The 60,948-nt window shown below is 39.3% G+C and overlaps 1 long non-coding RNA gene across 1 annotated transcript; it reads left to right on the top strand.

Annotated features, from left to right (window-relative positions):
- Positions 1-310: 310 nt before the first annotated feature.
- On the top strand, positions 311-26,682 carry LOC116155669 (uncharacterized). Its single transcript, XR_004139466.2, has 3 exons — positions 311-389; positions 21,306-21,362; positions 26,639-26,682. It is a non-coding gene; the product is annotated as an uncharacterized LOC116155669 (long non-coding RNA).
- The last annotated feature ends 34,266 nt before the right edge of the window (positions 26,683-60,948 follow it).

The raw sequence follows: 60,948 nt of genomic DNA, 5'->3' as shown, positions 1-60,948 counted from the left end.
CTTTAAACTGTCCCAGGGCTCAGTAGCAAAATGTATTACATATAGATTTTAAAAATTTGCTCACAAAATGATCCTACCAGGTCTTTTTGATAGGTGGCTTTCCAAAGCTTTTTCATTTTCTTCTGGCTTTGGTTTCCAGTTAAGAAAGACTTGTTTCTAAGTCTATTTAAAGTATTTACTCATACTTTTGTATTGCTCTGTTAAAATTTTCTGTTAGTTAATTTGGTGCTTGTTTTTCTTTAAATGCGTATTATTATTATAGTTTGGGTTAAATACTCATTAAACATTTTATGCTAATATTTTGATAAAGAATGTATTTTTTTTCAAACAGCACAGCAAGTTGGACAACAACAACAACAAAATACTTGCCTGACTTGGCCACTCCTGAGGTAAATTTTAACCAATGGACCTATTCCAGTTTCAAGCTGGATATTATTGTATAAGCATTGCCCTAGGAACATGGGTTATCTTTCCATTTCTTTAAGTCATCTTTAATTTCCTTAGTCAATGTTTCATAGTTCTCCACATGTCTTTCACTTCCTTGCATATATTTATTCCTAAGTATTTTATTTTGGGGGATGTAATTTTAAGAGGGATTGTAAATGGCCATATTGCCCAAGGCAGTCTACAGATTTAATGTGATCCCTGTCAGATTACCCAGGACATTTTTAGCAGAATTAGAGCAAATAATCCTAAAATTTACAAGAGATCACAAAAGGCCCAGAATTGCCAAAGCATTCCTGAAGAAAAAAGAATGAAGCTGGAGGAATAACCATCCTAGACTTTAGACAATACTATAGAGCTACAGTAATCAAAACAGCATGGTACTGATACAAAAACTGACATATGGAACAATGGAACAAAATAGAGAGCCCATAAATAAACCAACAAACTTTTGGTCAATTAATCTTTGACAAAGGAGGCAAGAATATACAGTGGAGTAAAGACAGTCTCTTCAGCAAATGATATTGGAATAACTGGAGACCTGCATGTAAATCAATGAAGTTATAACACTTCCTCACACCTCACACACATAAAAAAAAGCTCAAAATGGCTTAAAGGCTTAAGCCATAAAACTCTTAAAACATAGGCAAAACATTATCTGACATAAATCTTAACAATGTGCTTCTAGGGCAGTCTACCCAGGCAATAGAAATAAAAGCAAAAATAAACAAATGGGAGCTAACTAAACATGTAAGCTTTTGCACAGCAAAGGAAATCATAACCAAAACAAAAAGACATCCTATGGAATGGGAGAAAATATTTGTGAAAGATGATACTGACAAGGGCTTAATTTCCAGACTATACAAACAGCTCATACAATGTAATAATAATAATTTTTAAAAACCCAATCCAAAAATGGGCAGAAGACCTAAATAAACAATTCTCCAGTGAAGACGTACAAATAGCCAATAAGCACATGAAGAAATGTTCAATATTGCTAATTATCAAAGAAATGTAAATCAAAACTACAATGAGGTATCACCTCACACTAGTCAGAATGACCATCATTCAAAAGTCCAAAAATGATAAATGCTGAAGAGGGTGTGGAGAAAAGGGAAATCTCCTACACTGTTGGTAGGAATGTAATTTGATGCAGCCATTATGGAAAACAGTATGGAGATTCCTCAAAAGACTAAAAATAGACTTATCATATGAGCCAGCCATCTCACTCCTGGGCATATATCCAGAGGGAACCTTAATTCAAAAAGATGCATGCACCCCAGTGTTCATAGCAGAACTATGTACTGTAGCCAAGACATGGAAGCAACCTAAATGTCCATCAACAGGTGACTGTATAAAGAAATTGTGGTATATTTATACAATGGAATATTACTCAGCCATAAAAAGAATAAAATGATGCCATTTGCAGCAGCATGGGTGGACCTGGAGATTGTCTTTCTAAGTGAAGTAAGCCAGAAAGAGAAAGAAAAATACCATATTATATCACTTATATGTGGAATCTAAAAAAAAAAAAGTAACTTATTTACAAAATAGAAACACACTCACAGACATAGAAACAAACTTATGATTACTGGGGGGGTGGGGAGGGATAAACTGGGAGTTCGAGATTTGCAGATACTAACTAATACATATAAAATAGATGAACAACATGTTCATACTGTATAGCACAGGGAACTGTATTCAATATCTTTTAGTAACTTATGGTGAAAAGAATATGCAAATGAATATATGTATGTTCCTGTATGACTGAAGCATTGTGCTGTACACCAGAAACTGACACAACATTGTGAATTGACTATATACATAAGAATACATATAAGAATCGCCTTAGGTAGGCAGGGCTCAAAAAAACTTTTCCTCTTTTTGGGAATTTTTTCTTTTTAAAGAAACTTTTTCTCTTTTCCTTTTTGGAATGTATGAACATCTGTATACCAGATCTTCTCATTTTCTTCCCTAAACCAAGAAGATAAACCAACCCCCTCTGATAGGATTTGTCTTCTTGCAACAGCAAAAGCTCATGGGCAATTTCATAAAGACAGGACTGACTTACATGGGCAGAACCTAGTGACCTGGTGATTCATGGAGACTAAGGGACGTCCCGGTGTGGAGGAAAAGAGACAAGAATAAAAGAAAGGGGACAAGGAATGGCTTCCACTGAAACTGAGATCTGAGTTAACCATCACCAAAACCAGAAGAGCAGCAGAAGGCTGCACTAATGATATGGTCACACTTTTCCTGCTGTCCTATTGCAACTGAGGGCACAGCTTCCTAGAAATCTCATACTGCATCTGCATTTCTGGAAGGCTTTTCTCACCTATGATGTTATTCACCAACCTAACTGTAACAATAGGCTGCGTGGTGGGCGCTTTCTTGTGGTTGCTATTACTTACAGTGAGAAAAACACGATTTCGAAAGCTGAAATGGAATGTTCGTGATGTGAAAAGATTTTGTATTGACATTTAAATGACTGAAATACATAATTACTATTAAAATGCTTTTATAAATATATTTGGTCTAGGCATTTGGTTTAAGGAAATAATCGGAAATAAAGTAAAGATTTATGTACAAATCAGTTTATCTCAACATTATTTCTGTGGCATTTATAAAGCCAGCATCCAAAAGTGGTGATATGAACAAAGAAACAGATTAGTAACAATAACAATGGAACATAATTCCAAAATAGTTCAAGTTCTGTGTTAGTTAGGGTCCTTTGATTACAAGCAAAAAAAAAGAACTGTGGCTAACTTAGGCAGCAAAGGAATTTGTTCTAAGGATGTGGGTAGATTATGGATATGAAGGAAAACTTGAATATCTAGTTATTGTAAAAGATAGTTCCAAGGCTATGGAGGAAGGGGAGATGGTTCTCCTCCCAGGGACAAATGAATGGTTATTACAGGGCACTGTCATCAGAATGAACTAGCCCCAAATGTTTTCGGGTTTTTTTGTCAATTTACTCAAGCTTCAAAAATCGGGAAGGAGATTCCAAGTAGCCATACTTGTTCTCTGTCCACTGTTGGGTCAACAAGACACAGATACCTTGAGTAACAGTTGTATCAAGACCTCAGAGAACAGGAAGTGACAGCAGAGACTGGCCATTTCTGGGACACAATCAACTTGCATTCTCAGTTTCCTTTGCAGCTCGCTGGGGGCTACTGTACTGGATTCTGGGCGGTGGAATGGGCCAGGAGTGATGTAGGCCACCTCCAGGTCTGGCCCATGAAAACTCCTGCAGACACCTTGGTGCGCTCTCTGCTTCCTCATCTCCAGGCAACAAATAGAAAGACCAGTGCAAGACTCAGGGACCCTGGGGGATGTCAAATCTACCCTATGGAAGGAGCTGAGTTCCCACGTCACCACATGAAGGCCGCGCTCTAACATCCCCCCGGACAGTGACATGAGAGAGTCATGAAGTTTAATGATGTGAAACCACTGAGATTTGGGGGCTGTTTGTTTAAGCAGTTAGGATGCCCTAATCCTAAAGGATGAATGCTAGGCAGGCAAAAAACCTCACCTGATTCCACTTCGGTTTCTGTACTTGCATTTTGTAAAACACAGTGAAGAAGTTACACAGATCATTGCAATAATTTCTTTTTTAATCTCCAGTCTAATTCTCTCACATAGCTACTCCCACATTTTGTCCTCCAAAATTCTTGGAAAATCCCTCTTCGCATCCTAGCCCACACACCTCTTGTTCCTCAGCTTCAACATCACCTCTTTCCTTCTGAACCTGCATTACAGAAGCTCAAAGACGCATTAGGCAAAACAGGGCTCCCCTCTGAGGGTGAGGGAGAGAGAGAAATCAAAGAGCTGTCAGGTGAAGGGGAAAGACTGGGAAGACTCATACATTAGAAATATTGTAACATTTACGACAGTGAAAATTTGGAAACTGCCTAAATGTCAAACGATAGGAAAATGGCTAACTACATTATTGCATACTTGTTACTGGTTATGGGAACAAGAGAGATTTAGTCCCTATGCTCATGGGGCTGATAGTCTAACAGCCATTAACAGTAAACATGCTTTGGAAATATTGTTAATAATATGAAAAGAAAATTAATGGCGCAATTTCAAGTGAGAAATTCCAGGTAAGAAGCTGTATATGTAGTAGTAAAATCCTGATTGAAAGAAATTTATGTATGTAAGCCCTTGTGTGTGTGTGTGTGTGTGTGTGTGTGTGTGTGTGTGTGTGGGCCAGACTGTTAAAGCGGTTATCTCTGGGTGTAGGGATTCTTATTTCCTTTTTATATTTTTCTGTGTTTTCAAAATGTTAATGGTAAGTATATTTTTAATAATAAATGGGATTTACAGCCTATTCTTTTTCCTTTCCTTATACTTTTCTGCATTTTCCAAATGTCAGTAGAATGTATAATTGGAAAAAAGCATCAATCAATGCACAGTGTTGGTATCACTGTCTACAGAAGTGGCTTCCTCATTAAGTTGACTTTTGCCTCCAGTAGCTCTGTAGACCTGAATATATATGTGAAGGGTGTGTGGGTATTTATAACTGGATTTTTACAACAAAGTGGATTATTCCCCAAGCACAGTTTGTATATGCCTCCTTAGACTGTGTCACCGTGGACTCTGATAAACTTGAGCTTACCTTCCCTTCAAAATATAGGCACTAGAATTTCATCAGGTGGCTTTTAAGAAAGCTAGTTCATGTCCTTAAAATATGGAGATGAAATGGTTAATAACACTGGGCCATTCTGTTCAAATTTACTTAGTAAATTTGCTGTGCTTTCTTCTTGGCCATATGGAAATCTATAGAGATACTAAAATGCAATTTATGTTGTGCTGAAAGAAAATGACTTTTGCTCAATACAATGCAAAGCCATTGAATGCTGATCTTACGACATGTGCCCCTCCTTGAACTATCAGATGCCATTGAGAGGGGTGAGTGAATTATCCTAGGTGATTTTAATTTAGATTACTAAAACATTTCCATAGACATAGAAGTCGGAGTTGATTAAACTTTAAACTTATCTGATTATGGCACTTATTATATTATGGTGGAAGTTACAGGAAAGTACTTCAATTGATTGGATAATTATGAATAAATAGGGAACGATATGACTTAGAAAATTTGTTTCAATTATTTAAGTGATTGCTATATGAAGGAAATGATTGCTATATGAGGTTGTCTCAACATTGTATCAAATTGCCAGGCAGAAGCTTTGAAGATGAGGCTTTATGGTACCTGTGATGCTTAATTATTGTTTAATTGTTTAGTTTAAGAGATGAAAAGATAAAGATAAAAATAGGCAAATTCAACTAATAGAAACATTGACTTATTGAATATTATGCATCTCTAGCTTATCTCCTCAGCTGTTTTTAGAGAAGTCCCCCAGCAAAGGTATCATTAGGTGTCCTAAACAATATTCCTCCCTGAGAGCCTTTATTTTGTTTGCTGCTGTTCTGTAGTTAACATTCCTGATTAATGAGCGTGATCAGTGGACAGTTACACGTTTAAAGCGCTGACCTCCATGGAGGTTGTTTGATAGTGATCACTATTTTCAGCTTAAACTCAATCTGGGAGTTATGCTTCTTGCCCAAAATCTAAGAAATGAAAGCTTCCTTTATGCTGTAAAATGAATCAGAACAGGGATATGGACTAAACATTGGTAGAAGAGCTAGGGAGAGAGCATCTTTAGGTGTGTGTGTGTCAGTAGGGGCGGGGGTGGTGGACCCATTTAAATATTTCCTGCATGTCCATGTGCTTAAGTTAACTGTATTGTAAAACTGCACATGGATCTTGTTACAAATTGGGGTTAGTCTTTCTTCTAAAACTGTTGCCATCTCCATAAAGGCATGTCTTAAAGAACTCCTCCACCTACTACAGCAGACAGACAGATATCTGTTCTGGATGCTCACCCACTGACAATGAACAGAGGGGAAGACAGTTCTAAAGCTCTTTCTTTAACTCATGATCCCTGCTTCCCGAGCCATCTCAGCAGCTACCCTTCAGTGAAACAGTGCTCAGCTCCCAGGGATAGCCTGATACCAAGCAATTTGCAGGCTTACATTTCTAATATCTCTTACTGTTATCTCTTCAGGCTTCATCCTTTTCTCAGTACCAGGGGGCAGTTAAGTTTGAAATCAATTGGTAATGTCAAGCATGACTGTGAGTTGCTTTCACGGAGATTATAGGATATACAATTCTTAAGTTATACAGGTCTATGAGAGTATAAGATTGGCAATTTATATTTTTACAGTAGAGGTCTGCATCCTTCCTTCCTTCCTTCTTTCCTTCCATACCTTACATTATTCCATATAGGATTTAAGAAAATTTCTGTTCATTCATTCCAAGCCTTCCTAAACTGCATGGCTATAAAGAGGAGAGGCAGGCCAGCTCTGTCTGTTTTGGTGATTTATTTCCTCCAATACCTAAGGGAGGCAGAAGATGACTCATATTCCTTCAGCACTCCTGCTCCTCTCTGATGAGGTTCCATGGGTCAAAGGGAAGACAGGAGGAGAGATGTTCTAAGTTGAGACCCTTACTGTGAGATCTTGGGCAAATCACTTCTATTTCTTATCTACATAGTGGTAATTATAATGTGTCTGACTCAGAGTGTTATTGAAGCATCGAAGATAATAATGACTATACACTTGCCTTGTGAAGTGCCATGCTTTTATCAAGGATTGGTACTATATACCACTGATACATTTATGGACTAGAACTATAAGAAAGTGTCGCATATTGCTCCTTCAAGGAAAAGTATGCTGTATTTTCTTACTGGGACATAGGTATAAATACTTGATCAATTACCAAAACAGACAAAGACACTACAAAAAAAGAAAATTATAGGCCAATATCTTTGATGAATATAGATGCAAAAATTCTCAAGCAAATTTTAGCAAACTGAATCCAACAACACATAAAAAAGTTCATGTCCTGTGACCAAGCTGGATTCATCCCAGGTTCACAAAGATAGTTCAACATATGCAAATCAATCAATGTGATACACTATATCAATAAAAGACAAAAACCACACAATTATTTCAATAGATGCAGAAAAAACATTTGCTAAAATTCAACATCCATTCATTATAAAAACTCTTAAAGTTGGTGTAGAGGGAAAATATTTCAACATAATAAAAGCTATTTATGTCAAACCTGCAGCCAACATAATACTCAAAATTGAAAAGCTGAAAACCTTCCTGCTAAAATCTGGAACAAGACAAGAATGCCTACTCTCACCACTTCCATCCATCATAGTATTGGAAGTCCTAATCAGAGCAATCCTAACCAGACAAGAAAAAGAAATAATAGTTATCCAAATTGGAAAGGAATAGGTAAAATTGTCATTATATGGAGATGACATGATACTATATATAGAAAACTCTAAAGACTCTACACAAAAACTACTAGAACTGATAAATTCAGCAAGATAGCAGGATACAAGATTAACATACAGAAATCTGTTGCATTTCTTGACATTAACAACGAAGTATCAGGGAAACGAAAAAAATCCCTTTTAAAATTGCATCCAAAAAATAAATAATATACTTAGGAATAAACCTGACCAAGGAGGTGAAAGACTTACATGCTGAGAACTGTGAAATATTGATAAGGGAAATTAAAGATGATTCAAAGAAATAGAAAGATATCCCATGCTCTTGGATTGGAAGAATTAATATTGTTAAAATGGCCATACTACCCAAAGCAATCTACAGATTTAATGTGATCCTTATCAAATTACTCAGGACATTCTTCACAGAACTGGAATAAATAATCCTAAATTTTTATATGGGACCATAGAAGACCCAGAATTGCCAAAGCAATCCTGAGGAAAAAGAACAAAGCTGGAGGAATAACCCTTCCAGACTTCAGACAGTACTACAAAGCTACATTAATCAAAACAATATAGTATTGGCACAAAACAGACATATTGATCAATGGAACAGAATAGAGAGCCCAGGAATAAACCCACACAGTATGGTCAGTTAATCTTCAACAAAGGAGGCAAGAATGTACAATGGTGAAAAGACAGTCTCTTCAGCAAGTGGTATTAGGAGAGCTGGACAGCTGCATATAAATCAAAGAAGTTAGAATACTCCCTCACATGATACACAAAAATAAACTCAAAGTGGCTTAAAGACCTAAAGACATGATAATAAAACTCCTAGAAGACAAGATAAGCAAACATTCTCTGATATTAATTGTAGCAGTGTTTTCTTAGATCAGTCTCCCAAGGCAATAGAAATAAAAGCAAAACTAAACAAATGGGACCTAATGAAACTTACAAGCTTTTGCATGACAAAGGAGACCATAAACAAAATGAAAAGGCAACCTACAGACTGGGAGAATATATTTGCAAACGATGTGTCCAACAAGGGCTTAATTTCCAAAATATGCAAACAGCTTATACAACTCAATAACAACAAAAATAACAAACAAACAATCCAATCAAAACAATGGACAGAAGACCTAAATAGATATTTCTTCAATGAAGACATACAGATGGCCTACAGGCACATGAAAAGATGCTCAACATTGCTACTTAGTAGAGAAATGCAAATCAAAACCACAGTGAGGTATCACCTCACACGAGTCAGATGGCCATCATTAAAAAATCTACAAATAGTAAATGCTGGAGAGGGTGTGAAGAAAAGGGAACCCTCCTAAACTGTTGATAGAAATGTAAATTGGTCCAGCCACTATGAAAAACATATGAAGGTTCCTTAAAAAACCAAAAGTAGAATTGTAATATGATCCAGCAATCCTTCTCCTGGGCATATATCTAATTTGAAAAGATACATGAACCCCAGTCTTCATAGCAGCAATATTTACGATAGTCAAGACATGGAAGCAGCCTGAATGTCCATCAAAAGACGAATGGATAAAGAAGTTGTGGTATATATATACACAATGGAATACTACTCAGCTATGAAAAAAGAATGAAATAATGCCATTTGCAGCAATGTAGATAGACTTGGAGATCATCATACTGAGTGAAGTAAGAGAAAGACAAATACCATATAATATCACTTACATGTGGAATCTAAAATATGATACAAGTGAACTTATTTACAAAACAGAAACAGACCCACAAAGAAAACGGACTTGTGGTTACCAAAGGGGAAAGGGGAAGGTATAAATTGAGAGTTTAGGATTAGCATATACAAACTACTATTTATAAAATAGATAAACAAGGTTCTGTATAGCACAGAGAACAATATTCAATATGTTGTAATAAACCATAATGGAAAAAAATGTGAAAAAAAAATATATATATATGTTCTTTTTCACTATGCTGTACACCAAAACTAACACAACGTTGTAAATCAATTATATTTCAATTAAAAAAATAAAAGCATTTGATCATTGGTAGGGTCTACCCAGATTTAGGTATGGCAAATCAACCAGTACTTCCTTGTTTTCTTAAACTGGCACTTTTAAGGAAAATTTTTGGTTCTCCTACCAATTTCTCAGTGTTTAAAATGAGTTATTTTATTTGAGCCCACAAATATTCTTATCATTAAGATTTTATTATCTTCATTTTTTTTCCTATGGAGAAACTGAGGTACTGGTTCAAGGTCCTATGAGTGATGGAGGCAGTATTTAAACTGACTTGGGACTCCATGCTCTAAACCATCAAACTTCCTCTGCATGAAACTGCGAATTGTAATCAAAATCTGCCAAATAGTTAAGCCAAACTCATGGAGTTTCTGGTTAAATATGTCCTTTTTAGAGCATTTTTACTTCTCTTAGAACTCAGTAAAGTAGCAAAAATTATGAAAAACAGGGGAAAAAACCCTCACATTCAGTGAAACAATAAAATGGTGCCATCTCCAGTCTGCCCCAAACTGCACCAGATTGTGTCCCAAACCTAAAGACTCATCCTACAATTCTTCAGATTCATAGGACATCTGTGCTGTGGCAGAACACAGTTCGCTAAGTGGGGAATGCCCTGTGATGACCCCAGTTAATAGTTCTTACTGGCAGCAATGGCATCTCTAAAAGAAAAGCCTCACTGAATTTCCTATTTATTGTCTAAATCCATCCAAACAGCAGCAGAATAAAGCAGGGAAGCTCTGGTTTTCACCTACTCATAACATAGAATAGACTTGATTGACAGAGGAACTAAACCTCAGAGACAAAGGAGAGACATCCTCCCAGGACAAAGCATTACGTCTTCCACCTCTGGACTTGCCCTCTGGCAGATATCAGCAACCACATCCCACCTCTCTACCTTGACATTGCTCTCCACGTGGCTTCTCAGCTCCTGGTCTGAACAAGTTGGGACTTCTGAATTCCTAACTCTGCAGGAATGGCAAGAGGAGGCACTAGGGAAATTTTGATCAGAACTGTCAGGGCTGTGATGTGAATCCTTGTTCAGCTTTTACCTTTTCCATATAGGTACTGGAAATATGAGTCAGGAGGATGAATGTGGGCAATCAGATTCTGTATAGCACACAGAACAATATTCAATATGGTGAATCTAACTAGGGGTGCAAATTGGTTATGAAATTCTGAAGGACCCAAGTTCTAAATCCCAATATTAGAATTTCTTATACACTTAACTCTGTCTCCCACATAATTCTGAGTATGAGTCATCCCCTTTCTCCCTCTCCCAGGCATCTCTTTCAGTTTCATGTCTTTTGGTTCTAACTAATTTTGCCCCTGTTTATCCCTGGGTTTATTATTCATGAACAATCTTCATTACCATTTCAGTATTTCTCGGGGGAGGAAAAAATATTCCAGCAAGATGCTGAACAACACTGAACAGAAGTGTTACCTCCATGAACTTTCACTCCTCTGGAAGGCTGGAAAAAGACAGAGAGGGGTCTGTCTGTGGCTGAAAGTGACAGGTCCACAGCATGGGGCTGTATATACTCCAGTCTCTTTTGTAGTCTGTATGTTCCTTCTGCCGGGACTGGTGGAAATGAGCACTCTTTTGAAGTGAATGAATGTGTCCAGTTAGCTGTTTCCTCTTATTCTAATTAAAACTGTTAGCTTAACATGTACACCAGGGCTCCTAGCCCACCATATAAATTATGACAGACTTGATGAAACTGTGTCCACAACCATGAACTTGAATTGACTTTGTAGACTGTTCTTGATCACTCTCCCCTGTCCACGTTATTCCTTAGCTAATAGTTGGCTCCATTTAAAAAAGAATCACTATTTTTGTTTTAAAGGAAGTGGGAAAAAATACATCACAGAAAAATTTACCCAAAACATAGGAAGAGTTCAGACAAATGAGTGTATATATATTTTTAAAGAAATGACACTGTATTTTCTAAAAGGGAGTTCAAAGGGTTCTCTGTGAAGAGACTGTAATACATCAAGCAGGAAATGAATAGCATGTCAGTAGAACTTAGGGGAGAACTGCAAGATAATAAAATCATTACAGAGATGAAGCACACTTCAGAAGCGACAAGAATAAAGGAAACAATGCTGAAATCATAGCCAGAGATAAAAGTGCTGAATAGGCCTGCGGAATCACAGAAACAAAATGGAAAAGACAAAGACATTAAAAAGAGTATAAAAAAGTGATCAAACTGGAAGACAGAGAAAGCATAATCAACACAAGTATAATTGATTTTCTGAAGATGAGAACAGAATAAATGGAACAGGAAAAGTACTACAACATATTATTTATGCCTTCAAAGAATATTTACTGCATACTTATGTAACTCTAGACATAGAGGAAAAGTATTGAATAAAAATATAATAGAAGACAACTTTCTTGAACTAAATATAAACATGAAGTTGCAGATTGAAAAGGCACAGTATATCCTAGGAAGAAAAAAAAAAAGCTGGATATGGAATAACTGAAGTTAAAACATATCTAGGGGAAATTACTGAATTTTAGGAATAAGGGAAAATTCAGTGGTCAGAAAATGAAGCTCTATACAAGGGAAAAATACGTTTGGTCCCAGACTTTAGTGGCCCCACTCAGTGCCTGAAGACAATGGAACAGTATCGACCAGTATCAAGCGGCTTGGTTATGCAAGTGGAGAGTTATAAAACAGACATTCTCATTTATGTGGTTTCTGTGATCCAATCTTGAAAAATGTATGTGATGACAAAATTGGGCATTTTTTAGAAATGAAATCTCATAAATAAATTTTTATTTGAGATTTAGTAATTTTTCAGTTACTCTTTGGTATCTTCTGGAAAATTTTGAGAATACTAAATTTATAGTGAGAAAACTGTATCTTAAGAGGTATGTATTAACATGATCCCAGAATGTGAATATTACATCTAATCAAAATTTTCTTTGAAAATCTCTTCAGCAAATATGCGGCAGTGAAGGTCACTATTGTGGGGTAAGTTCAACATGGCCAATTTAATCTCCAGCTTTGGAGGAAATCACTGCTTCTTCATTAGAGTACTAGGTAAAATAGTAAGTCTGTGTTCAGAGGCATATTATGCAAACAATACCTCTTTTTTAATACCAAAGCTCACATTCAGTTCAGTGACATGCTAGCATGACCTTGTAAGAGAGTACATTGTCCTTGAAAGTGAATGAGGAACAACAGGTGGAAATCTCTCTCTCTCTCTCTCTCTCTCTCTCTCTCTCTCTCTCTCTCTCTCTGTCTCTTTCTCATGCTCCTTGAGTGAATGAAGGGAAAGGTAAGTTGAAATGTCTGCAGTATGTAAATTTATACTTTTCCTCTCTCTCTCTTTTTATATAAATGTGTGGTTTTATATGTGTAAATTGAAGAAATGCTTACCGTTGACTTAAAGAAAGACATAACACGTTGTGAGTTTGTTTTATTCAGGGTCTTGCTGAGGAGTAGAGCCAGATAGCCACTCAGTTAGCTCTGAGGAAACTGCTCCAAAGAGGTAGGGGGGGAGCCAGTTTATATATGATTTGAGGTTAGGAAATTCGTGCAGAAAAGCATAGTAATCTTAGTAAAAGATTACTGCTAATCACAAAGAACAGATATCACAAATTAATGATTTTAGTGCTTTTCTATGTTTGGAAAGATGCAAGGATCTGGGGTCATGGAAATTCTTCCTGAAGTATGCATCTAACTAAGAGCCTGCTTATCTAAAGAACAGAGTGCCTCATCCTGTTTTTCAGCCTGGATTCCTTTCAGGGTGCACCATCCCTGGTCAGTCGCTTAACCCTCATAGAACTAGTGGTGAGCAACATTCTTTGTCTTAGTGATCTTAAGTTTTTCTGCATCCACAGTAGATAATGTGACTCCATGGAATATTTTAATTAAAAACAGCAGGTAGTATAAGTCCATTTTACAGAAGATTTCTTTCTTTTTTCTTCCTTCTTCCTCTCTTCCTTTCTTTCCTTCCTTCTTTCTTTCTTTCTCTCTCTCTCTATTATTTATCTAATCATATCTCTCTGTGTACATCCTTCTATTCATCCAGCCATGCATACATTTGTGTGTGACATATATTTATGTAAATATATATGTGTGTGTATTTAGAGAGATGTGTGTGCTTGTTTATATATGTGTGTGTATGGACTGATACAGACATAGACATAGACATAGACATAGACATAGACGTACACGTACACATACACATACACATACACATACACATACACATACACATACACATAGACAAAGACAAAGACAGATTTACCTGAATTGATGTCCACCATGTGGTAATGATGCTAACTTCTGGTAGATAGGATTTGAGTACTTTTTTATGGTCTTTTTTCCCCTAACATTTGTATTCCTAGAATTGTTTTCTGAGAATGTATAATTCTATAAAACTCATAGTCTTTATAAAACTAATAGTTCTTTTCTGCTTTCTATACACAAAGACTTATACAACACTGACTCCTAACATGTTATGACATTGTGTCTGCAGGCAGACCTGCACAAACACTGCGTTTTGTACTCAGGTCACTAGGAAGCTGGCAGAAGCTGATCAGCCAGAGGAGTGGGTCTTGGGCCCTCTGTGCTGCATCTCCTCACCTGTTTCTCCTGTGGAGCTGGCTCTCAATTCCTAAGGATTTACTGATCATGTTGCCGAAAAACTGGCCTCTGTACCTCAGTAGCAAAACTGAGAATTAGAAAAGAACAGCTTTATTACTATGCCAGCCAGGCAAAGGGAAGTCACAGAAGGCTAGTGCCTCAGAGACTGAATGCATCTTGGGGTTGGTGTCCCGAGGTTTTATAGAAAAACCAGATGCAACATAAAGCTAACATCAATCAGGGCACTCTCCCGGATGCTGTATTCTTCTTAATCTTGAACCCACCTAGCATCATGGAGAAACCCTGGACAGTCTGTTCATTCTTCTGAGGCTATCAGCCCATGAGCACCTTCCTGGAATACTGCTTCTGGGTTAAAGGATAGCTCTTCTGGGTAAAGAATATATAGGGAGTAGAGAGTGTAATGGAAAATTGGGGGGGGGGAGGTGCTGTTTAGCACAAAAGCAGTTGAGCAAGTGAAGCAGAGATAGGGGCTTGTCAGATAAAAGAGAAAAACAAGTCCATACCCTGGCCTCAGTTTATTTCGTTTGGACTTTCCTATTTCCTCCCTCATACGGTCCTTCATTGTACTCCCAAGGAAAGTTTGTTATTTTGCCCAGGAAGGGCTGACATAGTGTACCCTGCCATCAGAGCCTGTCTCTTCCCACCAAACACTCTCTATCCTGGTTCTCAGGAATGATGGAAAGCATCTTTAGTAGAAACCATAGGGCATGGGGTCAAGGAAGAAAACTGTGTGAGCTGGTCCAGTGACCAGTGGCAGATGGAGTGGCCGGCAGGAATACCCCACAGGTGCTTTACCTCACACATGCCCTCTCTGCGCAGGTATACTTGCAGAGGTGTTGCTGTATTTCACTGACTTCTGCCCTCTCCGTGTATGCAGGAGTTCAGTCTGCTGTTGACAGAGTCCTCCCATTATTTTTGAGTATTCCCAGAGGGTTTTCTCATGTGCACTTATGTAAACCCCCCTACATCTTCTGTTCTGGACTCTCATCAGTGTTTGCTGCCCAAGAAGCCCCTAAGGAAGGGACTTCTCTGACTGCAGTCACCAGTGCCTTTGTCCAAATATGAATAACAAATAGATCCCCTGGAATGCTGCCAAACATCCCCATCCCAGTTGCAGACATTGTTGGGGGTGGGGGTGGGGGTGCAGGGAAAACCAGATTTGAGACTACCAGTATGCTGTTGTCTTATTTCTCTCATCTTTCTTCTTAGGCACTTACACAAAGACCAACTTCCTCAATCTCCTGTAAAAATAAGCAAGCAACCAAACAAATCATTCTCCTGGAAATCAATCAGGGGAGGCCACCTCCCAGCTCATTACATATGATCAGACATGCATGAATCCTAGTTCAGGCTCTATTCCTGAATTTTTTCAATGCAGGGTTAATTTGAATGCCGTGGATCGGATCCAAACCTTTTGAAAATCACCAACAAGATTTTGGGTTTGAATAACCTTGAACAATTGTTTATTTACCTCAATATGACTATTTTAAAATGTTAGACCCACTGATGTACAATTGGCCTAAACAAACAAAAAACATGTTCAGTGAAAGCAGCAGCCTGTTTTAGTTGCTTTTCCTCTTGTCATTCTAAAGACTTTAAATGTGTGAGTATAAATTCATGGAAAATTCTGTTTTTGTCTGTCTAGTAATGTCTTGGTTTCACCTTCACTACTGAAAAATCCATTTCTTAGGGTGTAACATTCTAAGTTGGCAGTTAACGTCTTTCAGCACTTTGAAGATATTATTCTGTAGTGATTTGACTTCTCTCATTGCTATTGGACAATAACCTGTTAATTTAATTCTGAGTCATTTATAGGCAGTTTTGCTTTTTGCCCTTGCTGATTTGGAGATCTCCTTGTCTTTGGAGTTGCCTTTTGCCCATGTTATGCCGCGGTATATCTAGCTTGCTCTTTGCTAGCCATCTTGAATCTAAGGATTGGTGTATTTCATCTCTCTTGAAAAATTCTTAAACATTGTGTCTTAAACATATTGTTTCTCCCTCCTTATCCCTTCTCTCTTCCAGAATTCCAAATAGACATGTATTGGAACTCACGCTATCTTTCTTGCCTCTTTAATTTTTCGTATTTTTCTCTTTTTATCTCTCTCTGTGTTGTTTTATGTGAGACTCACCTGGGGAAGCATCAGCATCTAAGCCAGCCTGGTGGCTGGGAATGTGCAGTTCCTTGCAGGCTGTCGGGCTGAGGGCTCAGTTTCTTGCTGGCTTTGGCTGGAGGCTGCCTTCAGCTCCTTCTTGCCTGGCCCTCTCAGTACAGTGGCTTGCAAGATGGCGGCTTTCTCCTTCCAAGAAAGCAACAGAGAGTGACTTCTGGTAAGATGGGATACACTTTATGTAACGTAGTACACACAGTTACCTACATTCTGTTACCTTTGGTATGTTCTGTTGATGAAAAGCAAGTCCCAGGACCTATCCACAGAAGGCACGGGAATCATGCACTTACCCTAGATTCTGTCTGTCACAGTGCACACACTGAAGTGTGTACATCTGTAATTTAATGCAAAATGAATCCATGTAACCACCAAAAATGAAAAACGGTAAGTTGTCTATATCCCGTAAGTTCTCTTTATGCCCCCTCTGAGTCATTTTACCCCTTCTTCCTACTGATAACTGCTGATGAAATTTATGATAAAACAGCCTCTTTTCTTTTTTTTTAAGAAAATGTATCTATTGGTATTCCACCTGGGAATGCATCCCTAAACAGTATGGATTAGTACAGGCTATTTTAAATGGAACCATCTTGTGTAAAGTCTTCTAGGTTTGCTCTGTTTAATTCAAACATCAGGTTTGTGAAATACACCTAGGTTCAGTGTGTAGCTGTATTTTGTTCATGTTTATTACGTTATAATAGTCCATTGTATAAGCATCACACTTTATCAAGTTGACTATTGATGGACATTGGCTTATTTCCAGTTTGAGGTTATTGTAAACAATGGTGCAAGAAACATTCCTGTACAGTATGTGTGCTTGCACTCGTTTATGTGGGGTATATACCTAGAAGTGGAGTCCCTGGGTCACAGGGCATGCGTATTTTCAATTTTAGTAGTTATGCCAAACTGTTTTCCAAAGTGGTTCTTCCAGTTTATACTCACCACCAGTAATGGGTGAGAATTCCTGTTGCTTCCCCATCCTGACCAATAGCTTATACTGTCAAGTTTTTTTTTTTTAATTGTTTTTAGTTTTAGCCCTTCTAGTAGGTATAAAGAGTAGTACCTCATGTGCCTTTAATTTTCATTTCTCTGTTTATTGATGGGGTTACACATGTTTTTATATGATTATCATTTTAGATCGACTTTTCATATAATTATCTATTCAAATTTCTTGTTCATTTTTCTATATAGTTATCTGGCTTTTTCTCACTCATTTGTAGGAGTAAATTTTTTTAAATGTTCATTAGACGTGAGCACTTCATCAGTGTAAATAATAGTAGCATCTTTTCCCAGTCTGTAGGTTATCTTCTTATTATCTTAAAGGTGTCTTGATTTTAATGTATTCAAGTTTGGCAAAATTTTCCTTGATAGTTACCATTTCATGTGCCTGGTTTATGAAGTCTTTCCTTCTCCTTAAATCATGAAAATAATCTCCTGCACTATCTTCTAGGAGCTTTATTTTTGGCCTTTGCATTTAGATCTACAATTTACTTTGAAATCATTTTTCTGTATAATGGGAAGTAAAGGGTCATGTTTCTTTTATTATATATGAGTTTACAATTGTTCTGGGACCATTTATTATAAATAATATCCTTTCCTTTCTACTCTGCTATGTTATCTTTGGCATAAATCAAATTTCCATCAATGTGTGTGTCTGTTTCTGGGCTCTCTATGCTTATATTTTCCAGTATTTCTATCTTTGCATTAATATTGCAGTCTAATTTTTTAAAAATAGACTTTATTTTTTAGAGCAGTGTTAGGTTCTTAGCAAAACTGAGTGGAAGGAACAGAGATTTCCTATACTCCCTTTGCCCCCCCACATGCATAGCCTCCCCTGTTTTCAACAGCTCCTACTAGAATGGTATGTTTGTTAACAATTGATGAGCCTACATTGATACATGATTAATAATCAAAAGTCCATAGTTTACATTAGGGTTCATTCTGCGTGTCATGTAGTTGTTTTTGTTTTGACAAACTTTTAATATTATGTATCCACCATTATCGTATCATACAGAATAGTTTCACTGCCCTAAAAGTTACCTGTGCTCCATCTAGTCATCCGTCTTTCCCTTCCCACCTCAAACCCTGGGAAACCACTGATTCTTTCACTGTCTCTATAGTTTTGCCTTTTCCAGAATATCATGTAGTTGGAATCATACAATTTGTCATCTCTTCAATTCAGACTGGCTTCTTTCACTTAGCAACATGCTTTTAAGTTTCCTCCATATCTTTTCATGAAGTGGTAGCTCATTCCTGGCTAGCCCTGGATAATAATATTCCATTATTTGGATGTACCACAGCTTATTTATCCATTCACCTACTGAAGAGCATAATGGTTGTTTCCAAGATCTGGCAATTATGAGTAAAGCTGTTATAACCATCCATGTGTAGGTTTTTGTGTGGACGTAAGTTTTCAACTCCTTTGGGTAAATATCACGAAGTAATTGCTGAATCATAAGGTTAGGGTGGATTTAGTTTTGTAAGACACTGCACCATTTTGCATTCTCAAGAGCAATAAATGAGAATGTCTAATGCTCAACATCCTTGCTAGTATTTCATATTGCCAGTGTTTGGAATTTTGGCCATTTTAGTAGGTGTGTAGTGGTATCTCATTTTAATTTGCATTTCCCTAATGACATGTGATATGAGGCATCTTTTGTATTGCTTATTTGCCATCTGTATCTCTTCTTTGACACAGTATTTGTTAAGGTTTGACCCAGTTTTTAATAGAGTCATTCATTTTCTTATTGTGTACAATCTAATTTAATGTGACTTTCTAACTTCATAAATAAAGTCTCCTACCTTGGTTCTTATGTAACTCCCCTGCCCTGACCCCCCACCTTTTAAAAATAAATTACTAGGTTTGTTTTGCTAATATATTGTTTAGGATTTCTTGTATGTATGTTCAGGACTGAGGTTTGGCCTGTAAGTTTCTTTCTTGCAACATCTTTGTCAAGTTTTGATAATAAAGCTATTAATGGAATCATAAAGTAAATTAGGTAGTGTTCATTCTTTGTGTATATATTCTTTGGTAGTATTTTCTTGTGAAGTCAACTTTCTGTGAGCCCATGTTTTTTTTTGTGGAGGGGGCAAATTACAAGGTTTTAAATTACAGAATCAGGCTTTGAAATTGTTCATAGTCTGTGCATATTTACTATATCTTCTGTATCTATTTTTGTAAATTTAATTTTGTTTTTTTTAGGGATTTAGCTCATTCATCTCTTCTCTTTTTCTTGACTAATATCTCCAAGAGTTCATAAGTTTGTTAGCTTTTTTAAGCACATAACTTTTGGCTTGGTTGCTATTCTTGTATGTATTATTTCTAGTTCATTAATTTCGTCCATCTTCTAATTATCTTTGCTAGGTTTTTATACTTTCTCAGGATGGATGTCAGGATGTTTATCATTGATTTTCAATCCTTCTTCTTTTCTAATACACACTTTAAAATGATAAATTTGCATCTAGTTGTTTCCCACCAGTTTTGACGTGTCATTTAAAAAACAATTTACATACCTTCTAATTTCCATTTGAATTTTTTTCTTTGACTCAAAGGTTACTTAAAAATGGCATTTGTGAAACTGCAAACCCTTCAGGGTTCTCTGTTATCTTTTTGCTATTGATTTCTGTGTGGAAGTAATTGTGGAAATCATCTTAGATGATAATGTCTGCCTCCAGTAAAGATCTGAGTTTGCTTCTGCTAGGTGTCTGGGGACCTAGCAATTCAGGATGAGCTTCAAAGATTGATGTGATTCAAAGCTGAGCTGCCGTCTCTCTGAATGCCTATTGATTTCTAGGAAACTCCTGCTCCTTCGGTGTAGCCCCTCAGGGCTCTAAACAAAGCTTCAGGCTTTTACCCGTCTTCCCCTTTGGCGTGCACTGGGTTTCCATTTAGCTCTGTTAGATCATTTTGCTTCTACTGCTCAGTTTCCTCCTGGAATGGGCAAACACCCACAGCAGAACAGCAGCCTCTGACACCCTTAGACCACCGACTATCCCAGGACCTTGGCATCACTTTCTTCACCATCCTGTGAGCTCTTCACTGCCCCTGAACGATATGTTTTATATTTCACCCTTTAATTGTCCCCAGTGGAAAGGTTTGTCTGTATTCCTTAGCCTGTGATTATTAAAAGTGGAAGTTTTATTTAGTTCTATTTCGTTTCATCCTGGTCAATTTTGATATTTACTTGTTCTTGTCCTATACTTAAGAAGCTTCTTTTATTTCTTTAAATATATAAAACATTCTTATTTTGTATTCTGTATCTGATAATTCCAATACTTGAAGTTTTGTGGATTTGATTCTACAGTTTCGTTTTCGGATTTTTTTCAGGTGTTGCTTTTTTACTCTAGTGTCTTCTTACACCTCACCAGTTTAGGGATTTTTCATTGTGTGCTCAGTCTCCTAGGAACTTTATCTTGAATTCTGTGAGTCTTGCACTTAAGATATTTTAATACAGAAAGGATTTTCTTTTGCTGCTGCCATGTTCCTGGGAGCATAAAAAACCTGAACCACCTGAAACTAAAATTTTAGTTTTGGTTTTCCTGGGCCACTCAGACCATTTGAGTTTTGGCCTCAAATTTGCCTGATTCTGAGCATATATTTAGGAATTCTAAGGGGCCTTTTCCCTAGCAACTTCCACAGCCAAGGCCAAGAGAGTCCAGCATTCCTGTCCATCTCCTTCGAGGGTGGGAATCCGTGGTGGGGGAGGGGCTCCAGGTTTCAGTAGCGTCTCTGATTGACCTTTCACCTTGTTCTTATAGGTTGGTTTCCAGTCTTTGGCCTGTTAAATCCCGGCTCCAGAACTCCCAGGATTAATGGTAGATTGGTGCCTGCTTTTGACCCTTAAATATTTCTTCTTTCCCCACAAGGCCAGCTATAAATTTAAAAGAGTTTTAAAAGATTTTAATCCAGAGTTTTAAGTTTTAGGGCTGTTCCAGGAGCAGTTTCTGTAACAATCTAATTAGTCATATCACTGATCAGAAGTCTCTCCCTGGGCATTCTATACTCTGTGATTCTAAAATGACTTTATTAATGCATATTACATTATGGTTATGCTTGTTACACACCACTCCTTCCCTGTCTGCATTTGCCTGGGGTCTGTAGGAGTCCAATACATTTTGACCAAAAGGAGGGGGTGTCCAGCCATCAATCTGATGTTTAGTATATTGTACAGGTCAAACATTTGGTAATTAAGTAGATTCTTCATCACTAAAATGTGCGGTTTTGTTCAGACACACCAATCGTTTGCATGTCCTGATTTGCTGTTATTATTTTAGATACATGAATAATTCATTTATTTTGATTTTGGTTTATCTGGCCATCTCACTGCTGCTCTATCTTTTGTGTAAAAATACCAAGAAAGGAGGGATTATTTTAGAACTAGATGTTACTATACAAGTATGGCTAACCTGTAGCGGCAGGTAATTCTGATTATAATCCATTCCTTTCTCAGCATAGTCTCTTGAGGCTGGGATTACATAGCAGAGGTCATTAGCATCACCATTATACTGGTGCATCATTTTGGAGCATTAAGAAAAACTGAGCCCCAAGAGTAATTTGGGATTCTTAAGGAGTTTACTTACTGAGTGATTTCTGTTATAATTTATTAATCCCATTTTATCCACAAGAAATCTCATGTGAGTAATCAGATGACTTACTGATGTATTGAGAAGTATCACAAGCTAGGAGAAAACAGAAGCCAGCACATTAGTCCTTATGGGTAAACCAAGCTTCTTCCTAGGATTTTGTTCAGGTAGACTGTGAATTGTAAGAAGTGCCAGGTTGACAGTAGCGAGGCCCAGCGTGTTTATTGCTCTGCTTGCTCTGCACGTGGAAATGAAGTTGGAACATATTCAGTAACGTCCATCTGAGGTCAACAAAGTACAGTGAGCAATAGAACAAATTTGTTACTGTTCTGAGCTCTCACTGGTGCTCACAAATAGTATCCTCCTCATATGAAAATGAGAGACAATGGTCATTCATTAAGAAGGAGGTGAGGGTTTGGGGATTGATATTTAGGAATGAAGACAGATTTGGTCCAGACTGTGCACACTCGGCCAGTGGAGCTAGCCATACACCTCGTCTGCTGACAATCGTAAGAGGGGTAATAATTAAACAGGCTGATGTTCTGCAGCATTTTATAATTTGCAAAGAGGTTTTTATTTACCTTCTCTTAACCTGTTCCTCTCAAGAGCCCCTTGAAGTTAAGGAGGCAAGGATTATGAATCTGTCCTTTTACAAAGGAGGAAACCAAGGTTTAGAGAGATTCCATGACACAGCTGAGAAAGAACTCCAAATATCCTGGTTCTCAGGGGAGTGTCCTGTCCCTACACCAGTCTAGTGATTTGGCAGGACTCTTGCTGCTGTGGGAGGAGAATCCACACAAAATGGAGCCGCCTGGGCCTCCTGCCCTTGACGTGTTCTGTGACTCAATTCCCCGACACACTCATTTTATGGACTTCCTGGGATTACCATGTTATAGCCTCTATGTGCTTAATTCTTGAGCCTTACTTTGGAATAAAACAAACACATCAAAAACTCGTACCAGACAGTATTTGGTGACTGCAGTGAGTGGAGAGTTTATAAAAGTGAGAGGGAGTCATGCTTTGGGAGATTTCCTTTTATCTCTTGTGTATTTATTTCTGTTATTTGTTTTTTACACTTTTTATTGAGTTACAGTCATTTTACAATGTTGTGTCAAATTCCAGTGTAGAGCACGATTTTTCAGTTATACATGAACATACATATATTCATTGTCACTTTTTTTTTTCACTATGAGCTATATTTCTGCTATTATTAATCAAGTTAATCTTGTCTCCTTGCTTCCCAATGGTATAACGTTCTCTGGAATATTCCTCCCATTTCTTGTCTCCCTTTTTTCATCCTGCTGTGAGTTGACAGTGGATGGAGGTGGCTGACACACTGGAATGCAGTGATGTGACAAATAGCATTTCCCCAAGAAACCCAAACAAAGTGACATGTTTGATAGCTTTTCCTTCACTTGTATTAAGATCTGAGGGCTCCCGTAATCTATTTTTCTAGCCCTTTCCAGGTTTTGCCTTGCTGGTCCATGTCCAAGAGGAGGTTAGCTTCCTGAAACATTAATTTAGGAATTGTCCATTAGTGGGATTCAGAGAGGCAACAGAAGACAGCACCCAGAGATTCATTAGACTGTTGATTTGGCTTGTCTGGACCAAAAGTTTCTTATTCTCATTAAATTTTATTGACATTTTTTCTTTCCTTCCCTTTTTTAAAAAAAGTAATGGATGGTTCTCTTTTTCAGCTCCTATATCCAACCTGTCACAAGCCCTGTGTGCCCCACGTTTTCCATGATCTGTCTCCATTCCTCTCTCTGGAGCCCACTGTCATTGTCCTTGTTCAGGCTTGAGCAGTTCTCAAATCATCCATCCATCAACTTTCTAACGTGTCTCTCTGCCTTCATTTTGGCCCCCCCACCCCACCATTCCTAGTGCTCTCCGAGAGAGATTGTTACAAAATGCAATTCTCGTCATGGTACACCTTGTTTAGACTCTTTCACTGTCTCCTTATAATTGTCACTAGTTTAACTCAGAAGACTTTCCAGATGTTGGCGCTTATTTCCTCTAGAGCTTCATTTCTCACGCAGGTACCCTTTGTCCAGACAAACTACATCATTTGCACTCACCTTAAGGCACCCTGGTATTTGCTGCCTTTGACCTTCATATATACACAGTTCCATATACCTTACGTTCTTACCCACCTTGTGCACCTGGCTATCTGCCCTATACCTTCACAACTCAGAGGAAGCCTGATTTTTTCTGCTTAGCATCCCCTCCCCCAGCCGACTTAGATGCCACCCCTTCCTTCTGCCCTCCATCCTCACTTGTCCCATAGCACATGTCGCATGGAGTGCTCATCACCTGTGAGCTTGTCTGTCTTTCCCACTGACCTGTAGATTCTTGAAGGAAAGAACTGGGTCTTACTTGACTTGGCATCCCTAGTAACTCTCTAGGTTCTTTCACATACTGGGCATTTAAGACATGCAAGAATGGGTATATCTAGTAGAGAGTGCTGAGCATGCACAGGGTCCTGGGTTCAGTCCCCAGTACCCCCATTAAAAATAAGTAAATAACAACAACGACAAAAAAATGCAAGAATGAGCAAAAAAAAAAAGAAAAAGAAAAAACCCAAAGATATCCTAGAGAAGTGACTTTAATTGCCCCATGTCATGGGTAACTCTGCTGCCCACACGGGTACTGGACTGATTCTAGAACTTTCAGCCGGCCAAGGATGCAGTGAGGGTGTGGGCCTGACAGCTGGTTCAGTTCCTGTCTGGTTGTGCCAAGTGTGATATGACTCAGGGGTAAGCAGTTTCCCTCTCCCTCCCAGCAGCTCTAAACGCCGCACTGTGCAGTGAATGTAGTGTTTCCCCCGGAGAGTCATTGCCCTATTAAGGTTTGATCTTTAAATGTCAAATACAACAAAAGTATGAGTAACCATAAAGATACTCAAATTGATTCTTTGGAAAACTGAACTAGAGAGATGCTCCTTTAAAAAAGTGATTTCCCTAAGGCCACACAGCTAACAGTGACATCTGGGCTGGAACCAGATGTCTTGGCCTTCTGTTCGGGGGGTTCCTGTGATACGATTCTGCTGTTATGCTCAGTTCTAGGTGTGTAAGTATGATCTATCCTGCTTACTGCAGTGAGTACCTGGTCCCTGCCCTCAGTAATTCTGAGTCGGTAGGTCTGTGTGGATTTGCAAATCTCCAATTCTGTGTCACCCCCTGGGGAATTTTCATGCAGGTTAGAGGTGTAAGCTTCTGAGTGAAGACTTGACTCCCAGGACCAGACCCCTCCCAGGGAGTCTGTGTATCTGTTGAGGGACCCAGGTCTGCCAGTTAGGCTTAAAGGGGATGGAAATATTTGAGAGGGGCAAGGGTATAATCTGCTGCCTTGTGCTTTTTATGTAAAATGTTATTTCTTTATTTTTTTTTTAAAAAAAAAAATAACAGAACTGGGCTCTTGAACATGACCATCTGCTTGGAAACAATAACTGACGTAAGCAGATGTAAGTGGAACAGCAATGTGCTCAGAGCTCACGGATTTCCACTCAGGGTCAGTCCCCGGCGGTGATGTCTTGGGAAGTGGAAGTTGATCACTTTCCTCTGTGGTTGGGGCTCTTTTTTTCCTTGCCTTTGGGTTTCCTGGTATTTTATCCACAAGTGCATCACAGAAGGGAGTGGTGTCTCATCGCTTACCACAGAATGTCTAACCTTACTTCAGAATTTCCCAATATTGCTGAAAAATGGTTCCTCTTTTCTTCTAACTAGAAGATTTTTTTAAGGAAGCAGGACTGCTTTCTTCTAAACACATAAAACTTTCAAATTAAGTAGAAAACTGTTTAAAAATATTGCTTAGAGACTCAGTATCAACGTTGAGCACAGTCAGTCTCTAGTAAATACCATGTATGGAGTGTTGTTTTCCTTACGGGGTGATCATTTGTCCCTTCAGGCTGAAAGGTCCTTAATGAAAATCTGATCCAACCTTTATGTGTTACAAGTGAGGAAATGCAGGCTAAGCAGGAGGTGATTGAATAAGAGGGTATTGGATGCATATGAGTAAAGGGTGTTCTGAAAAGGAAGACAGGGGTCAAGTTTCACAAGGTGTTTGTGAGTCTCTGACTAATCTCACAGGCTGGCCTCTGTCGGGTCTCCAGGCCCATAAGACAGTGACATATCACTGGACAGGTTGGTTCTAAGGGTTTTAAATCCAGGTGGTCTCTTGATGGCTCTCTGACCACTTTAATTTGACCTCAGATTTGTTTCATAGACGTGTGATGGGGCAAAGGGGAGGGTCTGTGATTTAGAAGGGCAGCAATTCTGGCATGCTCATCACTTCTTTTGAGGGGGGAGTTTGATGTCTCAGCTAATAGTCATTTTTCCTTAATAGAGAAAGGAGCCTCGTTTCAATTCACCCCGGGTCTCAGTATTAGAGATATGTGTAGATTAGACACCAGTGGAGACTTAGATGAGGGTCCCTTATTAAGTATCCAGAAGGATCATTATGATATCCTACTCTTAATTGTAACATTTTCTCTCTCTCTTTTTCAAAAGAACAGGACTTTCAATAACATTCCTAAAACCATGCCTCCAAAGGTGAGTGAAAAAAGCAGCTTTCAATGTAAACCCAATCTACAATAGCCCTTAATATCTTTTTCCTTTTTTCTTTGCTATCCTTCTTATTTAAAATGAGGGGGAAGGTATAGCTCAGTGGTAGAGCACATGCTCAGCATGCATGAGGCCCTGGGTTCAGTCCCCAGTACCTCCATTAAATCAATCAATCAACCTGGTTTAACCTCCCCCCTGCCAAAAAAAAATGAATTATGTTAGAGTCAAAGACTCTTCCCGGAGCCAACTTACCTATTAAGCACCACGGCATTCCCGAGCCATCCCTCTCTCTTTCCCAGTCACACTCCCACAGCTCTCGGTGGTTTCCTTTCATCTCCCCTTCAGGTCTCTGCTTGCACCTCCCCTTCAGAAGCAAGCCCTTCCCAGGCTGTTCTTCATAAAACAACTGCCCCTTCCCTCCCTTTCTCAGCACTCCCTAGTCTCCTTTCCTGCTTGTCTTTTCTTACTGCCAACTGCTCTATTTGTTTGATTACTGTCTAGCTGACTCCACTAGAAATTAAGCTCCCTAAGGGTAGGGATTTAAAAAATTTTTTTTTTCTTTTTTGTTGTTTTTTTTTGGGGGGAGAGGGGTAATTAGGTTTATTTATTGTAATGGAGGCACTGGGGATTGAATGCAGGACCTTGTGCATGCTAGGCGTGGGCTCTACCACTGAGCTACACCCTCCCCATCCCCCCATCCTAAAGATAGGGATTTTTATGTGTTCTGTTTACTGCTGTGTCCTTAGCACTGAAAAGACTCTGGTGCATAGTAGTTGTGCAACAAATATTTGTTGAATGAATGATATGTATGAGTAAATGAAATAATTAAAGTACTGTAAGGGCACCAAAAGGTAAAAACATAAACCTTAGCTCAGCGTCTTCCCTCTTCTCTCCTGCTCGGAGCTTTCCTGCATCCCACCTTCTAAGACAGAAGAAAAGAAAATAAGGCACTTACCAGTCTGGGACCAGAGTCTGGGTTAGACAAATAAGTTAAGAACAAAAAGGCAGGGGACACTACACTATCTCTTGTAACTGGGAAACAGAGGGATGGTTCTGGGGATGCAAAACGGCTTAAGGACTGTGGCTCTCTGTCCCCCTTTAGCTTTTTTCTCAGCTTCTACAGTATGTCTTGACCTCATTCTTCTAGTGCTCTCACGTGACAGAGGACACGGCTGCTGGTATCTCTGGAACAGCATCATTATAGCTTTCAGTCAAGGGGGAAAGAAGTATTTCTTTTGCTGTATGCATGTAAAATCCTGGAAAATAACTCCAACTGGTCCAACTTGGCCAACTCTTCCCACTAGGATCTAAGCTCCAAGAAAGCAGGAACATTTTCACTTTCGCTCACTGCTGAATTCCAAGATGCTAGAATAGTGCATGGCACAAAATAGATGCTCAATAAATAATTATTGAGGGGATGAATGAATCACAGTGACCAGGAGCAGGACACTGATTGGCACCTGCACTATAATCAGGGGTCACTACCCCCAAACCAAAATATTACATCGAGGAAAGAAGGGGTACTGGGCAGCTAAAATATTAGCTACCCATCTTACAATATAAAGTCTTTATTATTATTTTTTTAAATCAGAAGTAGTGATTTTCCATTTTAATCTTAGAGTCCCTTCCTGGGAGAGCACAGTCTTCAGTTGAAGGGATTAAGCATTAAGGTTCAAGTGAGCTGTGGGCCCTTTCCATTTACAAGCATGATGGGACAAAAATCTTTTGATTTTCTGACTACCTGGTCTTTGTTGCAGGTCTTTGTGGCTTCTCCTTTGCCTGGGTGAAACAGTCTCTTAGAACGAACTGAGAAGCTTCCTCCCAGGCTCAAGTCCTCAGAATGTCCGCCAAATAAAAAACTCTCAGCTTTTGGGTTGTGCATTTTATTCCAGTTGACAGCCCACAGGAACTACAATTCTTTAATCATTTCTATTTAGCAGTGCCTGGAAGAATAAAGTCCTTCCCCACAGACCATACCCGTGAGAAAATGCCGGAGCTGTCCATCACTGGCAGCCTCTCCCTGCTGACCAGCGAAGATTGCAGCCAAGATTGATCTTAAAGTCCCCAGTCTGTCAAGAATAGAGTTGAGGTAACCACCCAAATAAACAGGATTTTAATTTTTGTGTGTCTGTTTAAGATAAAGAATCTTCCTGTCTTGGTAGGATTTACTAGACTCTGAAAACTGAATCTGTTAGGTGAGGCCTAGACAGGAGATGGCCTATTTGAAAAACTTAGTTTAATGAGTAAACGGGTACCTCAAATTAAGCAAAAAAAAAAACTAGAGTTTACAAAAAGTTACACATTTGTTACAGAAATGTTAATGTTGGGAAACAAGGCAGGCGGATGTTGCAGGCAATAAAAGAATTTACCGAAGACACAGGAGAGTTTAATAGATACGCTGCTATCGGCAGCAACAGGCCACACAGACAGGTGCCTGTGTGAGCCCCGGGGGTTGATTGTTAGGGCCTTTTACGGGGAAGGGGCTGATGAACACAATGAGTTGGGGGCTCTGTGTGTGAACAATTCTGGGATTAGTTGTAGGTGAGGCACGAAGTTCAGGGTCCCTGAAGGGGCCGTGGGTTTATGACTCTGATAAGAGGCTGAAACAAACCAGCCTGGGCTACTGTGAGGTAAAGCATTACGTCGGGCTGTTAGTTTGTTAGGGCAAACGAGCCCTGCAAAGAATGTACTTTATCTTTTGAGGGACCGCAGGCAGACATCTGAGAGCCCAGGAATGGGGGTCACTGGACTTTGAAAGGCCCCACACTTAGTAACCAAATTTGACTGCCCAAAGAAATTCTGCTGTTTCCCATATTTCCCTCAATAAGTATTTCTGGGACTCCCTGGGAAATGCTGACAACACAGAAATTGATCCTGGTTCTTGTTGCCGCCTCAGCCAGATATCTAGCTGCCCCTCTGTCCTCTGTCGGTTCATTTCCTGGTAACTTGTCCCCAGCCCCATCCCTAACTTGCTCCCAGCTTTCTTCACCCTGCAGCTGGCTGCTTCTTGGCGATTTTCCCCAGGTGGGCACAGTCATTTCCCTTAATCCCCCCATGATTGGCTGTTAGATGGCCCAAGGCTTTGTGAAGGCTTGAGGGTTTCGGAAGGGAACCCCCCAGCAAAGAGAATGCAAAAGAGGATTCCAGATGTGGCAGGGCTCAGAGCCCCTCCTGGAGGTCATCTGCAAGGTGTGCATTTTCTCCCTGCTCCCCTTTCAGAGGAACTTCCATCCTGCTCCTTAACCAACCACAGAGCGGTGCCCTTGAGGACGTTACCTGGAGTCTAGCCTCCGCTCCCCTGTCCACAGCCCTGAAGACCTCCAAACACCCTGTTTCCCACCTCCCCTTCCCAAATGACTGGGAATATTCATTCCCTGAAGGGGAAAGTCCACAGGAATAAGGTTTTCTCTGAAGGCTCTAGAATCAGTCAGAACTGTGAAGTTTAACCAGATTCATTTTCCTAATTTAGGGTGTTCAGTGGCTCATGACACCAACTGTGGAATAAAAAGCGCAGGCCCAGGACAGACGGCACTGGTCCCAGCCGGTTCCTTTCTGCCTCCTCGCTTGCAGGGTCAGGTGAAGAGAACGTCAGGGCTCCACTCAGATCTCTCTCAGATGCTGGCTCCTCCGTCCCATCTCTGTAGCTCCTGGACACAAATGCGGACAGACACTTTTTACTCCGCCACACACACTCACGTAGACGAGTAGGAGATTATAAACCCACACTTAGGGAAGAAACATCTCTCTATTGACTGTATAAACTGTAGAAAGATAGATCCATTCAAAGATCTGCCCAGTTTACATTTCTAAACAGATCCCTTGGCTTCGAATGGAGCAGACTGCATCATCTGGGTTTGTATTTAGGTCTTCCCCAGAGCTGTAGGTGGGTATTACACAACCGAGGGACCCACTCAAGCTGAAGAACAGCCATCAAAACCCCAAGCTGCTACCTTTGAAGAGGGAGTCTGCCTGCAATCTTTCCAGCTTGAAAATAAATCATACTAAAGAAGAATTAGGAGGAAAGACTAACCCTACCAGATATTAAAATGCATAATAAAGTTAGAATAATTAAATCAGTTCATAATCAAGGTAGAAATAGAAAATCAATGAAACAGATTACAGAGTCTAGAAATAGACCTGCATATGTTTTCAGATTTGACGTGCTGGGTAGTATTTGAAATCAGTAAAGCAAAATTAGATTATGTAATTATGTTTGGACAACTGGAAATTTGGAAACAATATATAGCAGGGCCTTATGTATTGTCTTACACCAAAATAAATTCCAAATGATTAAAATATTTATATTTAAAGAACTAAGTAATAAAAGTGCTAGCAGAAAATACCAATAATTTAAAAAATTAACTTTGGAGTGGGAAAGCTCTGGGAGTCTGACATAAAACTCAGAAGTTACAAAGCACGAGGTTGATAAATTAGGTTATGCTTTGAAAAATATAAAAATCTTAGCATTTTAATAATACTTGTAAACAAGGTAAGAAAATTCAAAGGACAAAGTGGGATATGATAAAGTTATAATCATTTCGTATCTATTCTTACAAATCAAGAAGAGGAAGTGAACAAAGGAAAATGAGTCAAGGATATAAATATATAGTTCATGGAGGTAATAATGTTTCTGTGAGTGTACAAATAAGGCATTAAAAATGCTCACTTCAGATTTATAATGGGTGGGCATATTCCTAATTTTATTATAATTGAAGAAATGGAGATTAAAACAATAAAATACCATTTTCACCTAGTGGTAAATACTGAGTATTGGCTAAGTTGTGGAAAAACACTTGACTTTCAATGATTGTTTTTGAAAGCAACCCAACTCCGTCTATGACACTTTACAATGTGCATACTTTTTAAGCCTGGGATTCCACTTCTAAATGTGTTTGCACAGGGACACAAAGATACATGTACAAACTACTTAACTGCAGCATGGCTCGTAAGAACAAACAATGGAGAGTCAGCCAATGGTCTCTTCCGAGAGGACTCATTAAACTACTGTCTGCCCAAACAATTTTCAGCTCTTCAAAAGAATGAATTAGATCTGAGTGTACCCATACAGAAAAGTGTCCAAATATATTAAGTTAAGAAAGCAAGTGATGAAACAGTGTTCTTGGTGTGATTCCCACTTGAATATTTTAAAAAGTATTATATATAGAATCAGTTGCATAAGTATAAATCATTTCTTGAAGGATGTAAGCTATGAAATGTGGTTACCTGTGGCAAGAGCACGTGGGGGAAATCAGGTGATTTTTACTTTTCACTGAATACCGTTCTGCATAACTGAAGACTTTACTCTGTGTAATATTTTCACAATATGTAACAAATTTAATCTTTGGGACCAATCTCGGCTAGGGCAGCAAACTATCTATAGGAGTTCTAGCTGTTTGTGTTTACCTGCAGATTGAGAAAGCCAGATGGAGTAAGGAGCACACGTGATCACTCCTGAACAAATGACTGCTTATTGCACATCCTCCTAAGGAATGCAGTGTCACCAAGAACCTCTGGGCAGCACTGAGGTGAAATGGGACCGTCTCTAAGGACACATTTCCCATTTTTCCTCTTCTCTCCCACTTCCCCTCAACATAGTTTTCCCTTGCTGTGGTGCAGTGCACAAGGTGGTCCCTGACACAGCTCTCCCTCTCTGGGTTCCCTGGGGAGCCAACTCTGCCCTGGGTTTGTGCTCGCTTGTCATGGTACCTGGGTCTCAGCTTCCTCTTGGGAAAAAAAAAAAAAAAAAAAAAAAAAAAAAAGATGGTATGAGAGAGTAGCCATTGTAACTGAGAACCCTCCTCAGCTCCCGTGACTAAACTCTGACATTAAGGTTCTGGAACCATACAAAGCATCCCACATCTAATTACTATAAATGTGCTTATGCATTAGAAAGCATCAGAGTCGCTTAATGACAACAGCTTGAGACTTGCTCAGGGAGTGTTAGGAAAAACGAAAAATCTTCGACGAAACCTGCACTTATCACTGGGGAAAGAAAGGACTTAGGAAGGAACTCTGGAATTTGACAGCTCTCGAATGTTTTTTGTCTCTCCTCTTGCTCCTTTCTTCTCTGGGAAGCCAGACATAATCCTTTTAGCTGACTTTTCCTAACTGCCTGAGGAGGTGGCTGCTGAATATTCTTTCAGCTTGCTTTCTTTTTCTTCTACACCCGAAGCAGCGTTTAAGTCCAGTCAATGGTGTGGAAATGATAGGATCCTCGTGACAGGATGGGAAGCTAGGACCTGGAAAGTTTCATTAATGATGAGACACTGACCTCCAGGAAAAGCTGGAAGGGAGTTCAGTTCGACTTTGCTGGCAAGGAGGGTACCCTGAGCTCCACTGGGCGGATGGGGCAGCTGCCTCCCACGGGCACATTTTGTCAGTCCTGGGATGTGTCCTAGACAATTCACTCTCCGTAGCTGCAGTAACCTATCCGAGGCGCACAGCTCCCACTGGGTGGGAACATGCTAGAGTGTGCAAGCTAGCTGCTGTGTGTGTTAGTGGGTGTATATGTGGGCTCTGGACAGGAAAAACTGGGACCAATTATACAATTTTCCTTTGGGCGTTCCAAGCAGGCTCCCTGGTTTGGATGGCTTGTCTGGGAAGGGATAGATTCTAAGTCCCTCGCAGTGTGATGCAGTGACATACCTGCACTGTCACACTGCGTAGTGTGTGTGTGTGTGGGGGGGGGGGGGAGCCAAAGAGAGAAACAGATGGTAAATGACAGCAATAGAGCTAGAGATACTTTAAGAAGAAGAGGCTTGAGCATCTAGTGAACTAGTTCAGACAAATGAATTTTTGCATACATTTGTCAGGTAAAAGCTTGTATTTTGTGCAAACTCTACATTAATTACGGTATAAGCTAACCTCTGATAAAACTGTTGTCTATATTTATTTCTGAAATCAAAGGATATTCTCCAAACCATCTCATTGGTTAGGATTTAACTGGTGGCAGCAGACTGTCAAAGCCAAGGAATTGAGAGCTTTTGCCTCTCACTTCAGCCCAGCTCCACTCCTCCCTGGAATGTTCTCTGGGGAGGTACACCCACACAGAACACACAGAAAGTGTGTTGACAAAGCTATGTTTGAAAATGGGTTTGGGCTTGAGGTCTCAGCCTATGAACTCTGGTAAAGCTAATGGGACTATATAAGCCTAATTTTTAATTTTCCGCCTGCTAGTTATACCCGGTCCATCATATCTGCCAGCTGCAGGGGCGTGGAACTACAGAGAGAGAGACTGTAAGAAAAACTGCAATTGTCTACAATCCAATGCCTAAAATAGCCTAGATGGCACATGGGCTGGGGCTCAGCTATGCATAGAGAAGAGAGGGCAGAGCCGTGCAGAAAACAAGCCTTGGGCCAACTTTGCACGTCATCTGCACGTCTGGGAGCAGGAAAGGAGAGCTACTGCGAAGGGCATCCCACTTCCCAGTGTGCATCCGACCGCACGGTGACCTTGGTCAGTAGTGAAAGTGGCCTTGTCAGTATCCTCAAGTCTGGTGCTTAGACCAGTCTGAGTAGTCACCCTGTTTCCAGTGGGGCTTGCAATGGGCAGGGAAGAAGTGAAGAAGTAGGTGTGCAGATTCGATGGGGAGGGGGCAGTAGAAGTAGGAGCCTTAGAGCTTGAGGCTTCTGGGGAACCCTCGAAATCATCTTGTCCGACCCACACATTTTGGAGATGAGGAAATTTATTTAAAGGAAGTGAATTCTATCAGCAGGTCCAGGATTAGAGCCAATGTCTTTGGTCTGGAAACTCATCCAGTTGCCCTAAACCACTTGCATACATGAAAGTTGCTGAGGTAACTGCAAATCTCAGGATACGGAACAGCCCTGCTGGGAAATCCTACTCAGCATGAATCTCTCTCTGCTCTGGAGCACATTTTAGAGACTCATCAGAAAAACAAATGTCCCACCAACAGACAGACTACCTCACTGTCTAATAGTCATAACGTTGCTTTTATGATGTGAATTGATATATTTATAAGGATTATTTTTTCTGAACATGTCATAAGAGTTCTGGACATTGTAGAGAAGAATTGTTATTAAAGCAGAGCTACTGATGGATATTTTTCTTTTAAGTTTGGGCTTGGAGGTTATGCCCACGGAAATAGGTAAGACATCAACTACTGCAGAAAATGTGGCAATTTTAAAAGCTCACAAATGCTATTTCACAAACCACTGTCCTCCTTTAGCAAACCCACGGAAATAGATAAGGTAGAATCTTCCCAGCATAATGACTGTTCTTCAGAATAATTTCATAAAAATAGACCTAAGTGCAGCCCAATTATTTCTACTTTTGTCTGAAAAACAAGGTCTGAAGCCTGCTTTCAGGAACTAGTCCCCGGTGGGGTGGAATTGGCGTTGCCATGTTTCTCTTTATATATCTGATTATGAAACCTATTTATGAAAATATGGGCATGCCTCAGCGATATTGTAGGTTTGGATTCAGACCACTGCAATAAAGCAAATATTGCAGTAGAATAAGTCACATGTATTTATTGGTTTCCCAGTACATATAAAAGTTATGTTTACACTATACTGTAGTCTATTAACTATGAAATAGTATTGTGTCTAGAATATGTATATACCTTAATTTAAAAATACTTTATTGCTAAAAAATGCTAACCATTCTCTAAGCCATCAGCGAGTCCTAACCTTTTTGCTGGTGGAGAGTTTGAAATATTTTTAGAATCAATACAATGTGAGCAGAGGCTGTTGGGAAAATGGCTCTAATAGACTTGCTCAATGTGGGGTTGCTGCAAACCGTCAATTGTGAAAAACTCAGTATCTGTGAAATGCAATAAAGGGAAACTCAATAAAATGAGGTATGTCTCTAAACAGTAAAGGTTTTGGAGGAAAATCCATGAGTTGGGAGAAGTTGGTGAATAAGGAAAACTTACTACATGGAAGCAGTTGATCTAAAATTGGACCATGATACAAACACAACAAAATGATCATGAGTGGAGACTCTAGAATCTCAGAATCCTGTTGGAACCAATGATCTCTTGAGAGAGCAAGATCTAGCCTATTCCTCAGTTGACAGAGTATTTGGGGAGCATCTTCATCTTGTTGGTATAAATAGGCCATGAAGATGTCCTCCTATATGAGATCTATTGCTGTATACTAGCCTAAAAATTAGATCTTACACCCCTACTTGCTCCAATTCTGAGGATCGAGATTTTACCATCTGTTTAAATCAACAGTAGGAAACATGAAGTGGTAGTGTTACCGAGTCCAAACTCATTCTGCTTACCACACAATAGGCCAAAGGGATAAACTGGGAGACAAGATGTTGGGGCAAGGAATAATGACTTTATTTGGAAAGCCAGTGGACCAAGAAGATGGCAGACTAATGTCCTAGAGAACCATCTTCTCCAAGTCAGAATTCAGGCTCCTTTTATACTAAAAAAGGGGGGGAGGGGTTGTGGTTGTTGCAAACTTCTTAGTGTCAGAATCGTTTGTTCTTGCAGCTGTCCACGTGGGTTAGGTCATGGTGTCCCTGTAAACCTCCAACAAAGCAGATGTTATTTTCTATTCTGCAACTTGTTATCTCTATATGAATGGAGAAGTGTTAATACCCTTAAAGATCAGAACCTTGAGAATAGGCTCTCCTGTATGTTTCAGGCTATAGGCAATATTCTTTTACTAAATGTGCATAACCATCAGGACTAAGCCTAGGAAACTGAGCACAGGGTTAAAGCCAAAGCAACAGATGTAATATGGAGACAGATTTGTTCTTTTCTATTATAGAACCAGACTCAGAACTCTGTTGTCCCGACTCATTCATTCACCAACGTTCAGTCAGTATATTCAGTTCCTCCTATCTGCTAGGCACACTTCCAGGCACCTGCAACATACTTGTGAGCAAGATAAATAAGGCTCCGGCTTTCCTTATATTCTAGTTTATATTTGGGTCTCTGAAAGTTCCAGAATCATGCTGGATTTCTAAAGAGGCATGGAGTTGGCTGGTCTGATACTCTGCAGTAGAGATGGTCTGATGATTTGATTGCTTTGCTTTTGTAGGTGACAGAGAAACTTCCTGTTTGTTCCTCTAGTCTAAGTAAATGTCAGGAATACTGAAAAGGTTGAAACTGACATGTTTCTATAAACAAATTCATATTGCTTGGATGTAGCAGGATAAAGTCAGCTCAGAAATCACCCACCCTTAAGGTATGCTGCTCTGCTTGTATCATTTATGACCTATGTTGGTGCTTTTGGTATTCATTGGATCCTTAAAGTGTCACAGCTGTAAGTATAAATGGGGGCCTCAAATCTTGTTTATTTCTGCCCGGAAAGTCACATAATGTGTCCAAAGTTCTCTGCTAGACAAACATTATGATGATTGTTACAAGGAGCCCTTTTTCATTATCAAAAACAATGGCCTTCTCCCAAAACAAAATAAAACAAAACCCCCCCAAACTGGGTTTGCTAAAATCTCCCCTCCCCATGAACCTCCAGGCAAGTAGCTGACCATTTCATTCTTTACCTCTGAGGCCTATTTTGTCTGAAATCAGTATTGCTACTCCTGATTTCTTGGCATTTCCATTTGCATGGAATATCCTTTTCCATCCTCTCACTCTCAATCTATGTGTGTCCTTCTCCCTAAAGTGGGTCTCTGGTATGCAGCATATTGTGGGTTCTTGTTTTATTATCCAGTCTGCCACTCTATGTCTTTTGATTGAAGAATTTAGTCCATTGACATTTATGGTAATTATTGATAGATGTGTGTTTATTGCCATTTTGAACTTAGTTTTGCAGTTGATTTTGTATTTCCTCTTTGTTCCTTTCTTTCTTTTTTTGTGGTTTGATAATTTTTCTTTGTATTATCTTGGTTTCTTTTTAGTTTTTGTGACTCTATTGTAAGCTTTTGGCTTGTGGTTACCCTATTTTGTACATATATTAACCCATTACTGTATTTGTTTGTTTTAAACTTATAGTAATATAAGCTCAAACCCATCCTACTGAGAACAAAAAAAGAAAAGAAAAAAACTATATTTTCTTGCTCCCCTCTCCCACCCTTAATGGTTTAGATGTCTTCTTTTACAATTTCATATTTATTCTGTTGTAATTCATTGTAATTATCACCTTTCCAATTACAGTTTTCTCCTTTCTGTAACATCCTGCTTCTTTTCTATTTAGAGTAGACCTTTCAATATTTCTTTTAGCATAGGTTTAGTGTTGCTAAATTCTTTTAGTTTTTGCTTGTCTGTGAAGTTCTTTATCTCTCCTTCTATTCTAAAGGATAGCCTTGCTGGATAAAGTATCCTAGGCTGCATCTTTTTCTCATTCAGGGCTTTGAATGTATCTTGCCACTCCCTTCTGGCCTGCAGTGTTTGTGTAGAGAAATCAGCTGAAAGCCTTATGGGGGTTCCCTTGTAAATAGCTCTTTATTTTTCTCTTGTTGCCTTTAGAATCATTTCTTTATCCTTAACCCTGGCCATCCTGATTATAATATGTCTTGGTGTGGGCCTGTTTGGGTTCTTCTTATTTGGGACCCTCTGTGCTTCCTGTACTTGGATATCTGATTCCTTCTTTAGGTTTGGGAAGTTTTCAGTCGTGATTTCTTCAAATACCTTTTCAATCCCCTTTGCTCTTTCTTCTCCTTCTGGGACCCCTATTATGAATAGGTTGGCACGCTTTATATTATCCCATAGGTCCCTTATATTGTTTTCATTGTTTTTTTATTTGTTTTTCTCTCAACTGTTCTGACTGGGTGACTTCTGTTGTCCTGTCTTCTAAGTCACTTATTCGTTCCTCTGCATTATCTAGCCTACTTTTTACAGCTTTTAGTTCAGCTCTTATCTCAGCAAATGAACTTTGCAGTTTTAATTGGCTCCTCTTTATAGTTTCAATTTCCTTTTGGACATATGCTCTGTCTCTATTCACAATCTCTTTTAGTTCCTTCAGTACTTTGATCACTCCTTTTTTGAAATCATGATCTAGTAGACTATCAAGGTTTATTTCATTGATCATTCTTTCAGGGGATATCTCTTATTCTTTTAATTGGGAGTGGTTCCTCTGCTTCTTCATTTTACTTACATCTCTGTGGCACTATGGATTATGGAGTATCAATTATCTATTGTGAAGGGGTTTGTTTGTTTATCTAAAGCAGATGTGTAAATAAAACTAAAAAAATTTTTAAAGAAGAAAAAAGATTTGAAAACAGTATAATCAATAACAGAAGAACAAAATGAAGAGAAATAAAAATCAAGTTGAGACAAATTTTTAAAAACTTAAAAGAAGAAAGATCTGAAAACAGAATATAGTTAATAATAGAACAAAACAAAGAGAAATAAAAATCAAATTGAGACAAAATTTTTAAAAATTAATAAATATACTTTAAAAGAAAATTTTAAAAGGGATTAAAAATTGAAAAATTGAAAAAATACTCACAACCAAGAATACTCTGTCCAGCAAGGCTCTCATTCAGCTTGATGGAGAAATCAGAATCTTCACAGATAAACAAAAGCTAAAAGATGTCAGCACCACCAAATCAGCTTTACAACAAATGTTAAAAGACCTTTCTAGTCATCAAACCATAAGAAAAGAGAACAAAAAGAAGAAAGAGAAAAAAAAAAGAGAGAGAGACCTACAAAAGATTCCCTCAGCTGTTTGGGATCTTTTGTGGTTCCTTATAAATTTTGGAATTGTTTTTTCTAGTTCTGTGAGGAATGTCATGAGTATTTTGATGGGGGTTGCGCTGGATCTGTGGATTGCTTTGGGTAGTGTGGCCATTTTGATAGTGTTGATTATTCCAATCCAAGAGCACAAGAAATCTTTCCATTTCTTTGTGTCATTCTGGTTTTCACAGTATAGGTAACCTCCTTGAATAAGTTTATACCTAGGTATTTTGTTGTTTTTGATGTAATGGAAATGTCTCTGCCAGTTATAAAATTCTGGTTTTTGAAGTGGAAGAAAAAAGTGAACGAAGGGCCACAAATGGCAAAATATCCTTTTTTTATGGGTGAGTTGTGTGTGTGTGTGTGTGTGTGTGTGTGTGTGTGTGTGTGTATAGCATCTTCATTATCTATTCAACTACTGATGTGCACTTAAGATGCTTCCATATCTTGGCAATTATAAATAATGTTGCTGTTAATAACAGGGTGTATGTATCTTTTTGAATTCTTATTTTGTGGTTGGCTTTATTCCTTTGATAACTATGTAAGTTTAAAAAGCTCAAGTTCTAAACGTTCTTAGAAACAATGAACAGTACATATATGTAAATTTAAAAATATATGTGCAGTAAAAAAATCAAGCCTTGAAAGACATACAAGAAACTTAAAAGACATATTACTAAATGAAAGAAGCCAGTCTGAAGGGGCTACAAACTGTACGATTCCAACCAAATGACATTCTGGAAAAGGCACAGCTACAGAAACCATAAAAAGATTGTGGTTTCCAGGGGTCTAGGGAGAGGGAAGGAGGGAGGAAAGAATAGATGGAGCACAAGGGATTTTTAGGGCAATGAAGTTATTCTGTATGATACTATAGTGGTGGCTATACATGTCATTATGCATTTGTCAAAATCCACAGAATGTACAACATCAAGAGTGAACCCTAATGTAAACTATGGACTGTCGTTGATAATAATGTGCCCATGTTGGTTCATCAATTGTACCAAATACACCACACTGATGAGGGATGTTGAGGGTAGGGGAGTATATATGTGTGGGTGGAGAGGGCTATGTACAAACTCTATTTTCTGCTAAATTCTGTTGTGAACCTGAACTGCTCTAAAAGAATAAAGTCTATTTTTTTTTAATTAAAAGAGAAAAAGAAAAAAAAAAGTGGATGTGCTCTCATGGAGACTGTGCACTCTTAATAATTTTGTGGAGAAGGCCTTCTTAAGTATGAGTTGTTGCCGAATCTTCCTTCTAGGCCTTTTGCCAGTTATCCCTTCAGTTGGGGGTGTGGCCAGAGCCTGCCCTGGCTATTGAGCGGGGCCTCCTGTTTGTTCTGTGGTTGTTGCCGCTCCTGCCCTTGCCCTGCTGCGCGAATTCCGCCCGCTGGTTCGAGGCCCTCCCGTCACGCCCTGGGTCTGTGCTGCTCCCAGTGCCGTTAGGCAGGCGGGTCATGTCTCCTCCCAACATCGTGTTCCAGGCCAAGTGCAGGTGCACGGTAGGTGGGCAGGTCACTCCCCTGTTCTGTGTCGCTCCCCGCGCCGCGAAGGGTCCGTACTCGGTAAGCGGGCTGGGAGAAAACGGCGGCACCGGCGCTCGCCCCTGCTGTGTGCCGGAGCTCTGCTCCTTGCTCGTTTGTCTTAGAGGTGCGAGTTCACAGAGGCACCTGGGCAGAACAGTCCCCTCTGCCTGGGGCTGTAAACAAATCTCAGTTCCGCCTGTGAGGTTGCCGCGGCCTTGGGTACGGATTCAGGTTTTGACCTCACCTCAGCACCGGAGAATACAGCGCTGTGGCCGAGCCCCGCCTCTGTTCTCTGGAGAATGCGCCAGTAATGGCGCCGCAGGTCTGTGGAGGAAGAGGCTACGGCGCCCCTCCCCCCAGCGCACACCAGCGCACACCAGCAGGGGTGCTTTTTTTTTTCATATTTTATGGGGAACCCAGGTTGTTCTGCTCTGTATCCCCTCCCAGCCATAGCGCACAGCACCCTGCAGTCCCATGAGGTGGCCTCTGTGCAGTAGGCCAAGTCCTCCGCCAGGCTCCGGATCCTGCAGCTGGTCCCATCCCACACCCGCCTGTTCACATCTAGGGCTGGGGGTCGCAAGGACCCTTTGTGCCCGTTTATCTTAGTTCTGTCAGTCCAGGGCTATTCTGTACAGATCTGAGCTTCTGAGGCTCCCCCTCTGTCCCAGCTGGCCTCTCCGTTGGAGAGGGGGAGACCCAGTGAACGAGCGCTAGTCCTCCTTTGCTGCTCCCTCAGCGCGGGACCGATCCTGTACTGTTTTCCTTTTTCTTCCTTCTTTTCTCCTTTTCTCCTATCAGATTTGTGGTGTGTTTTGTCTTTTGAAGAAGGCGGTGTTCTGTCAAAGTTCAGCAGGTGTTGTGAGTGGCTGGGTGGGTCCGTGGATGTCACTCTTGGTGTATTCATGGGAGAGCGTGAGCTACGAGCATCCTTCTGCTCTGCCATCTTGGCCCCTTCCCATAGTTTACTGTTTCCAGCACTAAATGGGCCATTGTTTTAAAAGCTTGGGAGTCTAGAATCCTTAATTCAATTAGCCTCATCATTTTGGGGGAGGAAAGTAGGAACTAACCCACAAGCTAAGGAGCTGGAAATTTTCCTTGTTGTACACATTGGCACCTAAGGTCATTTGTTAGCTAGAATTTCCTCAGGATTTTAAAATGTGGCAAATTTAATTTTGGAGACTGAGGTCTGTATCTTTGGTTTAGGTAGGAGGCTCACTTAAAATTCATAAGACATTTGCACCTAGTGAGGGAAGCAGTATGTGATGGTATTTAAAAGCTACTGCTCTTTCTAAATTATGCTTTTAATTGTTCCAGGAGCAAGGGCCCAGTAAGGAATTTTTTTTGCTAAGCGGAGCTAAGCCAGAGAGGTCAAGGGCTGTCGCAGGCAACTCCTGGGCACTGGGAGGAGAGCTATTTGAATGAACCAGCAACTCAGTGCCTTTATAAGTTTTTGGGTTGAGACATGATAATGGCTAGAATGACCTTTTGGGAGAAACTCTTGGGGATTTCAGAAGTCTCAATTTTTGTTTCTGATGCAGGAAAAGGAAAGAGTATGGGATCACCACGGGTAACACAACCCACATGCACAGATAGCAGTTTTCTTTACCCATGGCATGAATGTCTAGTGAGAACTAGCCCAAATTAACCATGTCAATAGGGGGACGCACCCTGTGTCATAACACACAGACTGCAAATAGTCAGGAGGGGAGCTCTGGCCTCAGGCAGGGATTCTTTTTTCTTTTTTTGAGAAAATAAAAATTTTCCTAAGCCCAAGGTTTAATTAAGTGGTGATGGAAACAAAAATTAGTGGCAAGAGGTACTATTCTTTACCTGTCTTTGTTTAAATATTGTTTCAAGATACAGTTGGCTCTCCTCACCTGTAGGTTTTGCGGATGCAGAGGGGCACTGACCCGTAGGTACTCTGCCATCTCACACCAGGAATTTGAGCATCCGCGGATTTGGGTATTCACTATTCAGAGGGGTCCTGGAACCAATCCTCCATGGGCACCGAGGGACAACTGTATCTACTCGTTGTGTGACCTTAGGTAAGTGACTTGACTCTCACTGTCTTAGTTTCCTGATAGGTAAAACAAAATTAATAGTAGCATCTATTGCATGGGGGTCTTGGGAGGATGAAATGAATTGATACTTGGAAAATGCTTAGAATAGTGCCTGCTCACTCACAGTATTTGCTTTTATTGCTATTATAGTATATATTTATGTTTAGTAAATACTGCATTTAGATGACCAAATACATGATTATTCCAGTAGCTCCTCTGAATGGAAAAATCATCAAGCAGTGCAGAAGTGCACTTTGTCTCATTTTCCTCAGTTATCCACGTGGAATCGGGACCTACTTGCTCTGGTCCACACATGCACAACAGGCTCGGTTTTTGAGAGGAAAGGAGCAATCTGTGGAGAGCTGATCTTTTATTTTTAAACCCATTAGGCAAAGACAAACATCTCTCACACACAAAGAAAAACTCTCACCCAGTCATTTCTTTATCAGCATTACCTTTTCCTGTAGGTGTTTGGAGTGGCGTTAGCAAACAACTCTCGACTGTTACCTATGTACCTTGCTTGGGATTTTAGACGAGGATCTTAACTTTAGAAAGTCAGTCGCACCGTAGGGATACATGGAAAGTGTACCTCTCCTGTGTCTATAATAATTCTCTACTTATTGTTCCTGGAGAGACATCCAGGTTGCACTGTTCCTGTCATATCTATCTCAAAAGAATGGTGGCAACACTAAAATGGTAAAACAGCTGAGAAAATAGCCAAGTTGGAGTCTGATTAAGCAGATTGCTGAGCCATTTTTTTTAATTTAATGGAAGCAAAAGGAAGGCGGTTCTCTTCCACTTGATTTCAAGTCTTCAGATGAAGTGATCAAACATCCTTGTTTTCACCTTGCCGTCCCAGCTGCTTTGAGATTTGGGCTCCTACTGAGAGCTGCATGACATAGGGAGAGGGAGTCCTGCTTTTCTTGGGAGAGTAATGAAAGGAGAAGATAATGTTGAGTCAGCCGGCCGGCAGGCGTCCCCTACACGGGGAACACTCAGTGCTGCGCCCTCCCTCCTGCACCTGCTATCCTGGCTGTCCCTGAATTAAGTCCATATACACTGCGGCAGACTTGATTGAGGGCTTCTAGTTTCACCCCACCTCCCTTGTCTCCGGCAATTGTTGACATTGACTGTCCTCAATGGCTAACTCAGAAATGTCAGAAACTGCATGAAGAACACTGCTACTCTAAGAAGGGACCAGAAGTAGGGACCTCCCCCTGCCTTGGGCTCCATAACGATGCAGGAGAAAAGTTGACAAAGAGGCATTTGACAGAAGGATGGAAGCAGTGTTACCGAATAGTGATGCCTTAAAATAATAGAGTTAAATGTTCCTGGCTTCAATACAGAGTGAAAATGGTCAGGGTTAAATGGGATAGAAGGAAATGGAGGGAACCAGCCAGGAGTGAAGAGTAATTATCTACACTTGCCCAGAGTAACTGCATTTATGCAGTCTAGAAAGCTTCCCACCAAGCCACAGGGGGTGTATCCACTCAGCACTTTCTCAGTGGAACCCAGAAAATGATTTCAGTGACCATTTTCTCAGATTTGTGAAGGATAATGCAGAACATTCTAGATGCACAAGGGATAAGTTAATTTATGATGTACAGCAGATGCCTTAGGGCAGCAGAGCTTAATCCTCTCAAATTAAGAAAGCATCCCCATTATTCTTGGCATGGCATGATTCAAAGATGGGGATGATAATACAGACAGCCCACGGTTGAGGATGCCTGTTTGATCAAGGCATAGGATATGTTCTCCTTAACCCCCCCAACCAGGGCGGGTTTGGGAGTATCTGTAATTATGATTGCCATTCATTCATTCACTCAATGAATAACTGTGAACATCTTGCCCTTTTCTGTGCCAAGAGCAGGGGATATACTGGTAAACAGATAAATGATAAAGCAAACAAATAAATGATAATCCATGCTATTTTGAGGAAAAACTCCAAGGGACCAGGAGAGACCAAAAGAATGGATTTGGGAGCATGGACGGTGGGCATGTCGGGAGGTAGGCATACTTCAAAGAGGGATGTTCCTAAACATACCCAGCTTGGCTGATTCACCTGTCTGGCAGGTGGTAGGAGCCTTTTAGGCAATGTTTATGCATTTATGCAGAGAATAAAATGTTATCTCTCTGCTTCATGGTTATTTTATAAACACAAGCAATTTATTCTTAGGATCCCTGCCATCTCTGCCTTGCCAGCACCCTCTAGAAGAGGGCCCGGGACGTAGCAGGCATGCTATGATGTTCAATAACATTAATGAGTAAATGAGAGGGACTTTTAGAACAATGGGCTGTTGACTCTGTGGTGTCATAAAATAAATCAGCTCTACATTTGCTCTGCTTATTGTTGAATTTTGGGCAATAATGAAGCACTTTCATTTTTTTTCTTGATCTTTTTTTCTGAAATCAAAGCAATCACTGACCATGTAAACTCCTGAAAAAAAAAAAAAGGTGCATTTCTCTTTCAGGTAAAAGGAGAAAAAAAACCCTCAAGATTCTGGTGTAGTGGGTATAGTGTCTGTGTTGATTTTTTTCTGTGTTGCTTCATTTCCTGTCATGTACCTCTGTGGTGATGTGGCACTGGATATCTGACCTTTCAAATACCAATTTATTCCTCTGTTTATAAAGAACCTTACACTATTTTAGAGCTTTTTCTTTTATCTTTAAACAACTCTAAAGCTTACTTGTGACATCATTTTCTCATTTACTCCTAAAAGGGCTATGCTAAGTGTATGAAACAATCATTTTGACATTTCTTGAATTTATTTTAGAGCAAGAAAAATTATATATTTATTAATGATAGATGATCATTAGAATGGTAGAATGATGTATAAATAATTAAATTCTAAAAGATCGACAATTTAAGACATCAGTAGGATGATGTGATGATTAAATTTCAGATGTCAACTTGGCCAGAATATGGTGCCCACTTGTTTGGTGATGCGATTAACATTTACAGTTCCAGTTGATTTTAGGTGATCTGAAACTACACTGCATAGCAGGTATGCTTGTAATGGGGTGTCGGTGAGTGATGTAGGTGGCTTGGGGCAGACTTATTCCCATGGTTGTGGAAACCACTCAGATGATGCCTGCCATGGATACTGGGTTGGAAAGACCATCTTTCTGTACAAGAAACCAACACTTCATGTCAGTAATTTCAACTTTTTAAACAGCTTTGATCGTGGATGTTCAGGGATTAAAAAATAGATGTACATAGAAATTTATTTCTACCCAAATATTCTATTGTAGTTCAATGAATAGTATTTTTTGTCTTATACAGAGCACGTATTCATTTAAAACACATTAACTTGATAAAATTTTTGCCTGTTAAAAACGTTAACCAAGGCTACGTTCTTCCCACTTCCATACAACAGAGTAAAATGGTGGGGATGCGTGATTATTGCTTGGGTTTGGGCTCTGAAGATTATCAACTCAAATAAATGCCCGATTCCTCCTCCAGTTTACTCTGTAATGAGGAGACATCCCTCTCCTGTAGCTTCAATTATAAAAAATATATTGTGTCATCAAATGAAAGCTTGAGTGATGAACAGACTATAACACAATACACAAACACAGATGGAAAAGTGCCTTAGACACCACACTTTTCGAGGTAAAATATGATAGATTTTGACTAGAAGGCTGTAGCCATTGCTTCTTTCACCCTCTGTCCACATGCTTTACTCACATATAATTTAAAAGTGTTTTTGACTAAATTAAGTTTTTGTTTTACTCTTCAAATTAATAAACACATATGTACAGATATGAGAAATGCAAGAAGCTTTGACCCTCTGGAGGAATCCCATGTTGCAGACTGCATATTATCTCCTTTTGGGAGCCATCACAACTTGATTATCCTTCAGGGGTTTCTTTAAAGAGGAGTATGTCATCTCTCCTGCCTCCAAACTGAATACTCCTCATAGGTTCCCTGCATCATGTGCATCTGGCAGGCACACTGAGCCATGAACCTGACTTCGCGGGAGAAGCCGTGCTTCATGCAGTCTCCACACCAATACTTCTTTGTAAGATCAGGGTCAAGGAGCACCGTCATTGGCAACATCCCTCTCGTGACATCATTTTTATCATCCCCAGCACATGAAGTGAAATGATGTGAAGGGGGAAACTAGTAAGGATCTAGTAAATATAGTTCTAGGGTCACAGATTCAAATATTTTGCAGCTAAGGTTGACTTTGGAGGTTTTTCTGGGTATTGGGGTAACTTTTCTTGGTATTGGGGTATCAGTACTTGAGGTGACTCATTTTGTTCTATTGCCCCAGCTGATATCTGCAATAGAACAAGCCAAATATCTGGAGATTCCAAAGGTTAACACCCAGCTGGGTGTACATATTATTGGTCATATGTATCATTGTGGGATATACCATTGGTCACACTGCCCATCACATCACTCACCAGTGGGAACGACATGGCTCTTGTATAGCTAGAACCAAGATGTGGAAGCGGAGTTTCTCTCTCCCATCCTCTCTTCAATTTCAAGAGCTCCCACTCCTGGATCTTGCATCTTGCAGCAGCATTTGTTCCTTCCTTGTCCTATGTTCAGTCAACCAGTATATCAGGCTTAGCTCTATACTCTCTCCCTTTCTTCTTAGGGTATCTTTTCCACTCCACTCTGCCCAAGACCAACTTTACTCCAAATTTCTAATAACATATATCTTACCTACTTCTCATGCCCTTACTCTTTCTTGTTTGTATACAAGATCAAAATAGACCACTGCAATCTTGATCATTGAAAGGCTGGCTTGGGGAAGGATAGTGTAATTCAGATCATGGAGTTTGAGTACAATTTTACAAAAGATGAAGAGGGTTTAAAGTCTTTAGGACACAAGACTCCTACTACTTAAGCCTGTTCCTAGTCACTGCTCTCTAACTTTATTGCTGGCATCAGCATGAAGAATGTTGACATTTTATTATTCTAGAGTATAGAAGATTGAGTTGTCTTTCCTAAATCCTTGGGGTAAAATGATTTGTAGATAAGAATGGATAGTAGAACTGAAATGAACCTCAAGACATCTAAATGGCCTGCTTTCAGGTAGTTTCTAGACCAAAATGGCAAGACAAAGTTTAGACTTACATGAACAGTTTAATTAATTGCAAGTGACTGCCTGAAAGCCTATGTTGATATGAATTCTGTGATCAAATCCAGGTTCTGGGTTTGCCATAACCAATCAATGATGTCTGACAGGGTTAAGGGATAGGAAAGTACTGACGTCCTGTCACAGGGCTTCTCTTCTTGGATAAAATCAGCAGGGATGGAGAATTACTTCTTCAGTTCAAAGTGACTTCAAACAATGAGAAAGGGTTCCTGGTGAGCAAAGGCAGGGGAAAATCCATCTTGCTAAGAAGGAAAGAGGATGTTAACAATAGCTGTTATTTTTGAGTATGGTAACTTTTCCGAAAATGTGCTAAAATATAATAGTACTCTTGAAATGATTATGCAGACTGTAATAGAAACTTTAAAGGCGGATAGAGTGCCAGTGCTTGTTTTCCCATCTCAGAAGGACACAGCCCTGAGAAAGTGTAAAGTAGTTGAAAATTGGCTTCTTCACAACTGAGTGAAGATGATCATTCCACGGTCAAAAAACATTCTTAAATTGGACTTCCAGTGCTCTAAATTTAAACATATAGGTTTAAAAAAAATACTGTTTTGCTGAACTCTATGAAACAGCGCATTTTCCATTTAACAGAAAATCTATTTTCTCATAAAAGCAGAACTTGCTGTTCTTCATTCAGATAACTTCAGAGAAACTTTTTGTTGTTGTTGTTTTGTTTTGAAATGTGGGTACCCTATACTTAGCTTAGAAATAAACAGAAGTCACAATAAATTTCTTTCAGAGATGTTAGCCTGGAAACATGATTATGTTGTGGCTAAGGTCCAACAAAATGTCTGAAGGGCTAACGAAGTCTTTGTAAATGCAGGTAAATGGACTTGCCACCCCCTTCATACAATGTGAGTAGTGACAGAAGTAAGAATCCCAACCACTTTTTGCATACGAAGCCATCATTTATAATTATATGCCTGCTTGCTTGCTTGCTTCCTCCTTTCCTTTCTTCCTCTCCCCTCCCCTCCCAGCCCCTCCTCTTGTTTCCACAAATACTGAATTCCTACTATATTTCAGAAACTATAAAAGGCTTGGGATGCAATGATATTGGGTTTCCAGATAGACAAAGATTTTGGCTTCACAGAGTTTATACTCCAGTGGGGAAAACTGGGTATTCATTAAGTATTAACAATAATGTGTCGTGTCAGTGTGGACTTAAATGTCTATCTGAATCCTTTTTGGTGGACAAAGGGGAAATTTGGGGACTAGAAAAGAGTGATTTCAGTGTGTTTATTGCTTACTAATACAAGGAAGAGAGAGGACAAATGTATTTTTACTATGAAATGGCTTGGATATTGTTTTGCAAGGAATTGGGTCTAATTCATATTAATAAGAGAAATTAAACTTTTAAAATATAGAGACTAGATACTTTGATCTTTAGAAAGAAATTTACCTTTATCTGGGTAAGTTCTGTCCTATCACCTGGGTTTGATTCTGCTGGGATGTGGGAACTGCCAAAGAGTGACTCCAGACTCTCACTTTCTTTCTAATCCCTACTTATAGGCCTCTCTTGATTTCAGGAGGGTGGTGGAGGGTGATGAAGGTTATTGTGCTACTGAATGTTGATTGTTAATTCAGTATTTTTATGAAACAAATTAGTCTTCCATGAATCTATGGCTTAGAGAGTTTTAATCAAAACAGCATACTTTTGTGGTTTTCAAAGCTGTATCTTAACTTAAAAAGCACAAAGCAGGACTATTGCAAAACTGGAGATGAGCAAAGTCCTTAGTTTCTTTTAAAAGAAAGAGGCAGTTGTCCATGATGAAACAATGAATACTTTTGGATTAGTCCAATTTAAGAATATCCAAATATCTCAAGACAAAAACCTGTGTGCTTCTATCTTTTACTCCTGTGGGCTTGTGTGAGCTGGGATTTTTAAATAATGCCACAGTGAAAATAAATATAAGAATAATCTTGGTACTGTACCAGAAGCCAGAAATATATGTAATAATTAGAGGATATGTGATAAATAATGAAAAATTTACTTATTGTATTAAAATATTTTATATCCAAATTTATAACAAAAATGTAAGATTCAAGATATATAGATCCTAATAAATTAATATGATTTAAGTCTCTAATATGTTGTTACTTTATAAGGTAAAATATGCTGAACATGTTTAGCATCATTTACCACATCTGAATGACTTTTTTTTTCCTTCTTTTCTTTGCCTACTACATTCATTCAGTCATGATTATGTCTCATGAGCACCCATCTGAATGTGTTCAATGAACGACCTTTCTTTCCAATGCCATGGTCAAATGAGTGGCGGGGATGCTGCCTTACAATGAAGGCTGTTCGATCATCTCACTGACTCCTAGTTTCATAAGTATGCAGCAGTGAGATTAGAAAAAGCTTAGAGAAAGTAAACAACTAAACATTTAACCATGCAGTGATTTGAGCAGCAACATAAAGGAATGAAACCAGCCCTTGACGGGGTCCTTGGTGGAGAAATCTAATCAAGGGGGTCACACCTGTGGTTGGCTTGTTAATTCTCTCTCATGGCTGATGTGTCACAGGGCAGATGGAGGGCATTCCCTCCAGAAAGTTGCAGAGAGAGACTGTGCAGCAAAGCAGGCCAGGGGTGCAGGAGGCGGTGCCCTGGAACTGCCTGATATTGGAGTTTGAATTCTTTCTTCTTAGGCTCTTAACCTAACTCTCACCACCTCGAGCTGGCGTTGGGAAGGATGACTTCTAAATTTTTCATTCTACATCAACACAATCAAATGCATCTTTTAAAAATATTTTAATATTAAATTAAAGTTTGAACTTAAATGATGTATTTGTTTGCATTTGAACTTAACCTGCCTTTTCCTTCCTGTTCTTCCTTGATTTCACTCCCTGGCATATGATAATCCAAAATGATAGTCTTGAATATATCTTTATATGCTTAAGTATCTCTCTCACATATTTGGGCTTTTTTGGTCATTGTTTTAGAAAATGAGATATTATGTCCATTTCAGTGCATTTTGATTTTATCAGTCAGTGGTTCCTATGGAAATTTCTTCAGCATAACTGGGTTTTCAAGGTATAAGGACATATATCAGGAGTAACATTAATTTTTTTTCTTCTTTAATGCTTATATTCATTATTTTACTACTTTTTACTTACTAGATTTTCTAGATGCTTCATGGAAATAATAAAGAATGTTGGTATTATATATCATTTCTTCTGTAATACTGATTTTAATTAAAATACTGTGACAGTAGGATATCATATCAGCATCAGTTGATATGATATAAATATTTTAGTGTGTCATCAAATTCTGTTTGTGAAGAATTTGCTTTTAGTTTTGGTATCTATGTTCACAAGGAGAAATGATCCATTATTCACCCAAAAGATATTTATTGAGCACCTGCTTTATGTCATGTGTCAGTCCCTGTCCCTATTGAGTTTATATCTAGGGGAAAGTTTCCTTTCTCTTTTTCCTCCTCCTCCTTCTCTTCCTCCTCCTCCTTCTCTTCCTCCTCCTCCTTCTCTTCTTCTTTTTTGGCTAATATCTTTATCAGGTTTGATGTTTGAATAACTTTATTTTCTAAAAATTAACTGATTAAGTTTTCACATTCTTCCTAGGAGTAGAATAAATTAAAAAAATACTTGTTTTTTAAAAGATAGATAAAGCATGAACCCATTCGGTGTTGATGCCTTTTTGAAAGGTGAACTTTTAATCTCCTTTCTAATTTTATGGTGATTGGAATACTTGAGTTTTCCATTTCTTCTTAGGTCAGTTTAAAGAATTTTTGTTTGCAGAAAAGACATTTTCAAATGTGTTTGGAATACATCTTAAATAGTTTTGTGATGTATTCTCTTATACTTCTTTTACTTGCCCCCTCCTCGGTGGTTTTCTTTCTTTTCTCAACTCTAATATTGCTCCATTTTTGTTCTTGTTTTTTCTCATTCAAGAGCTTGATGAAAATTTTACCTATTTTTTTCCCTTCAAAGAACCAGTTTATACATATCTCTATCTTTTTTTTTTAATCCTTTCCATTCTTTGTTTTCTATTCAATTAGTTTAAGTTTTTATCTTTATTCTCTTCATTGCTTCTTGGTTTATTTTATGGTTCTTTCTCTCCAACTTCTTAAGATTAAGAAATATTTAATACTTAAGAAATACTTAGGCCCTTCGCTTTATTTTTCCTTGTTCATTCTTGTTTAATAACAAAGGCATTTAAGGCTATAAAATTTCAATGAAGTAGAGCTTTTCCTTTATCCCATAGATTCTGAATAAATGGTTCTGTCATTGCCTTCTAGATAATTCTGATTTCCCTTTTATTGTGCTTTTTTGATTTAACACTTACTGGAAATAGGTTTCTATATTCTCAGTGGTAATTCTTGTCACTTATTTCAAGTTTCACTGGTGTATGATCAAAAAGATATAGTTTCTAAAAAATCTTCATTTTTAGAATCTGTTAAGTTTTTGAATCAAGTACATGATTAATTTTTCAAAATGTTTCATGGATATGTGAGAAAACTTATATTCTCTATTTGAATATAAATGTTCAAGCAGAGAACCAAGAGTATGCTGATAAATGTTTAACAGCCAAATCTCTGGATATTATTTGTAGCATTTGCTGTTTTCTTTGGTGTATACACTCCCACCATGACCTATTTCTAGTTACCAGTGTGACATCATTGAATATGAGGTTGGAAAGAGACACTCACAATTGCCTTCCAAAAGCTGGTACAAACTTGTTTCTCTACCCCATTGCATATCTCTATTACATCAAGTTTATTGACTGTTATTATTAAATTCTTCCATAACTTTAACTCACTTTAGACAAGCAGGTTCTGAGAGAATTATATTGAAGTCTCCTATTTTCAGGTTTTCCTTGTATACCTAATAGTTTTTGATCCACATATTTAGCTGCCATTTTTTAGTACGTACAGTTTATAATGATTTAGCTAAATTCCTAAATTATGCTTTTTATCACTACATAATGATTCTTCCAATCCTATGTAATCTTTTAACCTTAAATTCCACCTTATCTAAAATTAATGTTGCCATTTTGGTTTTCTTTTTGTTTGCATTTGTCTGGTATCTCCTTGCTGTTCCTTTCATTTTTCATCTTCTTTACCACTTCAACTTCAGTGTATGTTTGCAAATAGCAAAATGTATATAATCTAATCCAACAATCTTTACATTTTAATAGGAAACTTTAGTCTATTCCCATTCAGTGTAACGACATTGTCTTCAGTATTTACATTTCAGTACTTATTTTCCTATTTCCTTTTTCTTAACCTAGCTGATTTAAGTTGATTTTCATCCTGCTTCTTTCCTTTTGTTAATTTGGAAGTTCTAGTGTATTTTTTCCCTTTTAGTAATGATTGTCTTTCACCAGATGAATAAACCTGACTGTTTCCCTAACTTGGGATGCACTCACTGTTTGATTCTTTATTTCTCCAATCCTCCCTGCCCTGCAGGATGAGGCCATTGAAATACTTTTACTTCTTTCCTCTTTCTTTCCTCTCTTGCTACCATTAAAATTTTGATTTCATGAGTTCATTTTTCCCCACTCCAAATGCCTAGATTTTGCTACCACAATTCCATTTCTATTAGAGTTTTCCTTACAGTATGTCCCTGCTATTTCGAGTCCTTTTTTAGCCCTTATTTAAACAATGTGATATCATTTATCCTCATCTTTTTATATCTGTATTTTCAGCTCTGTCTATATCTACATCCACAGTAAAGTACAAATGCTCATGTTTATTTGTTCATTGCTCTTTTTTTTCACCTTGAGGTCGATTTTTAGTCTCACTTACTATTTGGTTAATGTTCCTGAGTATTTTCTTTAGATGAACTATATAGCTGATTTGCTCTCTGAGGTCTTGCACATCCTAAAAGGGCAATCATAGCTTGATAGGATATACAATTAAGTTGTGGTCTTTGTTCTTAGCTGTAGATCTGACTCTACTATTTAACTTCCAATGTTGTCAATGCTGATTTTTTTTTCTTCCTGTGTAGGTAGTTGTTGTTTTGCTTGGTGACTTGTAAGATTTTTCTCTTCATTCTTAAGAAATCAGAAATTTTATTAAGGCAAGTTTTTTTTGTTTTTGTTTTTGTTTTTTTTAATGTCTGGGCTTGAAATCAGAGAGCCCTTTCAATCTACAGACTCCAGTCTTTCATTATCTCAGAAAAAATTTTCTCCTTTTATTTGTCTAAATACTACCTCCTCTCATCTATTTCCCTTTATCCTAAAATATCTGTTATTCCTATATCAGGTCTCCTGGATATAGGCTCTAAGTCTCTAATCTTTATCTTCATGACTTCCATTTCTATAATTATTTTCCTGAGGTCTTTGAGATATATCTTGCAAGCCATTTTCTAGGCTACTAATTTGGGTTTCGATGATGATCCCCCACAAAAAAAAGTAAATCGCTACTTTTGTTTGATAAAATTTCTCCTTTAAATCTACCCAGACTTACAGAAGCATGGATAGGTTTTGAAGTCACAGAAACCAGGTGTTGGAATCATCGCTCAACCCTTACTACCTCGTGACCTTGGACAAGGCACTTACTCTCTTAAAGCTCAGTTTCCTCCTCTGTGGGGAAGGGACTGATACCATCCACTTAACTGAACTATAATAATGATTACAAGATAGGAAATAAACAGATTTTTTTTATTTGCAAGGAACAGGGTAGTGTCTAAAGAATGTTCTATGAATATTTAGTGTAGCATTTGATTAAGCATCCATCTTAACTAATGTAAAATTGAAATGTTGGAGGGGGAAATCATAGGCTTTTTTCAACATTAATTGTGTGTTCTTATGTATTTTTGGTGGCTTTTGCATAAAAAGCTTTTGAACCGTAATGCCTTACATTTTTGTAGTACTTGACAATTTGTCTATAGCCCTGTGATTGAATGCTTGGTATGGGACATTATTACTATTATTGTAATGCTTGGTATGGGACACAAAGGACTTTGTTTGTTGTTACTGCACATCTGAATTGCACTGTTGTATTGTGCAAATCAATGCCCATAACTTAAATTGTCTGACCCATAAGCTTGGTTCACACCTCCCTGTGGTGCATACAGTTCACAGAGCTAATTAGTAGGAGAGCTGGAGGAAAACTAAGCTTTGGTACCATGTTTCCTCTGAAGAATTATGATTAGATAAAATTTATATTCCTTTAACATTTATTCCCCTCGGTATTTTCTACTCCTTTCATGTATTAATTCAGCCATATAAGTACTTGTTTTGATATATAAATATTTTCAACTTTTGTGTACTTTTGTATACATGCAGCTAGTAATTGGGCTTTGATATATATATGTAAATATACACACACATATCAGACATTGTATAATATGTCATATATAATTTATATTTTATGAATTGTGTAAAACATATATTCTATAAATTACATATTATATATAATACAATATATTATATATGTATTATATAATATCTCTCTATATATTTTTTGGATTTGGTTCCCTTGAGTCCAGAAGTAGTAGCTGGGCTACTTGGTGAGCATTTTCTATCACCTAATAGCAGCAAAACCCAGAAGGGTGAGGTAATAGCTGTATTTGGATAGCAATGATTGCAAACACTCAAGATAGCAAAAACCTGACGGTAGAGGAGAGCTCTCCCTACTCCTCATCTCGTGCAAGCAGACTGACCAGGAAATGAACATCTCCAAGAGCCCTGGCCTTGTGAACAAATCCATAAATTAGCTGTAACCGTTATTCTTCAAGTGTATGTTCTGCTCTCCCAGGCAGTGTGCACCTGGAGTATCCCCTTCAGGGGCTGGTTCACAGAATAAACAAGCCAGCCCAGTCTCAGCCAGTCGTCTGCACCCATCTGTGCTCTCCTCTGAGTGATTGAGGACTCTTGGAGAAATAGAAGCACAGTGTTAGGATTCTTCTTCCAGTCACACAGCCAGTGACTTGGGACATGTTTTATGCTGAGCTTCATAGTCCAGCCATAGTCCACACTGCCTCTCATGGGGCAGTGGTAAGAACCAGGGTGTGAGAGTCAGACAGTCCTGGATTCAAATCTTCTACTTCCAAGCTGCTTGGAAAAGCTAATTAGCATACCTGAACTTCAGTTTGCTTGTCTGGAAATTGGAGATGATAATATTTGTATTATGGAGTTATTGTGATGAATAAATGAGATGGCAGAGGCCACACACCCTTGGCACTCCATCTGAAATAGAGTTAGGGCCTCATGAATAGCATTTTATTGATAGTGGTGTTTTTGTTAATTTTGCTGTTCTTTATAGTGCCTACAGAGGAAAATTCCTCTGAAACTGCCATGAAAGTTCCACATTCTTGAAGACAAGGACATGTGACTTACAGCTTTCTGCACATGACTTTTTATGCTGATAGTAAGTATGAGCCAAGTGGATTCTGCAGGAAGCACTTCAGTCAAAATTCTCCCTCCATTTGAGTTCGGTGTGCCATTCGTTAGATCCAACGTGAATTCCCTCAGCTAGTTTAAGCACTGACCTTTGAATATTTTCACTGAGGGAAATGGAGACAAATAACACGATTTGAATCAGATAAACCCCTGGGAGATTGAGAAAGGTAATGTTGGTACAATCATGAGTACCCTGAGCAATTCTATTTCAGCTCCAATCCTCATCCAGTGTTAATATCCAGGATCTTCTGAAACAGGCATTACACACTGAGGAAGCGTCTTCCTGCAACTCAAGTGGGGCATGGCGGTAGACACCATTGATCTGCATGTCTGCCCAGGTCCTGTTTTCTGAGAACTGTGCACCCTACTCAGATGCAGAACCAAATACCTCAGGGAGACTGTGCGAATCAAGAACAATACAGGATGCGCGAAGGAGGAGCCTGCCTGGCTCGGAGCTGGTCCTCGGGCTGTGCTGCTTAAAAGCTGTTTCCATGGTGCTTGGTGAGGAGAACTGGAGACTGGCATCAAAACCCAGAGGGCCTTTCTATTCCACTGTGTACCAGCTTACATCATGACAAGTATACTTGTCTTTACTAACATCATCATCTTCACCAACTTAAAACCAAACCTCGCTGGGCCAAAGGAAATCTACTTAATAATTCCAGCCAAGGGGCTGCTGCCCAAAGTAGGACAACCTGGGAAGTAGTCGCCCTGCCCTCTCGTAGAAAACAGTTCAGTGAGGCTTCCTTCCATCTCTGTATGAGAAATTATTCTTACAAAGCAGAACCCCATCCTGGCTGGGTGTCAGAATGCTCCGGAGATTAGACTCCGCTCAAAATTTCTGAAGCATGTTTGGAGTGTCACTTAATGGCATTTAATTGGGCCTCAGAGTAGCTCCAAATTTCTGGGGTAGTTCTGGGGCCCATTTTGGCTTCTGACCCCATGAATTTCCTTCAACTGAGTCCCTTGTGGTTTCAGCCTGGCAGCTTCGTGAAATAACAGAGCCCACCTAGAGAGGATGAAAGGGCCAGCTGCTGAGAGGGGCTTTCCTCTGTCCCGTTTTCACAGCCACTGTTTCTAATACTGTGTTTCTCAAGCCTAGCAGACCCAACACCTAATTATGCAGACATTTTGTAATGTCCTCGTTACTGTCCTGAAGTAAAATAACTATTCACACCATCAGAACATTACTATAACATCTTAGTGATAATATAAAGGAGAAATAAAAAGAAAGTAATTTCCACTAAGTGATATATGCAGTTCAGTATGTAAATTTTCAAGCATAACCACAGTAGAAGACCTAATGAAGGCATTAGTACTTGCACTTGTATGTGAAACCTCTGTAAAGGCAGACTACAAGTGCAAGCTCATGTTGTCTGGGGCCCAAAAACTGCCATCAGTGTTGGTATGAGGTAAGTCATGATACTGTCCGGAATGGTGAACAACTTGTGGAAGTTTCAAGTAATGGAAACTCTTTGATTTACATGGTGGTTGAGTTTTTGCAAAATCAATAGCTTGCAAAAGATACATTGTGTTTATGTGTAGCACCGACCTGTCTAGGCTCTAGTAAGCATGCACTGACTTTGTTCCTCATGGCTCTCTCTCGAGTGACATGTAAAAGGCGTGTGGAATGGAGGAGTTGTGAGGTTGGACTCTCCCAGGTGTTGTGGGGCATCTAGCATCCCTGCCTCTCTCCATCATTGTGCCAACCAAAAGTGTTGGTTGGACAAATTCTGCTATTCGTGGATTTCAGAAGTTGAAATTTAAATCTGCCCTATTGAACCCATCACCCTACACTGCTGTTCCTAATGAAGGAAGCAGTATGCTTGGACCTCTGCAAATAGTGATGGAGATTTGTATTCTGATTTTTAGTAGACTTTTAAGGCTGCTGGCATGTATTCAGGTTGAAGCCCAATCCCTAGGGCATTTTTCTTAATTCTAGCCCATCATAGAAGTGCATTACCACCCCTGCCCAGAGCCTGACGTCTGCTCCCTGCCCTCCCTGGCTTGGCGCTGGTTTACATGACCACACACAGGCTGAGGTGGCTAAGACTTGTCATCCAGGCCAAGCCTTAAGGACTGGACCCTTCTGATATTTGCTTTGTCCATTCCTGAATTCTTCTCACTAATAATGTTAAGTTCTTTTTCTCCAGTCATGAATCTTTCTTTAGAAATAGCCTATTAGCCATCAATAAATTGAGCCCAATGGCATTAGCAGACAAATGGAATTAAAAGTAGGTCAGGTCCAGTATGTTCCAGCAGTGAACACATCTGGCAGTGGAGGAAAGACAGGCACTTAATTTAAAGGGAATGGGGTGCCTGTTAGCAGTGTTTCCGGTGGCTTTGCTCTTCCGGGAATCCCCTTCTGGAAATAGCTTTGACGGGCTGGGCTTCCCTTTGGCTAAGTGTGATCCTTAGTCCAGCTGGAGTGGGCCTAACACACATCTTCAAAAAAACAAACAAACAAAAAAACTTTCATTTTTAGAACAGTTTTAGAGATACAGATAAACTGCAAAGATAGTGCAGAGAACCCCCATAGACCTCTGCAGTTCCCCTATTATTAACGTCTTGCATTGGAAGAGCACCTTAGCTACAGTGAATGAACCAGTATGATGTATTATTAACTAGATCCACACTCTATTCGGATTTCTTTAGTTTTCACCTAATGTCCTTTTTTGTTCTAGAACTGACCACATTACATTTAGTTTTTACGTCTCCTTAGGCACCTCTTGGCTGTGATCATTTTTCAGAACTTTCTTGTTTTCAATAACCTTGCAAGCTTTGAGGAGTACTGGTCGGGTATTTTGTCGAATGTCCCTCAACTGTGATTGCTCTGAGGTTTTTCTTGGGAGTCGGCTGGGGTTAGGGTACATACAGTTAACCTGATGCATCACTTTTGGTGGTGACCTTGATCATCTGGCTGAGCTAGTGTTCATCAGCTCTCGTCACTTAAAGTTTCCAGACCCCCACCTCTTTCCACACTGTGCTCTTTGGAGGAGAGTCACTGTGTGGGGCTCACACGTAGGAGTGGGAAGTTATGTTTGAGTATCTTACACAAATTACTCAGAATTCTTCTGCATGGCAGACTGGTCTCCTCTCTCCCATTTACCCATCTGTCTTTACATCATTGAGCTGAGTGATTAGCACAGGACTGGAAGAATGGTAGGCACTTAATATGTTTTATTGGTTCTTGTTTTCTGACTATCCAGTGTAAATCTCAGTAGGGACGTAGCTGTAACTGAGCAGGACCCTGCGGGGCCTTCCAGGGTCAGACCCCTGCCCACCCCATCATCTGCTGTAGCTCCTCCCTGAAATACCCAGATAATAGTATCTCATGCATATTTCCTGAGCTTTTCAGATGCTAAAGCCTCCACCAAAGGGAAGAAATTGACTACTTGATGATTGAGAACACTTGGCCCCCAGACTTTCCGGCACCTGCGGGTTGATAGTGTTGACCACCCTGTTCCTGCAACATTAACCACTCAGAGAACTGTGCACGAGCTGATCACGTACCCTGTGACCCGCTCCCTTACCTGGCCTTTGAATGTGCTTTGCTGAAACCCTTCAAGGAGTTCGAGGTTTTCTTGGGCATGAGCCACCCTGTCCTCCTTGCTCGGCCCTGCAATAAACCCTTCTCTGCTCCAAACTCCATCTCAGTTTGGCCTCAAGGTGCATCAGGCACAAGAACTTACATTCGACCACAATAGCAATACGAAAACGGCCTCAATAATGAGAGTATTAAAATAGGAAATACTCTTTTTGAAACTTTTATTGAAGTGTAGTTGATTTACAATATTAATTTCAGGTGTACAGCAAAGTGATTCAGGTATACATGTACATACATATATATTTTTTCTTTTCAGATTCTTTTCCATTATATTTTATTACAAGAAACTGAGTATAGGTCCCTGTGCTATACAGTAGGTCCTTGCTGTTTATCTATTTTATATATAGCAACATGTGTCTGTTAATCCTCAACCTTTAATTTATCCCTCCCCACCCGTTCCCCCTTGGTAACCATAGTTTGTTTCTTTTAGAAGCACTATAGTAGGTATTTTAGCTCTTTAAATCCTCACAACAATCCTATCAGGATGACGCTAGTATCATCACCAAAGAGTGTTTTTTAACTTGTCTGAGGTTAAAACGTGGCTGATAAGTGGGAGAGACAAGATTCAAATCCATGTCTGATTCCCCACGCTCCAAAGCTACAGAGGCTGGAGGGCTCTTTGCTCTCTGTTCCCATTACCTTGGCCTTGCTCGTTGAGTTTACCCCCTAGGAGAGGAGGGTCCAATGTATAAATAGTCCCCAGCTGGAAATCCTCTAGTAGAGGCTCCTTATTTACACCAAATTCTTCTTTTAATTCTGTGAAGTCTCCAAAGCACACTGGAGCAGAAATTCTTAAGAAATCACAAGAGGCCTCCCTTCTGAAGCTTTCTTCGGGACACGAATCAAGTTCCCCAAGTTATGGAAGCCAGACCTTGACACTGTGCCCTGGAAGTGGACGGACAGTCCTCAGCTGTTATGAACAGGAGGAGCTGTCTAGGCTCCCGGTCCTAATATTTTTCACACTTTAAAATAG

The sequence above is a fragment of the Camelus dromedarius genome, chromosome 8 (assembly GCF_036321535.1).
Source record: "Camelus dromedarius isolate mCamDro1 chromosome 8, mCamDro1.pat, whole genome shotgun sequence".
NCBI lineage: Eukaryota > Metazoa > Chordata > Mammalia > Artiodactyla > Camelidae > Camelus > Camelus dromedarius.
Note: the sequence above shows the minus strand (reverse complement) of the source record. Positions and strands in the feature narration are given on the sequence as shown.